This window comes from Salvia hispanica, chromosome 5 (assembly GCF_023119035.1).
Source record: "Salvia hispanica cultivar TCC Black 2014 chromosome 5, UniMelb_Shisp_WGS_1.0, whole genome shotgun sequence".
Lineage (NCBI taxonomy): Eukaryota > Viridiplantae > Streptophyta > Magnoliopsida > Lamiales > Lamiaceae > Salvia > Salvia hispanica.
The window spans coordinates 16,471,378-16,543,256 of record NC_062969.1 but is presented as its reverse complement, the minus strand read 5'-3'; the positions used below and the strand labels follow the sequence as shown (position 1 = coordinate 16,543,256).

The window sequence follows — 71,879 nt, the reverse complement described above, 5'->3', positions numbered from 1 at the left end:
TTCCAGGCACATGCCGACATGCGCCAAGTGAATGCTCATATTCAACTCCAAAATGATATAATTGAAGAGTTGTGGGCACGGAAGACTGCATGACGATAGTTTTTTTCTTTATTATGTAATTTTTTTTAAATGAATGTAATTTTTTAAAAATGAAATGAATGAATTTTTCCGTATATGTCTCGTAAATTTAATTCCGTAATTTATCGTAAATTTAATTCCGTAAATGTAGTTGTTTTTGAATTATTTTTATTGCGGCTAGCCTATTTGATTAAAATGATGATGTGGCAAGTGGATTTTTGGTGCTGATAACGTGGCAGGGAGAGAGAGTGGCTGGCCTAAAGCCATTGGAGATGCTCTAAGAGAATAAAATTGGTAAAGTAAAAATAGGTAAAGTAACACATATGAAGAGAAAAAGTAGTGGAAGTATTTTAGTGGATTGTGAGTTCAACTTTTGTAAAATGGAAAGTTGAGAAAGTTTAATTTTAAGAAACATTTTAAAATAGTGGAATAAGAATTGTGGAGTAGGGATCCGCTCAGTCAAAATAGACACAATTTTTATTTATATGGGACAAAGGACAGATAATCTGATGAGTGTTTATACATTATACTACTACCTCCATATTTTAAAAATAACAACTCTTTCCATTTTAGTCCATCTCTTAAAAATATAAACTTTCAAACTTTCAATTTTAAGAAATCTTTAAACTATTATACATCAATTTATATTTGTCACTTATACCACTATAATAAAGTGGACCTGACAATCCACTAACATTAATTTTATTATTTTTTCTCTTCATCTTTTTTACATTAAAATTTTTCTATTCATCTCTCTTACTTTATCAATTGTGAATTAAAATTAGTGTCGTTTTAAAGGTTTTTATTTTTAAAATAAGAGGCAATACATTATGTGGAAAAGGGCAAAAGGGGTATCTGACGGTTAGAGCATCTGCATCGCTGACTCGATGCTGGCTCGGTCTCGTCTCGACGAGACGAGCCAGCATCGAGACAGCGTTGCGAAGCTCGTCTCGTCGACATCTCGTCGCGCGACGCGTGCCAGCGAGGCCGGCCTCGAGCTGGCGAGACGACGCGCGCGCCCACGTGGCGCGCGCTGGAGCATGGCGTGACGCCCACTCGTCGGCCCGCGAGTGGGCGTCGGAATTATGAATTAATAATTTTTATTTTTCAAACGGTTGAATTTTTTTAATTTTTTTTTCTTTTATTATTCTATAAATATACTCCATACTCCATTCACCATTTTACACACAAACACTACTCTCATTCCTCTTCCATTTTACACACAAACACTACTCTCAAATTGTTGAAAAAATGTCCGGCGATGGAAACTCCAATGGCGGCGGCTCTGGCAGGCGGCGCTCCGGTGGGTTCGACTTGTACTCGTTCGACGATTGGGCGAGCATGTACAACTGTTTGGGTTCTCCCGGTTCGTCGCCGGGCACCCAAGCCTTGACCACTTCGCCGGTGTACCAAACACCACATTTTGATGTGGATGCATACTATCGTCCCTCCCCCCCCCAGGTACGGGCAATCGCCGGGATTATCCCAAATTTTGGAGAAACTTTTGGCGCCTGAACGCACTTTGCCCGACTGGCCAATAGGTGGAGGCTTCGGCTCCGGCAGGATCGGCCTCAAGCTCGACGTCAATGCCGAGGAAGAAGAGGAGGAAGAGGAGGAAGCGGAGGAAGAGGGTATGGGAGACGGCACCCGTCATCCATACAACCAAGATGAGACGTTGGCTCTGTACGACGCTTGGATCAGCGTCTCGTACAATCCTGTCGTCGGGAATCAACAAACCAACAAGTGTTTTTGGCAAAAAGTCACCGAAGTTTACAACGCACGAAGGCCGAAGAAGACCGTTGCCCGCAACGTGAAGATGCTCCGCAGTCATTGGGACCGATGCGACAGAGATGTCAAAAAATTTTGCGCGATATACAGGGCAGAAGAGGCGAATTATTAGAGCGGAGCCAGTGGAGCCGACATTCTGAGAGCGGCGTTGCGGGTCTTCAAAGACGACGTCGGTAAAGATTTCAAGTATGTCGATGTTTGGTCGCAAGTCCACCACCTTGAAAGGTGGGATGGCGGTGTCGAGTCGGGCTCGAAACGCACGAAGGACACGGCGCGTGGCCACTACTCGTCTAGTGATGGCGGCGAAGGCAACACCTCACGTGAGGGCACGCCAACCGATGATGCAGGGGGCCTTCTTCCGGTACACGACGTCGGCCGCAAGGGAACAAGGCGGCGAAGGCGGCTAGAGCGAGGGGGGGGGGAGAGGGAGGGCCGCGGCGAATCAAGCCAGGCGGGCTCGGGCTCGGGCTCCGGCACGAGCATGGGCTCGAACACCCTAATGTCCATGTACCCGGTCGCCACGATGGCTGACCTTTCAAAAATGACTCCTGCCCAAGTTTCAGCCCATATGGCCGGAATTGAGTATATGAAAGCTCAACTTGGTATAGGGAACTTGGGTGCACCGCCGACTTCGGGGGATGATGATTCGCCGGCGGAGTAGTTTTTATAGTTTAATTTAGAGTATTTTAATTATGTATTTTTTTTTATTTTTTAGGATTTTAAATTATATATATATTTTTTATTTTTTAGGCTTTTAATTGTTATATTTATTTTATTTAATGAAGTGAGTTTTTATTAATTGAATTTGTTGGAATTAAAAATAAAAAATGAAATTGAATGAATAGTTAAGAGATGATTAAGAGATGGTTAAGAGATGCAGGGTGTTGTCTCTTAGTTAAGAGATGAGCTGAAAAGTACAGTGAAACCATGAATAGTAAAGAGATGAGACGGCTAAGAGACGGATAAGAACAGCGTTGCGGAAACTCTATATGATTCCATTGTACAAACAGAAAACTCACGCACTCCTTCCTCATGTATTTCAATATTTTACATATAGTTTTATTTTCGAAAATAGTCGCTCTCGAATCAAATTTATCAAGTAGTGGTCCCATGAGATGAGATCATTTAAAAGTAAACTTTAAACCATCCAATTTTGGACATATGTAAAAACAGAGAGATTTGAACCTTTTCTACTTCCTAAAAAAACTTGTTCGTAGTTTTATCTATGAAAAAATGGCCAACTGCATTTTCACTATTACTTTACCATGTCTAATTTGATTTAAAATGAAGTTAATGCTAATAAATCTAGAAACTCCGAAGAAAAGTAAACTTCCAATATAAGTACATGTCGAGTGTACATCTATTTTTGTATACTTCTAATTGTATTTTAAAAATAAAAACTTTTGAAATTAACACAAATTTTAATATAAAATTAATAAAATAAGAAAGATAGAAAGAAAAAAGTTTTAGTGAAAATATGTTTCATGATAGAGAAACTTTTTGAAATAAAAAGTTTTTATTTTTAGTAAAAACTTTACACTGGATTTTGAACATTCACAATAGAAATAGGCCAGTCATTGGACAACTACTCTCTCTCTGCCACGTCATCAGCACTAAATATCCACCTGCCACATCAGTATAGGCCAGCCGCAATAAAAATAATTCAAAAACAACTATATTTTACGGAATAAAATTTACGATTAAATTACGGAATTAAATTTACGAGATATATACGGGAAAATTCATTCATTTCATTAAAAAAAAAAGGTACATAGATAAAAAAAATACATGTTTTTTTTTTTTTAAAAAAAGGGCTTCCACACACGAGCCCCGCCACTCTCTACTCCTCGTCGTCGCCGCCGCCATCCTTGCCACCGCCGTCCTCGCCGCCGCCACCCGGGGTATCTGAGCCCGCGTCTGAACCCCCCACCAGTGCCCTCGAGGCATCCAAATCCACCCGCATGTTCTCGAGCATCGAGTAGAGGAACCTCTTCTCCGTGGGGTCGGTTGCGGCCTTCCACTCTTGGAAGACCGCGAACATCCGTTCCTCAGTTTTTGCACGCGAGAATAAGGTGTACGCGCGTGGGGGGGCGGGTGCCGAGATGACCTCATGGGGCGATAGGGGGGATCCTCCCCTCGCTGCCCGTTGCGCCCGCTTTTGGCCAACCGGGCGAGGGCGACGAGTAGAGGGATGGAGGGGACGGAAACTCCTCAGCATCCGGGGAGAGGTCGTAGGATCCGCCGCTGCTGCTTGCCGCTGCGCTGTAGTCACCGGAATAGTTCAACCTCTGCTTCTTCGCCACCCAGCGTCGCACCCCGCCCGGAACTTCTCGGAGTCCTTCAGCAACACATAGCATTCCCAGAAGAGGAACTCCTTATATTTCCCCGGCAAGGGGAACTCACTCTCCGCTATCCTCCGGGCGTCCTCCTCATTCTGCCCACTTAGTCAACTGGCGGAGGGCGTTGGCGTACAACCCCGAAAATCGGCCGACCGCGGCCCGGATCCGTTCCCACCCCTTCCGGCACTCCTCCCCGCTATAGTCCTTCCCATGCGGGCAGCTCCTCCCGTAGGCTACTCTAATCTTTGCCCACTGTTGACGACCCGCTGGTTGTTCGCAACCAGCGGGATCGTCGCAGACCGACAACCACGCCTTGGCCACGCCGGCATACTCATCCTCCGTCCACTTCCTCCGCTTGGGAGTGTCGTCATCAGAGCGGCTGCGACGACTCGCCGACCACCTTGCCCTTCTTCTTCTTCTCGGCGCGGGCCGACCCGATGGAACGGGAGTGTCCGGATCCCCGAGATCGATCCCCATCTCATGCAATGACAAAAGGTCATCGCCATGGAACTCGCGTCTTCCACTCTGGGAAGCGACGTGTGAGACGAAGCCGTCAAAAAATCAAGAGTAGGGACGATAGACCGTGTCCCCCCAGGTGGCCCCTCGCATCCCGGATGCATACCGTGCTGCATCCATCCCCGCCGAAACTAAAATCGCGTATATATAGGTTTAAAAAAAAAACGAAAATAGGCGCTGGCCGATCGGCACGCCATGATGGCGGCCAGCGCACTCGAATCGGCTAGTCCACGCCGATTTTCTCGCCGATTCTCGGCTGGCCGGTTGCAATGATTCGGCTAGCCGATCGGCTAACGACATGAATCGGCCCGGCTATTGTGAAGGTTCTAACCTGAAATGAAAGTAAAGGAAAGAAAATGAGAGGACTGAAAAGCTGAGTTGGAGCATTTGATTCAAATCAAAACTCCAAGAACAAAAACCAATATATAATAATCAAGTAAATTTGTAGTCTTCTTTCCTCACATGATATAAAGACTGTCCACTCTCTGTATCAGACAACAGATAAAATAAATCAAAGATTCATACCCTTCTCTCTCATCCCAATGTGTATAATCCACCATCATAAAAATCAAATTTATTTCATGAATAAACTAATAAAAACAAACAACCACATCCCAAAACATTAATTACTAAATTCACTGATGCAGACACTCCAGGCTACACTTTAAGCAGCTCAAATCACCATCATTGTCAAAGCCAAATTCAAACCAAATTATCTCATTAATTACCCCATTTTACCTCGAAAATACCATTCCTTCTTCAATTATTTTCAAACTGAATCAACAAATCCTTCACCAACCACCACCCCACCATCACACACACACACAGTCCTCACCTCAAATCTCACACATTCTTTCTGCAATTCCTTCACAAAACAACCAAATCCTATTCACATTCTTGCATTTGAGCTCAATGCTTTCAAAAAGACTCCATTTTTACTGAGCTTCTTCCATAAAAAAGATTAAATTTTTTGCTAAGATGCAAAGCTTAAAGAAGAATGCTCTTTTCAACCTCTTCTACATCTCCACACTCTTTATTCATCTCTCATCTTCACTCAACACAGATGGGCTCTCCCTCTTAGCTCTAAAATCCGCCATTGCCGAAGACCCAAACCGAGCTCTAATCTCATGGTCGGAGCTCGACGCAACCCCGTGCAGGTGGGCCGGGATCGTCTGCGACCGCGGCCGCGTCATCTCCGTTTCCCTCCCGGGAAAGAATCTGACGGGATACATTCCATCGGAGATCGGCGCGCTCTCATTTCTCGCATTTCTTGATCTCTCCCACAACTTCTTCAGTGGGCCCTTGCCGCAGCAGATCGCCGCCCTCCAGAGCCTCGTCCATTTCGATATCTCCTCCAACAATTTCAACGGCTCGCTTCTTCAAGGGCTGAGCAATTTGACCCGTTTGCAGGGGACTTTGAATCTCTCGTATAATTCGTTTTCCGGCGAGATTCCGGCGAGTTTTGGGCGGTTTCCGGTGATGGTCAGCCTTGACCTCCGGTGTAATAACCTCAGTGGGAAAATACCGGAGGTGGGGTCGCTGTTGAACCAGGGCCCCACCGCGTTTTCCGGGAATCTTTTTTTATGTGGGTTTCCATTGAGCACTCCGTGCACGGTGCCGGAGGCTAAAGATCCGATTTTTTTTGATAATCCTCAGAAACCGGGGGGAAATGGAGGTGGTGGGGTGGTGGAGGGGAGAAAGATCAATGGGAAATCGGTGGCTGTTTCGGTTATTTGCGGAGTTTCTGTGGTGGTTGGAGTGGTGGCTGTTACAGTGTGGGTGATTAGGAAGAGGTGGAATGTGGTGGAGGAGAAATTGGGGAAGAGGGAGAATGTGGAATTGGGGGGCGAGGAGGAGGGGAAGAAGGGGAAATTTGTTGTGATGGATCAAGGGTTTGGGTTGGAATTGGAGGATTTGTTGAGGGCTTCAGCTTATGTTCTTGGGAAAAGTAGGAGTGGGATAGTTTATAGGGTGGTGGCCGGTGGGCGGAAGGGGGTGGCTGCTGCTGCTCCGGTGGTGGTGGCAGTGAGGCGACTGAGCGAGGGGGACGTTGCGTGGAGGTTGAAGGAGTTCGAGGCGGAGGTGGAGGCCATTGGGAAAGTGAGGCACCCCAATGTTGTGAGGCTGAGGGCTTACTACTATGCGAGTGATGAGAAGTTGCTCATCTCAGATTTCATCAGCAATGGGAGCTTGTACAATGCATTACATGGTGAGTATTTTACATCTTCATGATTATTGTTTTGGTGTGATAATGTTTGAGGATTAGACCATCAAATTCTCTGCTTTTAGATCATTAAATTCTTGAAAAGTGGTGATTGATCTTTAAATGTTTTGCACTATTTTGTTTCCTAGGTAGGAAAGAAATATCCTCATTGTAGGAGTAAGATTTTTTTGATAGCCTAAAAAAAGACCAATAATGAATCATAAACTTGAGAATGTTGGAGGGCCACGGTGGCTTCGTGGTGGTAGTAGGTTTAGGGTTCGGACAACGACAATCGTCGGACCACACATCGCTTTAAAACCTTCAATGATGATCAGGACCACACTCGGGTTAGAATTTTATGAATAGGGCATCACATTTTAACTTGCTTTTTCTGTATACTTTTTATGAATATTCCACAATTTTTGCAATTCTTCTTCTAGTTCTGAGCACAAGGGCTCGTGTTTTGTAGGATACGATGTTGAAGTTTCGTAGTAGTTTCACGATGGATGGATCACAGACTTGTATAGAAGCAAGCCATATGAATATAATTCTGAAAGAGAGAATCCAAATTTGAAAATATATTAGCACCATCAATAATTGGAAGCTGCTCTTTGTTAGTTTGTTCAGGACATTCTGTTTTCTAGCCAGTACTATGCTGTTCCCAATGATTCCTCCCGAGTTAATTTCTTTGTAGTTAAGACTCTTCTCTACATTATTCTCTCTCCAATTTTCCAAAACAAGTGCGAAAAGAAGTGTGACAAACTTTCTGGGACGGAGGAAGTACTACTTAATGTGTTCACAGCTGCTTTAATGAAATCATTGTCTACTTCTTGCTTCCGGCTTAGTTCAGATAGCAATGCAGCGTCATCTAAACGAAATGTGGTTTGTCGAACATGGATGCTCGAATTGCATAACTTTAGCTTTTATTCGTTTCCTGGTGCAGGCGCAGTGGGGAATACGAGACCTCCTCTGTCATGGGCTGCAAGGCTCAGAATCATCCAAGAAACTGCAAGGGGTTTGATGCACATTCATGAGTGCAGCCCGAGAAAGTACGTCCACGGAAGCCTCAAATCATCGAAGATCCTCCTCGATGACGACCTAAAGCCGTGCATCTCCGGTTTCGGCCTGTCCCGTTTCATCCCAACCGCCACGAAATCGGCGAGTGCTCCTTCCAATTCCAAGAAGCCTAGTCTGCCAAACATCATGTGTGTGGCTCCGGAAGCTCGGGGCCCAGGTGCCAAAGTCAACCAAAAGGGCGACGTCTATGCGTTTGGGATCTTGGTCATGGAGATCCTGACGGGGCGGGCCCCTGACAACGACGGGGAGGAAGGGCTCGAGAGCTTGGTGAGGAGGGTTTTTCGGGAGGAGAGGCCGTTGTCGGAGATCATAGACCCCGCGCTCTTGCACGAGGCTCGTGCCAAGAAACAGGTCGTTGCTACGTTTCATGTTTCGCTGAACTGTACGGAGCGTGATCCAGAGCTCCGGCCGAAGATGAGGGCGGTTTCGGACAGCCTAGATCGAATCAAGTTGCAGTGATGTAGTAGTAAAGATATATATGTTCGTCTTTGTAGGATCCGTGATTAATTTCTAATGTTGCATTGTTATGATATATATTTTCCCCAATCTCTGCATGTATAAATGTTAGTAGCACTAAGTTGATCATGAAAAGCTATGCCAAAATAAGAGAAATGTCTGCTGTTTTGGAGATTGCAAGCACAAAATGATGCTTCTTTCTTCATATTCTGCTGCTGAAGTTGAAGTTTTGAAGAAAGAATCAGAATTATGAAAAACTTCAAATAATGCAATACTATTTGATTGGGGTGAATTAGAATGATATTATCATTGAGATGATAACCATAATAATTCTTCCAAAACTATCATTTTATGGACGAAATATATCACTTTCGATAAAGATATTATTGTATGTTGAATTTATATGATCTTAAATAGTAGTATCATTATATACATGTATATCATTTTATTAATGAAGAGTATCATTTTTATAGAAACATAATTATTTTATACTACAAATTGAATATCATTTTTATTGATTACAAATATATTTTTATATGATTATCATGGTTATCATCCTAAATAGTTCTATAGGTTATGATAATCACTACTCCTACCATTTGATTAGTGTGTACGTGGTTCTAGTTAATTAAGGATTCCGCATGGTTTGAGACTTTGAGCTAAAATATCACTGCTCTCATCTTCATCTTTATAAATTAAAATCTTCTCAGAATTGAGATTTTAGATACAAACATAGAGTTGTTTTTGACTGAAGATAGATTTTATAAAAAAATAATCCAACATAAGAAAACAATTGACCTTGACTTTTGTTAATAATCATTGCATACGACACCATCAAAGAAGACGACACTCAGTCATTGAAATTTAAATGTCAACTTTGGATCAGATGGTATTTAAGATATTTGAGGAATCAACATTTTATGACCAATATTATGTCCACCCAAGACATCTCGCTCCAAAACATTCATTAGTTCCATAATGAAGACGATATGCAAAAAAACTCTTTATTTTTTTTTACCAATTACATATTAAAATCCATACCAAATACTATAAGTTTGTCTATTTTTTGAGGACGAAAGGGGTATATAGTAAATTTAAGATTAATGCATAACACTAGTTAAAAGTAAATAGAAAGTAATCACAATTGTTATGTGATTAATACTCCCTCCGTCCCAAGGAAGATGACTCCTTTCTTGGGCGGCACGGGATTTTATGCAACTTTATTTTGTGTGTTGAGAGGAGAGAGTAAAGTAAGAGAGAGAATAAAGTAGAGATAAAGATGTTTCCATTTTAAGTAATGAGTCATCTTAGTTGGGACAAACTAAAAAGGAAAGTGAGTCATCTTTAATGGGACGGAGGGAGTACAACATTAACATTAAAATATACTCCATCCGTTCCACAATAAGAGTCAATCTTGTCGTGGCACGAGTTTTAAGAAAAGTAAAGAATAGTGTGTATGGAAAAGTTAGTGAAATATGAGCACACTTTTTTATATTAGTTTTATAATAAAACATGATTGAAGTGAACTAATGGAATATGAGACATACTTACTATTTATGGTAAAATGTAAAATGTGACTTTTACTGTGGGATATGGGATAGACCAAAATGACAAAATATGATAGGTTGATCGCTAATCACCTTACTATAGTAAAATAAAATAAAGAATGGTCATATTTTATGCTATTGAAATGTAGAACGATTTTTGGGACAAAAATAGAAAAGAAGTGAAAACAGGGTATCATAGTCCGCCACTGTAAAATTTGAAAAATTGAAGTGTGATTTTGTGAGTATAAAGTCCGCCCAAAATCATTTCAAAATTTGCCAGTTCACCTTCTCTGTCTCGCACAGCAAATTTCCAAATCTCTTCTTCTTCATCACTTTCTCTCACTTCACTCACCTGAATGCCCGCCTCCATAGCTGTGTAAATCTACTTCACTTGCACGATTGAAGCCCTCTCAAGAAGTTCCACACAAAATTAAGGTACAGAAGAAATGTTCATATAGATTTTTGGGGCTTCTCTCGATTAGTTCACCTACATGTCGAAAACTGATAGGTTTTATGTCGGATGATGTTTCCAAGTGATTTTCATTACTGATTATGTATGTTGTTGCTGGTTTTCTATTTTCCGAGTGTTTGTATTTCAAAGTTTTAGTTGATTTAGGGTTATTGATATTTCGGTGTATGAACTTTCTAAATAAATCGAGCATATTTCTTGTAATCAATTAGAATTCTGATTCCATCTATGTATTGTGTTGTTGGCGAATTTGATAGAATGCCGGAGACAAGAGATAGATTACCAAGGGATAACGACGCTATGGTCTCGTACAGCAACCGGAGGCGGATTGTTGGGGATGGTAACAGCAATTCTGATGTCGTCGTCTTAGTGGATGAGGCCGAGGATCGATCAACTGGAACTCCCTTCCGGTGGAGAGGAGCTTCAATGGTGGGTACGCCACCATCGAGGGGGGTTGCTCGTCGAAGGGGTAGCCTTGGAAGTCCAAGATTTGGGCGATTCCCAAACTATAGTAGATCATCATCACTGGGCATGGGGCGAGAAAACATGTCCCCTGCGGTGGGAAGTGGCCGTGGTCGAGGTGGTTTCCGAGGGAGAGGAAGCATCCGGTTGCCTGCTTGGTATCCAAGGAAACCTCTCAGGGACATCACTGCTATAATGAGGGTAATGTGGGAACTTTTTTAAATTAATTGATTGTTTTTTGACTTGTGTTAATTGGAAAGTACTAATTAAATGGTTTAGTGTCACTAGTTTCCCCATGCGTACTTCTTGATTTAGCTTTGTGTTTAGTGTTTACATTGACTGACATTCAATAACCAGAGAGTAATCTATTATCAATTATGGTAAAATATTAGTGACCTGTGTCACCATATTGACTTACTATTTCATTTATTCAAGATAAAAAATTAGTCTAGGATTGTCTTAAATGTTGGTTCAGAATCCCAATAGTCAACTTATTGAGTTCAGAGCAAATTCAGCAAAACCATTTATTGAGATAAAGTCATGCATATGCCTTCTTTAGCTTTGCTTTTTTATGCAAATCAAGTCTTACAAATGTTGCATGATTGCGTTTGAACATGTTTAGTGCTTAACCTTGTACAGGTTTCTGGCTGATACTATTATGTAGAAAGTTCGATTAAGCAAGTTTTGATCTTTGAACAATCGTGTTCAGCAGTACTAATTTTGAGGCGATTCTATGCTCAGGCAATTGAGAGAAGAAGAGCACGTCGGGAAGAAGGTGAAGGCCTAGAAACTGAGAGTCCTCTACTCCAGGACCAGATAGTTCACGATCCATCTGTATCTACATCAGTTGCTCAGCTCGAGCAAGATCCTTCCGTCACTTCCCCACTTTCCAAAGCTGGAATTAGGTGCTGCCCACCAACAGTGGGTAAAGTGCCAAAGATATTGCTCGATGTTACCAACCAGAGTGAAGGAGGTTCAACTTCCTTAACACCTCAAAAGAAGCTCTTAAACAACATTGAGGTGGTTGAAAGAGTGGTGATGGAGGAGCTTCATAAGCTAAAGAGCACTCCATCTGCTAAGAAAGCTGAAAGGCAGAAAAGAGTGAGGTCATTGATGTCAATGCGCTGAGGTTTGACCGCTTATCATGAGTTGCATCATTTTCCTCAATCAAGGTTGAGATCTAAGGATTTGGGTAGTCAGAGGACACTGAACATCTGACTGGTTAGTACAGTTGATCATCTCTTGATGATTGGATTCTTAGTTTCACGATCATCCCTTGATCAAACTATCCACTTTCGAGAACATCTTTAGTTCTCTATCCATGTTCATATATGCCATTAGAGGCTATGTAGATTAGCAGAGATCGGTTAGGCAAGAACAAGAGAGCTTGTTGCAACTTGCTGGAGTCATTAATTGTTTTTACTCCTGCTACTCAATAGATGCAGTAAAATCCATGTAAAGTTCTCATTTTCTGCTGGTTACTGTTGAGTATCTTGATGTATGTTGTGTGACCATAGTTGGCTCCTTATGCCTCTCACCCTATGTTTCTCTATGTGAAGATGGAATGTTGATAAATGTATATAACTGGAATATATGATTCCAGAGTTACATATTTCTCATGTCTGTCAAGTTCTTTATCAACTAAAAGCAGCATGTTTATTTATTCTACTGTTCATTTCTTGATATGAAACATCAATATGTAAGATTCTTCCCCTTCAACTCATTCACACACTAAATATGTAGTCATGAGATTCAAACTTAATCATAGGATAATTAGTCATAGCTAACCTCCTCCTACTAAAATAATCTCACAACTCAATCCTAGATTATATCTTGGTACTATTTTATCAAGGAAATCGAACACTACCTAGATAGATTAGTGTGTGAATGAGTTTGTAGCTGTAAAAAATGAAGATCATCATTTTATTAATGTAGGTTCTTTATCAGTAAAAAACTGTTTTTATTAGTATTGTCAATCCGTATCTAATATCTATACACATCACTGATTGTGTCACATTTATGCATATGAAAGCAATTCTAAAATATTTGTCGTATCACGACGTGGTCATATGAATCTAAGAAGTATAGAAATAGAAACTAGATGACTCATTTTCAACTCTAGAAGAAATGCTTGTTGGCACAGTTTTGGTGCAAGCCGAAGAAACAGTCGCAGCACTCATAAGCCAGACCATCATCACCCAACCTCAATGTTTCCCGACAAGATCCGCACTTGCGGCTGATGCAACCAGAATCATCCCGTCGAACCAGTGCGACGGGGCAGCCATGGACGTCCACACGAACACGAGAACCCAACTTGATCCGAGAAAGCTGATCGACAGAGGGAATGCAATCAACGTGGAACCACTGATCGCACTCGCTGCAACTGTAGTTCCACTGCTCTATGTCGATACGTTCTTCACAGACCTCACAGAAGAACTCACCAGCACCATTGGCGCCTCCTCCCGGGGCTTTTGTAGTCAGCCGGAGAGGGTGCTGGTCATAGTCGTGGCTAACAGTTTTGGGGAGAAGGGCGCATCTGACATGTAGCTTGAAGCTAGGACAGCTGCTGCACTCGTAGCAGATCCCATTCAAGATGGAATTGCAGCAGCTGCACTTGTCATCGATGATCATGCTGCGAGACATGAAGAGAATGTGGGTGCTCTTGTGTGGTTCGTGTGTTATCGCAGGGTTGATGAGGCCGCAGACAACATCTAACGTGAAGTCATCACAGGTTTCGCAAGAATATGCGAATCCATTGCAGCGTAGATGGCAACCCCTGCAGGAGAAGCCGGTTTTGGGCGCTTTGGAGTGGAGCACGAGAATGTGCTCTGCGTGGGCAGGGTGCGTGATTAGCGCTGGAAGACGAGCGCAGCATTCGTGGAGAAAGAAGTCTGGACATTCAGAGCAGCGGTAGAATGGGGGAGAAATGTATTGGACGCATGCATTGCATACGCGGCGGTAAGACTGCTTCTCATCCTCACTTTCATGGAATATCAATGGATGTTCATGGATTTTAGATGGATCACTGTCTCCACCGTCGTCATCGTCACCATCACCATCACTGCTAATATCATGTCTAATATAGGGAATCAGACTCGTGTGTTCGTTTGCCATTGGCAAACGGCCTAAGTCGCAGGCTTTTGCATCTCGCATAAGCACTGCAAAATCATAAATCAGTAAATAATAGGAGTATATTTATCTGTGAATGGAGGTATACATACCTGGCTTGAAAGTATGGGGATCTTGGACGGCGCAGTTGATGTGAACAAGATAATTAGTACATTTGAGACAAACAAAAACCCCTGAGGTAGCCTTATGAAGTTGAAAACAGATGAAGCATTTGGAATGAGGTGAAGTAGGGAGATTATAGATGAGAAAAAGAGAATGTCGGTGATGTTTATAATGGAGGGCATTGAGTAATGAAGCACAATCTGGATGAATCCAGTAGCCGCAGAGGCTGCATAAATAGGACAGGGTGAGCTTCTCCTTCTCTGGATCCGTCTCTGGCTCTGATTCCGACTCGTGCTTACTGTTGCATGCGCCACAGGTTAAAGAGCAAGAGTCCTTTAGCCTGATGAGCGTCAAGGCGTGCTTGTGGCTTCTGTGCTTGATCTTGAGCTGCAAAACGCACAACAGGTCGAGTCGATAATTGCAGCTAAGGTGAGAACATTGATAGAAGGAAGTCCCACAAATTTGGTTGCAGTTATGGCAAGTAAATTCAGTAGGTTGAAGAGGAGGGAGCAAGAGGTGGTTGATGAGGAGAAGGGGGTGGTGTGGGTGAAGCTCGTGGAGATATTGGAGTGGAAGAGTGGTGCATTGTTCGTGCAGGAAAAGATTTTCTTCGTTGCCCCGGGAGAATGTTATTGAGGGAGTTGAGAAGATGCGCTGCCTGCACGCGCAGCACACTGAAGAGCTCTCGCTGTCTGGATCCACGACTCTTTCAACCTTCCTAATAATCACTTTTGGAAAATAAGGAAATGTTTCTTCATCAATATTGATTCTGGCAAGAGGTATTTTTTTTTTGATCTGCAAGGATGGGCCTCCTTCTGAAGGTGCACTTGGCTGAGCCTGAGGTATGGATTGGGTTTGGGAGTTGCTTTCACTTCCAATTATGGACTGAGATTGAGGATATGGATTTGACTGCCAAGTTGATTGAGCTTGAGAGTGGCTTCCACCTCCAAGTATGGGAGGGTAATGACCTTGTTGCCACGTGGACTCAGCTTGAGGGTAAGGACTTTGATAAGAACCTTGTTGCCATGTGGATTGAGCCGGTGGGTCAGGACTTTGGTAATGACCTTGTTGCCATGTGGATTGAGCTTGAGGGGAAGGACCTTGTTGCCATGTGGATTGAGCCGGAGGGTCAGGACCTTGGTAATGACCTTGTTGCCACATGGACTGAGCTTGAGGGTAAGGACCTTGTTGCCATGTGGATTGAGCCGAAGGGTCAGGAACTTGGTAAGGACCTTGTTGCCACGTGGACTGAGTCGAAGGGTAAGGACTTTGATAAGGACCTTGTTGCCATGTGGACTGAGCTTGAGAATAAGGACCTTGTTGCCACGTGGATTGAGTTTGAGGATATGGACCTTGTTGCCATGTTGACTGTGCCTGAGGGTCGGGACCTTGTTGCCACGAGGACGGAGCAAGAGCTTGTGCGCTGCCATATGGAACATTATAGTTGGGCTGGGAATAGGTTGTTCCAAATATGGAATTGGGATTGAGATCGGGATTGAGATTGGGAGTGGGATTGAGATTGGGAATGGGAATGGGAATGGGATGCATGGGAATTTTAATTTTGAATAAAAAATATGGCTTTTTTTGGATGTTCAAATATCAATGGATTGAGCTGGTTAGAGTAATAGATCGTGCACGGCCCTTGTATTTATAAACCCTAAATTAAACAAATAAAGACAAAAAATTGCATTAAATTTCTAACCTTACTACAAAGAAAATCGGATTCTATTTGGTTTTGCTCATCATGTCTCTTTACCATCATTCTACGTTTTGTATCTTTACTACTTTCGCTATATGATAAATGTTGTTTAATGATAAAGAGACATAAGAAAATAGTTACAGGAAAAATAAACAATAAAAGAAGGAAGAAACTGCCGGGAAAAGATGACTTATTTTCGTTGATGGTAATTAATTAGTACGTTAGCATCAGAATCTAGCATTAGTACATCACTTATATTAATTATTTTATGTTTTTAGTAGGGTAGAAATATGGACTCACTAAAACCAATTGCAAAGACAAGAACAAGTGTTACTTTCCTTTGAGATATAATAAGCAAATATTAATATTAATACAATTTTAATCAGATTACCAACTATTTGAGATAAAGCGCACAACTCTAATTATTGTATTTAAATATTAAATAAAATTTTATGGGATGGTGAGCAAATAATTAGGAACTCTACAATTTATTTTCGGCAAAACACATCTAAATTGAAGATTTATGTGCTCGTATATAATTCTAAATCTTACGGAATTGAACTAAATTAGTAGAAACACCTAAGAAAAAATATGTAGATTGACTCGACTTATATTAACACAAGTGATATCCGCAAGTGTACGGGACTAGTGTAGCAATTAGCAAGTAAGAGTATCGTATCCTACAGAGACTAATTTGTATCAACTTAACTACCACGAACAAATGTTGACTACTATCTAGAGAATCAGGAAATGTTTGGTTTTGTTCTAACACTACGAAAAGCATATAATAAACAAATAAATAAATAAAAGCAAGTAAACACGAGTGAAAAGATATATGGAGAAAATTGTAGAACTCAAGGATTCGATGCACAACTCCAAGCTCTTATCCAATCAAATTGCCTTACCTTTTGGTGTATCTAGAATTACTAAGTCGACCACAATTATAGATTAAACCCCCTCCCGAGGTGAGAAACCTGCAGATTAGGTGCTAGGATTGAAGTCCCCTTCTAATCCTAAAACCCCTAACTCCCAAAAGCTCGATTAGGTCAAAGACCTCACTCAAAACCTCAACTCTCCCGAGTTTTATTGCATTAAGGTGTGAATTATTCTTATTTCCAGATTAATTATTTCATCTCCCGATTAATCTAATTAATCCTACACAATCAAGTGGTGATCAATCAATTGAAAGGAATAAACCCAAGAATAATCAAATAACTACAAGAGCAAGGTAAGAACAAAATCAATTGGATAAAAACTATGAAATTAATGCATCATCACCAAGAATTCTACAAGAAATGTTTAGCTACTCATGTTCTTCACAAAAACCATGTTTGAAACAAAATATTCTATGAAATACATGGAGAAAAGATTAAGATACTCCTGTAAGAATGAATCTATGGAATGGCAACTTCAATCTTCCGATTGGAAGTCTTCAATCTTCAATTCTCTCTCTCAAAGTGTTCTTGGGGTGTGTGTGAGTGTTGGAGGCCGTAAGTGTTGAATGATATGAACCCTAGGCGTTTTCCCTTTAATCTCCCATAAAAAATCGCGTTTTTGGCAAGAGAATACGCCAAAATAGCGTACCCGGCCGGGTGGTCATTTTCGACCACTTTCTGACCCTTTTCGCGCAGAATCGCTGTACCCGGCCGGGTGAATTTATAGTGTAATAATACACCCGGCCGCGTGAAAGTTTCTGGACAGCGCAATGTTCTTGTAACGACCATAACTTCTTCTACCGAACTCCAATTGAGATGTGCGAGATACCCACGCGAAGCTCTTTCGAAGATGAAGAGATTGATATGCATTAGGGGCTTACTGGACTTCAAAATCTCCAGTAAATATTGTCTCAAACCAAGGCTGCTGCACATCCACATATTTTGTGCCTTTTCTACACATTCTTAACAAAATGGTCAACATACCAACATAATAGAGAAGTAGATATAAACATGTCCAATAATAGACAAAATATGATAAAATTCATACATAACCACCCTCTAAAACCATGTAAAATCCAAGTATGTCAACTCCCCCAAACTTAAATAATTGCTAGTCCTCGAGCAATGAAGAAAAAGAACTAAAAGAAGACTTGGATATAAAGGGGTTTAGACATCATCATTGTTTCAAAGAGTATGGAATACAAGAGCATATCAAAATACAAATTCTATAAAGTCAAGCCGTCGAATGCACTTTTACTACTAACTCATATATCACCTTGGATTCATGCTTTTCTCAAGATATGTGTATGTGTATCTCACTCTCAAAGATGTATGTATAGAAATAATACTCTCAAATCAAAATACAAGTAGTGTTTACCATATGCTTGCTCAAAATCAAACATCTGAATCTTAGACTTCGATTTTGCAACTATAAGCATATCATCCACATACAGAACAAGATAGACCATGGAACCGTCATCAGCTTTGTTGTGATACACACAACAATCATATGGACTTCTGCTGTATCCCAGCTGGATCATGTACCCGTCAAATTTCTTATACCATTGCCTCAGAGACTACTTTAGTCCATACAAGGACTTCTTCAGCTTGCAAACGTAATCTTCCTTGCCAAGAACTGGCCGAGACATGTAGATATCTTCCTCGAGCAATCTATGTAGGAAAGTCGTCTTCACATCTATTTGCTCAAGCTCCAAATCATAATGTGCAACTATCACAAGCAACACTCTGATGGAAGTGTGTGACCACTGGCGAGAAAATGTCATTATAGTCAACCCTCTCCTTCTGCGTGAACCATCTTACAACTATCCGAGGTTTGTATCTAACACCCTCATCTGGTGTGGTCCTTTCCTTCTTCTCGGATATCCACTTGCAAGTGACAACCTTTCTCCCCTTAGGCCGTTTGACTAGCTCCTAAGTTAGATTTTTCCATAGTGATTCCATCTCTTCTCCCATTGCAGCGAGCCATCTAGCACGCTCACTACCCGAAACAACTTTCTTGTAGGTGGATAGTTCTGCAGTGGATGGTTCATCTTCCACCTCACTGGCAACTTGTAGTGCATATGCCAACAATTCCTCTGTCCTCTTAGCTCTGTCAATTGCAATGCTTCTTTGATGAGCTTCCAGATGGATATCAGAACTAGTAGTTTCAACAGTAGTGTGTTGAACTTCTCAACCTTGGAGTTGTGATTCACTCTCATCGTGAGTGACTTGTAGCTCCAACTGTTTATCAACACTACCAGAATCCTCTGCACCGATAGACTTCATAACTGAGTTAAGCATAGAATTCTCATCAAACATCACATTCCGACTGTGAATAACTTTATTCTCTGAAGGTGACCAGATTCTATACCCCTTAACTCCTTCTCCATAACCAACAAATACTCCCTTCTTAGCTCTTGGTTCCAATTTACCCCCGCTCACATGATAGTAAACAGTACTTCCAAAAACTCTCAGCAACGAGTAATCTGCAGGTGTATCAGACCATACTTCATTAGGTGTCTTGCAATCAATGCCAGTGTGAGGTCCACGGTTGATCAGGTAACACGCCGTGTTTATTGCTTTGGCCAAAACTTCCTAGTGAACCCAGCCTGGAAAAGAATGCATCTCGCTCTTTCCAGCAGTGTCTGATTCATGTGTTCTACAACACCATTCTGTTGCGGTGTATGTTTAATAGTATGGTGGCGAACAATGTTGTAATTTTTAGGGTGCAATTTAAGTACACAAAACAAGTAATAAATCCCTAAAAATACTACAGCTGCAAGTATACAGACGTGCAATGCAGTATAAAAGGTGTCGAACCCACATGGAGGGGGTTAATTGCTAAAACTAGTAAACCTAACTAAAAAACAGTAAAATAGTTTAATTTTGGTTTTTTTTTTTATCTAGAGGCGAGTGAAGGACGAAACGAGAAGAAAAAATACAAGGGAATCACGATAAAGAGAGAAGACTACTCTTAGCTTGTTTCGGGTTACTTGTTCACATGAATCCTAAAGTCTAATTACTTTCCAATATTTATCGGGATCGTGTTGATTTTACGCTCTCACGCAGCTGATCACTGATCGTGGAATTTTACACCTATGGTAAGCTGATCACGTCTCCTAAGCTCTACTCACCAACCCCTCACTCCTACAGTCACATAGTAAGCTCGGGATTGGCTTCTACGAACGTTCAACACACAAGATCCACCCCAAACTATCCCCTGATCTGTTTTAGCCTAGGGTTCCTTATCTATGTTGTTCCCTACTCCAAGTTAAAGAGACATTGAAGTTAAGGCCTTTACCGGATTAAGTTTGCTAGCAAAACCCAACACGGATTGAAATAAACACACATAAAAGAACCAAAATATGGAAATCAATCAAAACAAAGTCATGGATTCATATTTACAAGCTTCCCTAACTAACTAGTACTAATCCCTAAAATCTAGCCACTCATAGTGGGCAACAATACAAGAAACAAGTAATTGCTACCATATGGGCAAGATTAGGGAATAATTAGCCTCAAGCTTCTTCTTCTTCCTCCTAAAAATGAACTCCAAGCCTCTTTCTCTCTCTAAAAATCACCTCCAGCCGCCAAAAAATGCATTGGAAGTCGCGCCCTAGCTATTAAATAGCTATGGCTGAAAAAATAGGCATGGTAAAAAGCGCCCGATCGGGCAATCTGCGCAGTGCAAAAAGCCCGGTCACGCGTTTTGTTTCATTCTCGCGCGTTTAAACACCCGGTCGCGCATTTTGCATTGCATTGCGCAGTCTTCGTAAAACAGCCGTATCTTCTTCTACCGGGTTCCGATTGAGGCGTGCGAGGTATCCACGCGAAGCTCTTTAGAAGGTGAATGCAATGGTGGACTTGTAGAAGCATTTTAAATTAATATTGAAGGGATGATTACTGATCAGATTCAGACCATTGTTTCCTTCCTCATCTCTCTTATGGATTGGTCTTTTGTCCTACAATATATCAAAATGAGTCCATTTTCACTTAAAAATTTGTGTTAAAACAATACAATAAAGGACTAAAATTTGATTCACATCAAATAATCCCCTTGTTCTTACATAACTCATTTAACTCAGACAAATAGAATTCCTAATCATTATCATTTCTAAGTCGCTTGATCTTCTTCCATGTCTAATTTTCCACCAAGGTCTTCCACTGTTTGAACTTCTTGAAAGCTTCACCTTTATTCTTCATCATGATCACCCAAGCCATCCTCGAGTAGTCATCAATCATCAACAAAAAATACTTGTGACCTCCAATACATTCAGCACGTGATGGGCCCCAACAATCCGTGTGAATGTAGTCGAGCGTCCCCTTGGTCCGATGAACACCCTTCTTTGGGAACTTGTTGCGATGAAGCTTCCCGAAAACACAGTGTTCGCAGAAATCCAGATTCTTCACCTTATGCCCAGAAAGAAAATAATGCTTTGACAGAATTTGTATCTTTTGTTCTCCCATATTGATGCAATTTTTATTAGCACTAAATAAAATTGCAAGTATACATAGTATATCTATATTATAGCTAAAGGTTAGTATCGGATATCAAACATGGGGAATAGAATCACAAACTGTCTATCTTCTACTAAGCTTCTTTCACTATTTGGAAAAATGAGAATTTTGAAGACTTTTGAAAACAAGAACGATTTGAAAGCAATAAAACAACTAATTGCAACAAATTAAAGAGGTAAAAGTATGAGAGATAAGAGAATTTCTAGGGATGGGCGTTCACAGTTATGGTTATACAAGTTCCAACTACAATACCCTAACATAGTTTATACTTCGATAGAACGAGTCACATAAATTATGCCCATGCGGTACAAACGTAGATTACTAACACTAGGATTGTCAATCCTAGATTTGTAATTCCTAAAAGCTCATAAGACCCTTGAAAGCTAATTGTATTGTATTTTAAGTGGATCTAACTTGCCAACCTCCTCTCACGATTATATAACAAGTTATATTAAATCTTCATCGAATGTGTCACTCAAGCATGAAGTATTACAGAACAACTTAAGGAAGAAACGAAGTAAAAACAAAACCGATATTAAATAGAAAAATGAATTGTATAACCAAGTTCGTTAATAACATATCCCTAGAATCCTATGAGTTTAGTTACACATAATTGAATAAGCTAAAAACATAGAATGAAGGGAAAACAAATTGAACATAAGAATTAAAGTAATAAAACCCAATGGCTGAATCCTTGTAGCCTTGATCTTCTCTTGATTCCGTCTTCAACCTCTTGCACAATGAAGAACTCTCTCAATTTTATGCTCTAGAATTATGAGGCAAAAAGAAGATCTAAATGAAGAGGTTTGAGAGGGGATTTATAGTGGAAAAATCGAATCCTATCAGATATGGTAAAAGATGGCTAAGTTTGGTAAATCTTTGTGAGAAAGTAGGTCTAATTTGCGCGTCGCATCTTCGAAGCCAGCGGTCGCTGCACGTTGTCCGTAGCCTCGGCCCTTTTGGATAGCAATCGCTACGCTATGTAGTAGCGGTCGCTGCAAATATTCCAGTGCTTCAGTAGCTCCTCGAGCGGTCGCTGCACGCTCCCTAGCGGTCGCAAGGCGTCTTCTGATTTTCAGCACAACTTTCTCCGAAGCGGACCACTATAGGTGTACCGGTCGCTAGGCTACAGTGGTCGCTACGCTTGTTGCAGTGGACCGCTGGACATCATGATCGCTCCAGATTTCTTTTTCCTGTCTTTTTAGGCTCAAATATGCACAAATCTCACAAAACATGTCAAAATACTAAAATAGAGAGAATATGCAAAATATGGACATAAATTGTGATTTAGATATTAAAAACAGACCAAATAAAGGCCTTAAAACAGTGCAAAATCCGAGCGTGTCACATATGACTAAGCCTGTCATATTCTCGGCCGGAATCTCGGATAATGCAGTATCAACAGAGCCAGTTACTGATACGCTCGGATTTTGCACTGTTTTAAAGCCTTTATTTGGTCTATTTTTAATGTCTAAATTGCAATTCACGTCCATATTTTTCATATTATATCTATTTTGGTATTTTGACATGTTTTGTGAGATTTGTGCATGTTTGAGCTATAAAAGACAGGAAAAAGTCGAAGTTGGAAATCTGGAGCGTTCATGCCATCTAGCGGTCCGCTGCAACATGCGCAACGACCGCTACACCTATAGCGGTCTGCTTCGGAGAAAGTTGTGCTGAAAATCAGAAGACGCCCAGCGACCGGTAGGGAGTGCGTAGCGACCGCTCGAGAAGCTCCCGAAGATACTGGACTAATTTGCAGCGACCACTACAACATCATACAATGACCACTATCCATAAGGGGCAGGAGCTACGGACAACGCAACGACCGCTAGCCAAGGTGCGCGGCCCGCTGCGAAAACGCGGCGCATGAGTTGACCTATTTTCTCTCCAGATTTTACCAAATTTAGCCACCTTTTACGTTATTCCACTAGGATTCGATTTTTCCCTTATAAATACCCACTCAAACCTCTTGATTATCATCATCTTTTTGCTTCATAATTCTAGAGCATAATATTGAGAGAGTTTTTCACTGTGCAAGAGGTTGGAGAAGGAATCAAGAGAAGATCAAGGCTGCAAGGATTCTACCTTTGGATTTTATTGCTTTTAGTTCTTATATTCAATTTGTTTTCCCTTAATTCAATGTTTTTAGCTTATTCTATCGTGTGTAACTAAACTCATAGGATTCTAGGGATAGTAACGACTTTGGTTATATAATTCCTTTTTCTATTTAATATCCGTTTTATTTTTTTTCGTTTCTTCCTTAAGTTGTTCTGTAATACTTCATGCTTGAATGACACATTCGATGAAGATTTAATATAACTTGCTACATAATCGTGAGAGGAGGTTGGCGAGTTAGATCCACTTAATAGACAACAATTAGCTTCCCTTAAAACGACACTGTTAATTGAGAGTGAGGACTTTTCAAGGGTCTTAGGAGCTTTTAGGAGTTATGAATTTAGGATTGACAACCCTAGTGTTAGTAATCCACGCTTGTACCGCGTTGGCATAACTAGTGCGACCCGTTCTATCGAAGTATAAACTGTGCTAGGGTATTGTAGATGGAACCACCTTCGAACCTTTCATAATATGCATTACTCCACCTTCACCTTTGAAGCTGAATCCATTACTGTCAAAGGTATTCAGAGATATCAGATTCTTCGTCATCTGTGGAACAGGCACAACGTTCAAGGTGAAAAACACCCCATCATGCGTCCTTATTCTGATAGAGCCAATGACAACCACCTTGCAGACAACACTATTGGCCATGATAATATTGCTTCCATCTATCTGCTCATTAGTGGTGAAATACTCCATGAGTCAAAAATCCACACATTGTGGTATCATAGTCATCAGCTTCTGCCATAGTTGTTGAACCATTGGTATCAGAGTGGGGTCTACTGCGTCTGTCTATTCCCGATGTGATCTGGTTTGAGGGGGAGGTTTGTTAAGTACATACTTATACCACAGTGGGAGTCTGAGGGAAGTTGGAAGGAGTATAGAATTCCTGTCCAACCCCAATTAGTTTGACGCCTTTTGGGAGTGACCCAAAAACAAATCCGTGCGGGCTTGACCCAAAATAAGTGGTATCAGAGCCGGGTCGACTGCGTCTATCTGTCCCCGATGTGATCTGGTTTGAGGGGGAGGTTTGTTATGTAAAAACTCATCCCACATCGGGAGTCTGAAGGAAGTTGGAAGGTGTATATTATTCATGCTCAACCCCAATTAGTTTGAGCCTTTTGAATTCCTGTCAAACATCTATTGCAGTCAACATTCCGAATAAGTGGTATCAGAGCCGGGTCGACTGCGTCTATCTGTTCCCGATGTGATCTGGTTTGAGGGGGAGGTTTGTTATGTAAAAACTCATCCCACATCGGGAGTCTGAAGGAAGTTGGAAGGTGTATATTATTCATGCTCAACCCCAATTAGTTTGAGCCTTTTGGGAGTAACCCAAAAATAAATCCATGCAGGCTTGACCCAAGGTGGATAACATCAAACATCTGTTGCAGTCGACAATCCGAACAAACATATAATAGAGAGTCAACCCTTTTCCTTTAACCATGGTTTTGGGTTAAGTTAGGGCTTCCTATCTTATATGCTTATCAATTTGGTGCAGTGAACGTAGATCCAGAAGTCCTACAGAAAGGGGCTTACCTGCAGGTGTGACCAAAGGGGTGCCACCGAAAAATGTGGGCCTGAAGGAAAAGGGCGAGGCTTCCCTCTTTGCATTGGCAAATAAAATATCAGACCACACGCCTTTATCTCTCTCTTTGATAAACGATCATCCACTTGTCAAACCTTTCAGAAGCATCAATGCTTGGTTCTCCCACCCGAGATTCATCAAGTTTGTTAGGGAGGAATGGAGAAATATGGGAAGTATAGACGTAACAAGAAAATTGGAAGCGCTACAAAAACCTATTAGAAAGTGGAACAAAGAGGTTTTTGCCAATATTGATACAACAATCAGGAGGCTTGAAGAGGACCAATCTAGAACCCAGCAAAAGATTGACGAAGGGCAAGGAGACGAGTTCGACTTTGCTAGGGTCGCTGCAATTGAAACCCATCTTAATATGTGGATGGACAGAAAGGCGAGCTACTGGAAGCAAATGGCAAGAGATAAATGGTTCAAATCAGGAGATATGAATACAAGGTATTATCATGCGGTGACTCTTAGCAAAAGAAGAGCCAAGAGAATTGAGCAAATAAGAAGTGGAGGAAGAGTATTCAAGAAACCCAGAGCGATTAAAGTGGAGCTACTCAAATTCTATAAGAACCTTTACAAACAAAAGCCAATACCAGCTATCCATCTTGAGAATGATCTACTGCCCAGGATCTCTTGTGATCAAGCGAAGATACTTGAGATGAGGTCGACCATGGAGGAAATCAAATTAGCTCTTGGAGATTGTGATGCGTCCAAAGCACCATGATACGATGGGTTCAATTTCAAGTTTGTCAAAGAACTATGGCAGGACATCGGGGAAGAGATCGGTGAACTCATTTTGCAGTTTTTCGATTCTGGGAAATTACCAAAGGAGATCAATCGAACTTGGGTCACTTTGATTCCTAAAATTGAGGGCGCCATTGATATCAAGGACTTTAGACCTATCAGTATGATCGGCAGTATCTACAAGATCATTGCAAAAATCTTAGCAAGGACACTAGCAAAAGTGATACCGAATTTGATTAGAGAAAATCAGTCAGCTTTCGTTAAGAACAGACAAATTCTTGATGGGGCCTTAATTGCAAATGAAGTGGTTTGGTGGCTATAGAAGACAAAGCAGAAAGCAATAATCCTGAAGCTTGATTTTCAAAAGGCATATGATACAGTGCGTTGGGATTTCCTTGAGGAGACACTTGACGGGATGGGCTTCGGGAAGAAATGGGTCACTTGGATCATGGAATGTGTTCGAACGGCGTCGATGTCAATACTAGTGAATGGATCCCCTACATCACCATTTCACTTACAGAGAGGATTGAGACAAGGAGACCCACTATCTCCTTTCTTGTTCTTGATCGTTGCAGAGACATTCATCAGACTCGTTTCTAGAGAGAGAGAGCTTGGAGTTCTTGATGGAGTCTTAGTTGGGGAGAATCAGATCCCAATAACTCATCTTCAGTTCGCCAATGACACAATCATCTTTGCCCCAAATGATATGAGAATTCTGAGAAACTACAAGAAGCTATTGTGATGCTTCGAGCTACTCTCTGGTCTAAAAATCAATTTTGAAAAATCCTTACTTATTCCTATTAATTGCGGGGATGAGTGGAGCGCTCAAGCAGCCTTGGACCTGGAGTGTGGAGTTTCTTCCATACCAATCACCTATTTGGGCATTCCTCTTGGAGCTAATCCACGTAGGCTACAAACGTGGAAGCCAATCGTTGACAAAATTGAGAAAAGGCTATCACTATGGAAAGCAAGAGTTCTATCAAAGGCGGGTAGATTGGTTCTTATTAAGCCAGTCCTTAATAACCTACGCATGTATTACCTTAGCCTTTTCAAAATGCCCAAAAAGGTTGCAGAGCGTATTATCTAGTTGCAGAGAAGATTCTTCTGTGTTAAGGCAGATGGAGAAAGGGGGGGTTACCTTGTCTCATGGGAAGTTATCCAAAAACCAAAGGATCTTGGCGGGCTAGGGGTCGGAGATCTACATGTCAAGAACGCTGCTCTTTTATTTAAACGGTGGTGGAGGTTTGCGGATAGTCAGAAGCCACTTTGGAAAGAAATTGTTTGCTCCAATCATAAATTTAGACTTTTCGGCGACCTTCAAGAGGCCAATCAGAGGAACCAAGGGAGCATCTGGGGGCAGCTGACGAATTTTTGAAACTTTAGAAAGGAAATCCAAGTGGCTAGAAAAAGCATACAAATCAAAGTGGGGAACGGGGCCCAAACACGTTTTTGGCATGATAGATGGATAGATGGAGAGACACTTAAGGAATTATTTCCAAGACTCTACATGTTGTCAAATCAGAAGGATAACATAATCAAGGATATGGGAGCATGGGATAATGAGAAATGAAAATGGATTTTTCGATGGAGAAGAAACTTTTTTTCGTGGGAGTAGGAACTTGTTGGGAACCTTTACTCAGTCGTGAATTGCCTGGAGTTGAGAGAAAACACGAGAGATGAGAGGATGTGGGCTTTTAATGGCTCACTAGGTTTCTTTGTTTCTAACTTTGTGTTGCAGGTCACTAAGAGCTTGGAGAATGCTAACACCATGATGAATCAATACTCCCTCGCTTGGAAGAATTCTACCCCACCCCGAGCTCAACTGCTTGTCTGGTTTATCTTGCAAGGAAGACTTAACACTACAGATAGACTAATCAGATGGGGCATACCAGGTATTGAGGATGATAGATGTATTTTCTGCAAGGAAGAGCCAGAGACTTTGGAGCACGTCTTTTTTAGCTGTAGAATCTCGAGTGGTATATGGTATTACAGTTGTGCTCAATGGAATTTATCCTTGTGCTTGCCTAAGGACCCGGAAGCATGCTTCCTCTCATGGTTGGGCACTCCCCTTCACAAAGCCAACAAAAAGGTGTGGATTTCTCTATTCTTTTTTATCTCATGTTCGATATGGGATATTCGGAATAAAATAATTTTCTAAGGTTTTGTGCCGGATTGGGAGCTTGAGAAGAAAAATTTGATTTGGCGTCTAAGATGTGGACAAGGTGTTGGCACCCAAATTCTTCCTTTCCAGCAGAGATTTTGGGTGAGCGTTGATCCTTTTCTTGAAGGCCTTTGTACATGGTTTTTTCTTTTGGGATGTTTTTGTTTTTTTTTTTTGATTTTCTCCAAGGTTCTTTTACATTAGTGTAATGGTCTTGTTAGGGTTTTGGTAGCGTTTGTGTTCTAAGGGAGTATGTTAGCTGGGATAGTTTTAGTGCTTGGTTTTGCCGCCTTGCGAACTTGTGCTCACCACTCATGGTTTGAGCCTTTTATTTTTATAAAAAAAAGGGGATGGTCGACCTGTGGCTTTGGGTTTTCCACCCGGCGTATGCCGTTCATGGACGTCCGGTTTAAAAGGGGATTGGATTGATACGACCCCACATCGGTTTCACATGAAAGTGTGGAATAACATATACTCCCACCGTCCGTGAAATATTGTCCAGTTTTTCCATTTTAGTCAGTCCGTGAAATGTTGTCCACTTTGTTTTTTTTTTTTTTTTTTTTTTTTTTTTTTTTTCTATTTTTGGTAAATAGTCTCCACTTTCCACTAACTCTTTACACTCACATTCTATTATAAAACTAATATATAAATGTGGAACCCTCATTCCACAAACATTTTCAACTCACTATTCTTTACATTTCTTTAAACCCGTGTCAAGTCAAACTTGGACAATATTTCATGGACAGAGGGAGTAATAAGGAGTCAACCCTTTACCTTTGACCATGTTTTAACGTTGAGTTATGGCTTCCTATTGATACGCTCGGATTTTGCACTGTTTTAAGAACCTTAATTGGCTTGTTTTCAATGTTTAAATCGCAATTCATGTCCATATTTTACATGGTTTATCTATTTTGGTATTTTGACATGTTTTGTTAGAATTGTGCATATTCGAGCCAAAAAGATAGAAAAAGTCGAAAATGGAAGTCTGGAGCGTTCGAGACGTCCAGTGGCCTGCTGTGTGTGTCGCAGCGACCACTGGGCCACAGCGACCGCTACGCCTATAGCGTCCCGCTCCGGAGAAAGCTGTGTTAAAAATCTGAAGACGCCAACGACTGCTGGGGAGTGCGCAGGGACCGCTCGAGAAGGTCCCGAAGCCACTAAAATCCTTGAAAAGTCCACACTCTCAATTAACAGTGCCGTTTTAATGGAAGCTAATTGTAGTGTCTACTAAGTGGATCCAACTCGCCAACCTTCTCTCACGATTATGTAGCAAGTTATATTAAATCATCACCGAATGTGTCACTCAAACGTTAAGTATTATGGAACAACTTAGGGAAGAAACGAAGTAAAAACAAAACAAATATTAAATAGAGAACGAAATTGTATAACCAAAGTCGTTAGTAACACATCCTTAGAATCCTATGAATTTAGTTACACATAATTGAATAAGCTAAAAATATGGAGTGAAAGGAAAACAAAGAGAACATAAGAACTAAAGAAATAAAACCCAAAGGTTGAATCCTTGTACCCTTGATCTTCTCTTGATTCCTTCTTCAACCTCTTGCACAATGAAGAACTCTCACAAATTTATGCTCTAGAATTATATGGAAAAAAGAAGATCCTAATGAAGAGGTTTGAGGGGCTATATATAGAGGAAAAATCGAGCAGCATGAAATAAGGTAAAAGGTGGCTAAGTTTGGTAAATCTTGGGGAGAAAGTAGGTCAAATTCGTGCACCACAATTTTGCAGCAGACCGCTGCACCTTGGCCAGCGGTCACTGCATATTGATCCATAGCTTCTGTCTCTTGGATAGCGGTCGCTACACTGTGTTGCAGCGGTCGCTATGAATAATCCCGTAGCTTTGGAAACTCTTCGAGCGGTCGATGCGCACTCCCTAGCGGTCGCTAAACGTGTTCTTCGTTTCAGCACAACTTTCTCCGGAGTGGACCGCTACTGGTCGTTGGGCCCCAGCGGTCGTTGTGCATGGTGCAGCGGACCGTTGGGCATCTTGAAAGCTCCAGATTTCCATCTTCGACTTTTTGCCATTGTTTTAGTTTCAAATATGCACAAATCTCACAAAATATGTCAAAATTCCAAAATAGAGAAAATATGCAAAATATGGACATGAATTGTGATTTTGACATTAAAAATGGACCAAATAAAGGCCTTAAAACAGTGCAAAATCCGAGCGTATTAGCGGGCTCGACACAAAGCGGACAATATCAAACGCCTGTTGCAGTCGACAATCTGAACAATCTTTATCTTTTGCTTTTGGCTTTGAATTCAATAAGATTATTAGTGTTTTTTATTGCTATCATTGCGCATTTGTATACAAATTGTTTGGATTAAACATCATTGCTCATATTTTATAGTAGTACTCCGTCCCAATAAATATGAAACGTTTGCTTTTCGGTACAAGGATTTATGTAGTGTTGTTTTGTGAGTTAAAGAAGAGAGAGTAAAGTAAGAGAGAGGAAAAAGTAGAGATAACGTTATTTCTATTTTAAGAAACGTTTCATTTTTAATGGGACAATCCAAAAAGGAAAACGTTTCATTTCTAGTGGGACAAATGGAGTATTACTTTAGGAAATACATGATATTAATAACTTGTAGTGTGGTATATGAGGAAGATTAATACGTCATGAGTCTGAGAAAATATATATACGGTAGTATTTAGAGTAAGGATCAATCTTGGTCCTAAACATATGACCAAAATACGAATTTGGTCCAAAACATTCACTTTTAGAAAAATAGGTCCATAACAAATGAAATCCTTGTCGCAGTAGTCCTTTTTTGATGGTTCCGTAAAAAAACTAACGGTCATGCCATTTTGCAATTAGCGTTAACCGTTAGTTTTTTTACGGAACCGTAAAAAAAAGGACAACTTCGGTCACATTTTCATTTGTTATGGACTTGTTTTTTAAAAAGTGAATATTTTGGACCAAATTCGTATTTTGATCATATATTTAGGACCAAAATTGACATTTACTCTAGTATTTATTTGAATTGATGATACGAGCACATCTCAGAATTATCTCCAATTTCCTTTTAGTATTGAATTCTCATATCTTTTCCATAGTTTAGGGATTTACCATATCTTATGCTTAGGATATTATATTTGATTTACTATATTTTGGTAGGATATTATTGTATCCCCACATAAAGGCCCTTTTTGGTCTTAAACATATGGAGATTTTATGATTTTGGTCCAAAACATTATCTTTTGAATTATTCGGTCCATCACAAATAAAAATGGGTCACATTTAGTCCGAATTGGATGGAAATAGTTAAATTTAACGGTCAATGAATATTAATTGGATTTTGACCGGATTAATTAATTATTAACTTAATTAATAATTTCTTACAAAATGCTTATGTATGATTTTGAATCCAAACACCAACCTCCACCGCGTCACTGCCGCCTCCGCCCGTCGGAGTAGAGGACAACGGCGAACTCTGGCACATGGGGCACGACGCGTTGAGTTTCAGCCACGCATCCACGCACATCATGTGGAAGCAGTGGCGACAATCCGGCAGCATCCGCAGCATCTCCGATTCCCTGTAATCCGGCCGCAACCTTGGAAGGGGATGATTCCTTGATTCAGGAGTTCCCAGTAAGAGAGGTACCCCATGGAACCACAAGCAGAGGCCGTCCATAGCTGAAACACCAGAATCCCCAATTCGGTACCAGCCCTAATCGCGAAGCTCATTGCTCCATCCGAAATTATATAGTTAATTCCCGACACCTCCGCCGCCGTAGCCAGCTTCCCCAGCAGCCACCGGAAAACGGGTAGGCAAGTCTTCCTAATGGAGTCGCACAGCACCACATGATCTTGAACACATTCAGGCCTTCATCAACTCCTATCCGAAATTCGTCTTCACGAAGAAGAGCGGCGCCGCTGCGGACGACGGCGTATGCTCGATTTGTTTGTCGGAGTACAGGAAATCGGAGATGCTGCGGATGCTGCCGGATTGCCACCACTGCTTCCACGTGATGTGCGTGGATGCGTGGCTGAAACTCAATGCGTCGTGCCCCATGTGCCGGAGTTCGCCGCTCCCGACGCCACTGCAGGAAGTGGTGCCGCTGTCCTCTACTCCGACTGGCGGAGGCGGCAGTGACGCAACGGAGATTGGTGTTTCGAAATCATAAATAAGCATTTTGTAAAAAATTATTAATTAAGTTAATAATTAACTTAATCCGGTCAAAATCCAATTAATAATCGTTGACCGTGAAATTTAACCATTTCCGTCCAATTCGGACCAAATGTGACCGATTTTTATTTGTTAAGGACCAAACAATTCAAAAGATAATGTTATGGACCAAAATCAAAAAATCGTCATATGTTAAGGACCAAAAATGACCTTTACTCTACAAAATATGTGTAGGAGACATTCATATTAATCATTCAAGAAATATCAATTCAATTTATCTTTTATTGTTCCTTCATCTTTCATCGTTCCTTTATCTTTTCTTGCAAGTTTTTCTCCTATGCTCAAACCCTAGTTGAACGATAATTTGGCTGCTCGAAGTAACCAATCCCGTGAACGATCCAATATCATCTCGACTATCTCTCGTTATTATCCTTCGATACAAGTTACATCATATCATTTGGTGCTTTCATCGTGTTCTCATCTTCCTATCGCTGTCATCATGTCATTCAACTACGCCAATTATCATTCCGGACTGCCCGTTTACACAGAGTGGCAGCAACCACCCACTCAAACACCCGATTACATGGAGTGGCAGGAGCCGTACCTATCCCACGCACAGCTCCACCACGCTGCCCGACAGCCCGACTTTCAGCAGCCGCAACCACCGTATGTTGGCCCGGAGTCATACGGACATCTCTGGACAAGCCAATTCGGCTATCACCCATGTCAGCCGCCTCCAAATCAACCGCCTGACCCCTTGATTGGCAACAGCACCACCACCACCAGGTCCGCTATCAACTGCCACAACACTATCAACCCTTCGACTATGGACTACCGCCCACGTACGGGTCTTAACCTTCCCTTCTGTCCCAGTTGGCGCCGCATTATTCGTGCTTGAACCATAATTTTGATGAGTTCTCTGGTTATCAATTTCAGCAGCCGCAGCACGGGTCTGCACGCCAGCCATCCCGCTGGGACCTGCCAGCGCCGATGGGCAGCCTTGTCTATGAAGTGAGTGAATCTATATATTACCCTAGTTATAATCGGGACTCTCATGAATATGATCATAGTATTGATGTTGGCTACATGAGACAACCCATTGATGAAGAGACATGGTTTGTGGGTCATGACATTAACTACCATGACATTGAGGATGGAGTAGGACATGGGAATATTCCAGACAATGAACCAGGACTTCACCGTTGGAGCTGGACTGAACAATTGCGACGCTTGAAGAGGTATTGTTAGGCGAGGAAGAGAAGGATGGATTTCTAAAAGCTTCATCACTTTCTCATCGTGTATGAATATTCAGAAGCTTCATTTTCGAGCTCGCTGTGAAGCACTAGAGTGCATTCAGATTGGGCCAAATATCTGTGAGACGATCTGCAGTTACACTGTAATAACAATGGTGATTTATTGTCGACGACTGAGAAAGCTTCACATCTTAAGTATTCAAGAAGTGGATGCAGGTTCTATTGATGCTTTAGCAAAGCATTGCCAGATTTGGACTGATATTGGGTTCCTTGACTGCCGAAAGGTGGACGAGAACTTCCTAGGATATGCTGTTTCCCTTTCGACTAGTCGGTTGCGTGCAAAACAACGATCTTGTGAGTGTGATACCTTGCAAAACTTTGGTCATGATGGGAAGAAGATTGAAGCATTCATTGAATCGAAAACAGAGGATCCAAATGTTGGGAGTGGTTTTATGAGTGCAAATGCAAAAATGTGTCAGAGAAGGGCTTGGAAGCCTTATTGTAGTGCCAATTTTTTCCTACTTGTCCCTCTTAGAACCTACCTCTCTTAAGGGATGGGACTCGGATGTCATGTTAGTGTATTTATTCCATGGATTTTGGCTACGCACGACGATCTAGTGGTTTTCTTAACATTTTTGGTGCTCTCAGTAGAAAATTTTCTACTATTCTTCGGCAAATTCCTTCGGTTACTCTTTGGTTAGAGAGTATATTGGTGGGTATATTGTTTGGTAAATCACGGTTTACATATGCTACTTCCATTTGAAAAGGCATTGATGTGTCATTTGTAATCCACGATTGTTTAGTCGTGGTAATGGTATATTTTGTCATAACTAAAGTGGATGAAGAGCTTCTGCAGTCTTTTGTGGCCATTGCGACTGGCGCATTCTTTGTGGTGGTCAGGAGCACGAGCCATGCTCATGTTGCTGCAAACTTTCTCTATGAATGGGACCTTGTCAGCAAATTTCAAAACCTCAAGCTCCTATATCTGGGTTCCTTTACATATTCATCGTGATTATTTAAGTATCAGTTTTTGCAACACGTTTCATGATGTTTCTGCAGCGGTAGCTAACTTGGAGTACTATGGTTTAAAGGGAGTGATTGGTTACAGGGTTCATGATCCTGGTTTGGCTATTGCTACAATGGAAAATGTTGAGCAACAATGGAGTACACTTGCAAATTCTCTTTTTATTGGGTAAAATGATTCACAGAATCAAATGGTAGCAACTTCAGTATTTTTGACTTCAGATGACAAAATGGGGGCTCCTCTGGTGGACATTCTTGGCAGAATTTCATAGTTTGGAAGAAAGAGAATAGAATTATTTTGGTTACTGCATATGCTACAGTCTAGGGCTGTGAAAACAGGAACCGAAGTCAGATGCTGAAGCCGTTGTTCAAATTCTAAACTGCATTGTTTATCAGCTAGTGGCGCCAGATCACAACAATGGAGCTCGAGGGACCAATCGGTACAATTTTGGCTTTATTGCCACAACCAGTAACATAGAGGCCATGTATAGAATTTCATCTTTGAGAAATGATAAGGATAACAATGAAGCTGGATGTACTTTTGGGAACTTTGTTGAGGCAAGCATTGGAGGAGAACAAGTCTTCGTCTCAGTCAGAGGTGAATATGTTGGCATACTTCATATGCTCTCTGCTCGACGGGACCAGTCCCAAAAACGATCCAATATCATCTCGACGATCTCTCGTTATTATCCTTCAATACGAATTACCTCGTATCAATTGATGTCCAATCACTACCAAGAAACACATAATCACTGGTAAGTATAACGAAGAAAGATGTCCTAAATCTTTAAGCATATGGAGAAGTAAAAATTTAGCAACTGTATTCTAAAAGCAAGCTACACTCTTCATTGAATTAAAAATAACAAACACACTCAACAAATATGATAAGACAAAAACATTAAGACCACAAGAATAAAAAAGGTAAACATTGAGCTTTTTTTCAGTCCACGGCCTCAATTTTGCCATCTTCCATCATTCCTTCGCCGATTCTAATCCGTCACTAATGTAGGAAATTTCGCTGATTAGTGATAGAGTTATCCGTCACTAAATAACGAGTTTTTTTTTTTTTTTTTTGTAGTGTTAGGGTTATATTAATGAAGGAAATAAATCATAATAATAATTTGTACAAGTGTTACCCTATTAGTTTAATTAGAGTTAATAGATTTCTTAGGCCTTAATAGCTATCATATAGTGGCTGTTGAGGAATTTTTTTTTTTAAACTAATCAATGAACTACCATTTGGTACTTATCCAAAAATTGAGGTAAAATAAACCATTGTATTTTAGTATTAGAGCAATAGTTATCATATGAAGTTAAATTAGACGAGTTAAAAAATTTACTTATATTGGAAAGCAAAAGACCAAATAAAAAGAAAAAGAAAAAGAAAAAGAAAAAGAAAAAGTTAAAGAAATAAAGGAAAACAGAAGAGTTGTTACTTTGATTTACTTTTATGATTGATTTTTTTTCTTTTAATTTTTTTCTTGCTATATACATCCACCAATTTGGAGTCTAAACGATAATTTAAATTAATGCACTTTCCGAATTTTAATCAAATACAGAGTACTTTTCAAATCTTAATATTTTCCATTCGTCCATAAGAATTAATCTTATTGGAGGACGGTACATTTGCTATAGTTTTACATACAAAATTTTTTCTTATTTCTTTCCTTCACGTATAATCCTTTTTCTTTAATACTATAATATTTTTTTTATAAGCGGTAAGTAAGTCTCACATTCCACTAATTTATATCACTCACATTTTATTATAAAATTATACTCCCTCCGCTCCATTCCTTAAATTTTATCACATTTTTCCGTTCGTCCCACAAAATATGTCATATTTTACTCTTTACCAAATTTGGTAGTGGACCACATGTTCCACCAACTCATTCCAACTCACATTTTATTATAAAACTATTATATAAAAGTACGACAAAATTTAAGGAACAAATAGATAGTATATAAAAATGAGACTTATATTCTAATTTTTCAATACACATTTCTTATAGTATTTCTTAAAATCTGCATTAAAAAAATGAAATGGGGAACAAAGAAGATATATTAAATAAGTGGCTGATTGGATTGAGTGGCTGCTGTTAAATATGGTCCAAGTCAATCGCGTAGAAGCCAACCTTGAGCCTTCCTCAACAATTACTATATGAGAAAAACAAAAGAGAAAAAAGAGAAAGGGATAACTTTGGAATTTTTGATACATTATTCTTTATTGAGATGGAAAATATTTCCATACTAGTATATGCAGTCGTATATATTCATGGTTGTGTGGACAACTATTTACACACACATAAACACAAGAAGTAAAAAAGAGAACACAACATACATAAAATGAGTGAGAAAGAGAATGAGAGAGAAGATAAGGAGGAGAGAGAGATGTTTGTTCATTGGAACCACGAGCATCCGCTTGCTCCGGTGGATATTCAGAGAAGCATACGTGTTTGTGATGGTTGCCTAAAGCCTTTTGGAAGGGGAGAGAAATGCTATGGATGCAGCCAGGAATGCGGGTATGATGTCCTCCTACATGAAGAATGTGCAGAGGCGCCAAGGAAGATCACACACGCAATGCACCCTCAACACACACTCACTCAACAATATTCCCCCGTGGAATGGCAAACGCGCTGCTCTGTCTGCCAAGGGTATGTTGCATGCATCTCCTATGGATGTACGAGTGTGGAATGCATGTTTGTGATGCATATCAGTTGCGCTGGGGGCAGCGACATGATGTATGAAGCCGAAGATGGTGAGGGCAGCATCATACATCATGCGAGCCACCCCAAGCACAAATTGGAGTTGTTGAGGAGAAGGTGTTCGTTCAAGTGCGATGCTTGCGGAACCACACACGCCATAGGGAGTTCATGTTCATCCTACACATGCACCGATGATGCATGCGAGTATTGGATCCATGAGAGATGCGCTTCATTGCCTCACACCATTCAAAGGGAAGATCACAATCACTCCCTCTCTCTCACTTTCCATGTCCCGCTTCAATATCTCGTATACAACTACCGTTGTGATGTCTGCAGTAAAAGATTAATATCCAAATTTTGGATATATCATTGTGAGCTTTGCAGCTATGCTGTCCATATCACCTGCGCCTTCACCAAATCTCTCCCCGACTCTAAATATAATCCATATCTTAAAAGCGATTCGTGATACAAAACTTATATAGTAGTTTTAGTTCTCTCTTTACAACACTTTTTTGGCATAAACTTTATTCTTAATTATCTTCCTTTAATAATTTTTCATTTAACATTTAAACATCAATTTCTTATGTTACATATTGAAATGTGTGTTTTTGTTGCATGTAGAGAGCAAGGGATTATGAAGTTTCCAATAAGTGATGTGGGAGAGGACCTAATTAGAGCTTTTGTAAGGAGGCAAGAAGGAGATACACATACACATATGCATACACCCATTCCTCATCGTGATGTTGCTTATCAGTTCCACAATAACAAACTGACATTAGTCTCATCAGCATCATTCCATGGAGAAAATGAAGAAGAAGACGATAATGATGATGAGGAAGACTACTCTTGTAGAAAATCGGAAATAATATGTGATGGGTGTATTACTCCGATACTTCTGAAACAAACATCATCATCATCATCATCTTCGAGTAGTAGTAGTAGTAAAGATAACTACTACTACTACATGAGATGTAGCATAAGATCATGCAAATACTATCTTCATTTAGCATGCTTCCAATTGCCACCTCAGCTTTCTTCTCTTCCTCACCTCCACAAACAAGATCACAGACTTGTCCTTCAATCTTGTGACAAACTTAAACCATGGGAGTCTTCATCTTGCAGCGTCTGCGAAATAGATACAAATGGTTTGTATTATGCCTGTACAAAATGCAATGGCTTCAAAGTAGATATAAAGTGCGCTTCAATGCCGGACACTATGTATCACGCAGCTCACCCTTCACACCCCCTCAACCTTCTCTCCCAACACGATACTCTTATACGAGCTTTTGATACATGCGATGCCTGAGGTGCTAATAAGAGCTATGCATGCGACGCCTCTGATTTCATCGTGCACTTTCAATGCGCAGTGCTGCCCGGATCAACCCTCAGTCGTAGATGGGACAAGCACCACCCGCTGCTTTTGACACATGACGCCACTATAAACCGCCCCGGTGATTTCTACTGCAATCAATGCGAGCAAGAAATGAATCCAAAGAGTTGGATGTATCACTGCCGCGGCTGCGCTATATCCTTCCATCCGGACTGCCTCAAAACTACATCCGGCCGGTTTAGAAACATCAAGTTTGGTCAAAAATATGTCATCGCCGGAGCTCACAACCACACGCTCACCTATCAAATTCTCACTACAAAATGCCGTTGCAACGTCTGTGGTCGGAATTGGCATGAATTGCCTGGATTTTACTGTGCATCTTGCATCTTCTTCATTTGTTTCCAGAATTGCGCTAGAAAAATGATCGGAGATGGCAACATTGAGGCCGTCGATTGATTCTTCTAGACTTGTGTATTTGTTATTTTTAATTTAATAGTATTAATGATGGTAGCTTGCTTTTTTAGAATGCAGTTGCTGATTGATAAAAAACACAAACTGTACATCATTGCTCATATTTTACTAATAAATTGTGTTATAGTAGTATTAATTTAGGGAAAAAAACCGTATGAATAATTACTTGTAGTATACTATATGATGCACCCTCCGTCCCACATAAAATGTCACACTTCGTGATACGGCACGGAATTTCAAGAGGTTTTATTTTGTGTGGCAGGTGGAAAAAGAAAATATCAATATTTATATTATTGTGAGAGATAATTTTTTTCTATAAGTAGAAATTTGATATCTTTAGTGAGCTAAATTAAAAAATAAAATGAGAAATTTTTTATGGGACGAAGGGAGTACATTAATTAGTACTCCCTCCGTCCCATTGAAGATGATTCACTTTCCTTTTTAGTTTGTCCCAACTAAGATGACCCATTACTTAAAGTGGAAACACCTTTATCTCTACTTTATTCCCTCTCTCTTACTTTACTCTCTCCTCTCAACACACAAAATAAATTTGTATAAAATCCCGTGTCGCCCAAGAAAGGGGTCATCTTCCTTGGGACGGAGGGAGTACGTCCTTAATTGAAAATTTGATTACTATGTCTTTTGCAGTTCTCACAATTTTTGTATTTATGTTATGCTCTTCTCTTTCAATTCGGATCAAAGATTTTTAGCGATTCTTACTACTATAAAAAGTCATGAGAGTTGGATAAGTTTTTCACGGCTCATAGTATTTTGTTATGAAGGAAAGAAAGACATCCATGCATGTTCTTTAAGGGTTCAAAAACAAAAGAAGACCTTACATGCACGAAAAGTTGATAAGTTTTGCCATTTTGCTCCGTCTGCAAAAATTAGACTAAGTTCAAAAAAGAAAGTTTTCAACCACTACTAACCTTGCACAACATTCTAAATATGGACCCCACAATCCACTGACACTCATTTCACTACCTTTTCCCGCCCTATCCTTACTTTTCCTATCTCTCTTTTACTTCACCAATTATACATTAAAACCCGTCTATTCACAATCTTGTCTATTTTTTGAGCACGGAAGGAGTATAAATCATTTTTCAGGGGCTAAATTTGAAATACTTCCTTCGTCCCACTTAAGATGACATGTTTTTTTTAGTTTGTCCTAACTAAGATGACATATTTTCTTTTTTGAAAACTTTCTCTTTCCAGTTAATACATTCAACCAACTTTTCTCACTCCTATTAAAATTTTCATCTTTCTCACTCCATTTTAATACTTACATCCACTTTTCCAATTAAAATTCCGTGCCGGTCAAGAAATGTGTCATTTTAACCGGGATTTCAAATGAATTAGACTTTCATAGGCCTATGAGGATCACAACTTAATACAATCAAATAATCTCCTTTTTTTCATATATGTCATGTCTAGGTCTTTTCCTTTTTGCACATTTTGTCTTTTATCTTTTGTTTTTCCCTTTTTTTCGTTTGAATTCAGCTCAAAGCTTAAAGCATCTTTTTTTTTGTTTGAGTTGGTAGTTAAATTTACATGTTGATAAAATTATGTTTTATAATGATAATTTTAATATATAAAATCAAGTTATACATTATACAATATTGTATGTTCAGCAGAATATTTTAAGCTATCACTGCTCATATTTTATAGGAGTAGTATAATTTTAAGCTATCACTGCTCACTCCTATTAAAATTTTCATCTTTCTCTCTCTATTTTAATACTTACATCCACTTTTAATTTCTCTTTCCAATTAAAATCCTGTGCCGATCAAGAAATGTGTCATTTTAGCCGGGATTTCAAATGAATTAGACTTTCATAGGCCTATGACGATCACAACTTAATACAATAAAATAATCTCCTTTTTTTCATATGTCATGTCTAGGTGTTTTCCTTTTTGCACATTTTGTCTTTTATCTTTTTGTTTTTCCCTTTTTTTCGTTTGAATTCAGCTCAAAGCTTAAAGCATCATTTTTTTTATTTGAGTTGGTAGTTAAATTTACATGTTGATAAAATTATGTTTTATAATGATAATTTTAATATATAAAATCAAGTTATACATTATACAATATTGTATGTTCAGCAGAATATTTTAAGCTATCACTGCTCATATTTTATAGGAGTAGTATATTTTATTATAGTATATTAATTTTAGGAAAAAAGTTCGTATGATCAACTTGTGGTACACTGCATGACCTGAATTTGAAAAAATAAAATAAAATTATACTCCTATTATTTGAAGTTGCATACTCTAGCTAGCAGTGATGCAGAAACGTACGGAGAAGGACTAAATTGGTAGAATAAAGAACCCAACTAATTGAGAACTTCAGATTATAAAACTCAATGTAAAATTAATATTCAAAAGTTTGTCTTGTAAGATAAACAATAAAACTTTTATATAGGTAAAGGGAAATCCTAAATTTATGTAAAATAAAACTAAAAGGAAAATAACTAAAAGGAAAATAGACAAAATAGGAAAACTTAACTTGGTAGGGGAAAAACAATTACTCCAAATATTTTTCCATCTATTAATTCTATTAACTAGGAAATAAAAAAAAAAAACTAAAATATAATTTGCTGCCTCCAAGTCTTATCTTCTATAACTGCATCATACTCTCCCTCCCTGAGATTTCGGAAAAAGGGATTAAGTTCGCTGACTTTTCGAAATTTGGGATTAAATTCGCTGATCTTTCAGAATATGAGTTCGAGTCATGCGAATTTTTTAGAATAAGAGATTTTTGTTTCTTTTTTTTTTATCATGTTTTCTCTTCTTATTTTTATTATTCATCTCCCAATATTTTTAATTGACTAAATTATCCCCTCAAAATTGAACCCAAATTTTGAAAAAAATAGGAGAGATAATTCGATTGAAATATCGTAGACTTTGTTGTTGCAGTAGACTGTAGATCCACTAGAAAGTAAAGTAAATTATATCCAATTGTTCAAGCTAATTTTATTCCCAAAATGCCGTAGAACGATTGCTTATTTGAAATTGGAATTATACTTTGGTAGCCATGTTATATTTTCTAGGGCAAGATGATGATTTGCAGATAAAGATATGCAATGGCAAGACCATATAAGTAAGGTCATCTGCAAGGTTTCTATACTTTGGGAAACAACAAGAACCATTATGTGGAGGATCTACTGCAACAACAAAATCAAGGGAAATTTCAATCCCTCCTTGGAGAATGATCTCGTCTGTTTTTAAGAATTTGGTTTCAATTTTAAGGGGATAATTTGGTCAATTGATAAATGTTTTGGGGATGGATAATAATAGAAAATAGGATTTAAAGCAAAAATCCTTTATTCTGAAAATTTCGCATGCCCCGATCCCATATTCTGAAAGGTCAGCGAATTTAATCCCAAATTTAGAAAGGTGAACAAAATTAATCTTTTTTTCCGAAATCTCTTCCCCTTGAAAAAGACTCGTCCTCGAGTATGTATTATTGAAATAACATCTTAATCCAATCAAAATTTCTCCAACCACATCAATCATCAAGGGAGCCGCGGCCCTACCCCCGCCGTGTCCACGCCGACTAGTCGGCCCACGCCCATCCACCCCCCTCCCGCCGTCGTCGCGGCCCTCGGTTTCCACCCCTATTGGGAGCCGCGACCCAACCGTGTCCTCAGACGGGAGCCGCGGCTCCCTATTGTGGACACTCTTAATGCTCGGACCAAAAAATCACAAGTTCAAGTCCACCGTGGCATGACAACCTTTAAAAATTGATGATTATTTGCCAACCAAAAATGTATTTGTACATTGTGTACATTTATATTTCTGCACGAGTATAGTAAATGACTTATTTATTTTCTATCGCGTTATATTTTTTTAGTGTACAGTGTCGTGCAATATGGAGAATAAATGTTTCGTTGAAAAATAAACTTGATTCGAGTCCGAGAGATGAATTTTGACGGACTGAAAAAAGAAATTTTGAAATGGTAAAATATGTTTTAATGAAAGGCCAACGTATGAAACATTGATCCAAAAATTGTAGAAACTCTAACTAAATTAGTAGAAACACCTAAGAAAAAATATGTAGATGTTTTGTTGAAATTTAACTAGCTATTAATTGTCGTTGGATCAAATAATTGTTGTTAAGATCTCGATCATTGGTTCGAAACTATTCTAACTATAAAATGAATTCATTTATATTTGAATCGTTCTGATATTAATTAAAGAACATAAGATATTATGAATTTTATTTCAAGATAAATTATCCATTTTATTATGAATTCTATATGTTTAAAAAACTATAGTTCGAGAAAGAATTGCAGTTTTCATGTTCTTATTTTCAAGATCGATCATTGAAATTGTAAAGTGTCTATATTTTATGCATGATTGAGTCTCATGACATATTATATAAATGATGGAAATAGGTTGATAAAAAATAGAAAATTGAATAATTGATGACGATAGAAACATATATGAATTGATTTGATTGAAAGGTTAAGCAGGAAGACTTAAGATCTTATGCACATAATTGTGCGTTAGCGAGCCTATAATTTATAGAGGGGACAACTAGGTTTGTGTTAAAATGACAACCCCTCTTAAAGTGATACTGTGACATTGACTCGATTTATTTTAAACACGAGAATTACCCGCAAGTGTACGGGGCTAGTGTAGCAATAAACAAGTACGAGTATCGTATCCACGGAAACAAATTGTGCAACTCAAGTACCACGAACCGATTTTGACTACTATTTAGAGAATCCGGAAAGGTTGGTTTTGATTTTGAAAAACAAATAAATATAAACAAGCTAAAAGCACGCAACAAAAAGAAGTTTCAAATAAGAGAACACGGTAGAGCTTTGGATCCAACTACAACGAACACGATGCGAACAATTCAACAACTTTGATTACCCAATTAAAGTCTCTAGGATTACTAAGAAAGCCGCTAGTCTAGACTAAGCCCTCTCTCGAGTGCACTTAACCAGTTGATTAATCATTAATATTGAAGTCTCCTTCTAATACGTCACGATTAACTCCTTAAAACAAAAGGCTCAAGCCCTCACTCTAGAAATCCTTCTCTCGAATGCAAATTATCTAGGTGTTGTTCATTTTCTTATCAATCCTAATTAGGTATCTCTCGATTACTCACAACTAGGTCAACAAACCCAATTGATAGCTAAGCAATTGAATTGAAAAAGCACAAGAACGATACAAAGGAATCACAAGAGCAAAGGTATTCAAAAGTCCTTGAATTAATCAAAAGTGTTCATTGTAGTCTTCACTAAAACTCTACAAAAGATTTAGCTACTCATATTCAATGCAAATTCACAAGAGAAATCCATAGAAAGTGAATTGAACATAGGAAAACTAATAGAGATACTCTCAAAGGTGAATTGAATGCGCAAATCATCTTCGTCTTCAAACTTGTTGATGAATCGGGCTCTTTGTCGCTTCAATCTGCTCTCAAATGTGGAAACTGCTTCTAGGGCGTGTGGAAAGTGTGCTGGAGTCGAACCCTAGGTCCTATTTATACTCGGGGTGAAAAATAGAAGAAAATCAGCATACGAGTAAATCGCACGGCCGGACGATTTTAAGTAACAAAACGGCCGACCGGGCGTTGTTCTTATGTCGTGAGTTAGCGCAAAACGCCCGACCCGAATGGAAAACGTCCGGGGACAGTGGGAATGTCCGGTCTGGAGGCGCAAACGCCCGGTCTTCTGAGTAGAAACACCCGGCCTGCTGTTTCGATACCATTTTCGTCCGTTTCCACCTGTTGTGACTACAAAAACTCGACAAACTCATCAAAACACTAAAGTAGGGGATCATAGATGAAAACTCAAGTGATGTGTTACAAAACACTGAAATATGTGCTCTTAAACATCCTAAACACTTGTTAAACTACGAGTTTATCAGACACCACTTATATATCAATATTATAAATGCTACACAGCAATATTCAATACGCTAGACAACAATCTAGATTGTTGTTTAGCGTGATGGATATTGATGTCCAAGAAAAATTGTTGTATAGTGTACAACATATTGTTGGCCGTCTTTTTTAACTTCTTTTTTTTTTTTGCCACGTGGCAGCTTATTATTCGTCCACGTGTACAAATAATTGGTTAGGAATTGTGGTATGGTGTTATTTTAAGAGGTAATGGCACCCTAACATGCCCCAGGACAACTAACATTAAGAATTATGATCAAAACCTTCTTAGATTAAAAAAATTGCAGAAATAGATATGGTGATTATATCAGCAAAATGAAAAAGAAAAACAAGAAATCAGCCTACTTCACTGAGGCCTTATGGAATGATTATTGTAACGCGTGGAATACGGCCAAGCATAATAAAGACTTCCAAAAGATGCTCGAAAAATTGCAAACAGGGCTTTTGGCACACATGCTAATGGATGTGTTGCATCTTATGTGATGGTAAAAAAAAATGATAAGAATTTTATTTTCCAGTTTAACTTGTTTACATTTTTAATTATTGTTAAATTTTATTAAAATCGTTTGCAGGCTAAAGAGAATATGGGAAATTCCCTCGGGATCTCTTTTTCAAGACTCACACACTAAAGGATTCACATGAGATGTGTTTGCAACACACGAAAGAAATTGAGGTAATTTCCTTTCACGTTTTCGTATCCAAAGTGAGAGTTTATGAGGTAATTCAAATTAGCATGCTTCTATGTCTCTATGTAGTATGTTTTTATGTATTTGCCTAACTTTTGGTTTACTGTATTATTAAGCTATGGTTGTTTCAATGATTTTATTGACATTTTAAAATCTATTAGCTTTATTATCTATTGTTAAGTGCTTTCTATTGTACGTATGTATGTTTGTTTGAAGAAGAAGATTTTTTAGCAAGGACGGAAGAGTTATATGCTAATATTGTGGTAGAATTGATTATGATGCAATCTTTCTCGACCTTTTTGGGAGAGTGATAAAAAAGGAAACAGGTTCCTGGAGCTGGACAGACAACGAGTACCGCCATTGCAGTCGGAAATCGAAGAATTGCGGGAGCTGGTGAAGGTCCTTAGTCAACAAGTTCAGGATTCGAGAAGAAGTTAATAGATTTACGTGTGTTTGGTTTGACATTAAGGAGCAGTTAGTGGCTCATCCGTTTCCTTTTATAACGTTTGGTTCGCCATGAACCGTTTGTGGAAGGGCACGGTTATGGGTTGTGGCTCGCCTATTAAATGCTTCTTTCGGTAGTTATGACTAAATTAAAGTTTAAAACAATACTTCCTCTGTCTCTATTAATTTGCACCATTTGACTCTGATACGATCCCACATCAGTTTCACACGAAAGTGTGGAATAACATATAATAGAGAGTCAACCATTTACCTGACCATGGTTTTGGGTTAAGTTACGGCTTCCTATCTTATATGCCTATCAATTTGGTGCAGTGAACATGGATCCGGAAGTCCTACAGGAAGGGGCTACCCACAGGTGTGACCAAAGGGGTGCCACCGAAAAATGTGGGCCTGAAGGAAAAGGGCAACAAAGGAGACGGTGGGCCCGTGGCTTTGAGTTTGCCACCCGACGTGTGCCGTCCGTGGACGTCTGGTTTAAAAGAGGGATGGATTGATACGACCCCACATCGATTTCACATGAAAGTGTGGAATAGCGTATAATAGGGAGTCAACCCTTTACCTTTGACCATGTTTTAAGGTTAAGTTAGGGCTTCCTATCTTATATGCTTATCATACTCGGCATGAGTTTTTAAAAATATAGTGGAAAATGAGTGTAAAAAGTTAGTGAAGTGTGGATACTACTTTTATATTTTAATTTTATAATAAAATGTAAGTCAAATGAATTAGTGGAATGTTCATTAACAAAAAGTAGTAAAAAGTAAGTGTGCCAATTAATTGAGGATGGACGAAAAAGAAAATTGGTGTCAATTAATGGGGACGGACGAAAAAGGTAATTGGTGTCAATTAACGGGGGACGGAAGGAGTATTAGTGTGCCAATTAATTGAGGATGGACGAAAAAGGAAATTGGTGTCAATTAATGGGGGATGGATGAAAAAGGTAATTGGTGTCGGGGGATGGAAGGAGTATTTTTTTTCTATGTAAATTTGAATTTTATTATTCTTTTGAATTATTTTATAAATTATTAAAATATAAATCCTAATATTAATTTGAAAAGAAATATTTAAAATATTAGAGAATTAGAAGTGCTCGCAAAAATAGGGCAGAAAATTGAACTATTTGCTACCACAGCATAATGCTCGAAGGTGGTTAAATTATGTGACCACATTGATCAAATTTTGCGAGCAAAAAGGAGCTCGAAGTCCCTAGTACTACTATTTGATTTTGTGAGCACATGTGTGTGACAGGAATCTAAATTTTTATTTTATTTCAAAAAAGAGCTGATAATATTTGTATATTTATTTAGCTTATTTTATTTTTTATTCTCTCCGTCCCACAATAAAAGTTATATTTGGTATAGGCAAAAAAATGTTAAAAATAGTGGGCTGGAAAAGTTAGTGGAATATGAGATCCATTTTTTTATATTGATTTGATAATAAAATGTGATTGAAGTGAGTTATTGGAATGTGAAACCTACTTACCATTTATGATAAAAAAAATGAAATGTGACTCTGATTGTGAGACGGTCCGAAATGACAAAATTTGACTTTTATTGTAGGATGGAGAGAGTATTATTTAGTTGTTATGATTTGATTTATTTTCCCTTGTGGTTAGGATTTGATTAACTTTTCTAGTTTACCGGAGTTTGTACCACATATTATAAATGTATGTGGAGTCTTTTATTATTATTAGATAGAATGAAGAATTAAAATATTAATCACATTCATGAAGAATTAAAATATTAATCACATTCTCTCCCGGCATGAAACGCCTCCTAACACTTCAACTAGGGTTATTCTCTTTCTCTCTACAAATTTACTCAAATAATTCTTCCGATAGGTAAAATCCCCTATCGTCTTTTGCTCACAATTATTTGCAACGAGGTGAATGGTGAGCACCAAGTGTGCTCGCAAAGTGCCTGAAAAACACCTCCTCTGCAAACACATTTGGTTATTTTCGAGGACTTTGATACTTGCAAAACACCTTTTTTTTGTAGTGACGTATTTTAATATAAAATTAATAGAATAAATAAGAGATAAAAAGAATAAAATGACGAGACTCATGGCATAAAAGAAAAATATTTTTGAAAATTAAAAATAAAATTTAGTGCTCTCTCTGTTTCAATTAAAGTTGAGACATAACTTTTGGGCATAGAGATTAAAAAATTATGTTGAAAAGTAGGAGAGAAGAATAAAGTAAGAAAGATAAAAACAGAGTAAAGTAGATAGTGGAATAAAGTAATAGTGGCGAATGTTTTGTTTTTTTTTTATTAAAAGAAGAAATAACTCAATTTAGTTGGGATATTTTAAAAATGAATACAACTCAATTTAGTTGATACGGAGGGAGTAGGATGAACCAAAACATCAAAAGAAAACTAATGTTAAGGACACGCGGCCATAAAATTTTCACTCGTCAATCATAAATCTATAGTGAAGGAAGTCTCAGGAGTAGCAATTTTTGCTCCATCTAAATTCGGTTGCTCAAGAAAATGGGTTCTTGTGTTTAATTCAATATTTCTTAAATTATCCACAAAACAGAAAATAGGAAAAGCAGAGAATCCCCAAAATACTCAATTTTAACATTAAAAAAAATATCCAATCTCATTAAAATCCTTGTGCCACGTGGCAGAAACCCATTCACAGTCGTAAATTTCGTTGGCCCCTTACCTTTGAGAAGAAAAACTATAGAAAAAGCAAACCAATAATCTGCAGAGGAAGAGAGAGAGTGTGGAGACATGGCAGGGATAACATTTTGTCACCACTTAGCCTTCTCCTCTCAGAGGTAATACACTATTTCCATTTCAATTCTTTAATCAACCAAATCATTCTGTACAATTCTATCTCTGCAATGCTTAATATCATATTTTAGTCCAAGTTTTTGATGTATAATTTTCAGATCTTGAAGATATGTCTACTTTGCTAATTAACTCTATAAGTAGATTTTCACAGTAACACTAATACAAGTTGTGAGTGATCAAGAAATGAACTTTGCTACTTACTCATATGGTTAATTAATTAACAAACTAGGAATGTGGTTTCAGCAACTTGAGTCCATCTTGGTTGATCACCGGAGCGACAAAGAGGCCACAACTGCATATTAAAAGATTGGTGACTAAGGCCGAAGTGAGCTTCGTCGACTCTGATGAGGCGAAGAAGCTGATAGCGGTCGAGGGCTACGCAGTTATAGACGTTCGCGACAAAACTCAGTTTGAGAGAGCACATATAAAGAACTGCTATCACGTCCCATTGTTCATTCTGAACAACGACAACGATTTAGGCATGTTATATTATTATAACGAGTAAAGGTCAATTTTGGCACAAAACATATAACCAAAATACGAATTTGGTCCAAAACATCTTGTCAGAGAGGTCCTTTTTTATGGTTCCGCAAAAAACTAACAGTCATGCCACTGTGCAATTAGCGTTGACCGTTAGTTTTTTTACGGAACTGTCAAAAAAAGGACTACTTCGTCGACATTTTCATTTGTTATGGATCTATTTTTCAAAAAGTGAATGTTTTGGATCAAATTCGTATTTTTGTCATATGTTTAGGACCAAAATTGACCTTTTTACTCTTATTATAACTAACTCACTCATGTTAATGCTGTTTGTTTTGCAGTTGATAACTAGTTTTTGTGTGTATGAATAAAATCGCAGGAACGATAATAAAGAGAACCGTGCACAACAATTTCTCGGGCTTGTTTTTCGGGTTGCCTTTCACCAAGCCTAATCCGGAATTCGTTGAATCTGTCAAGAACCAGTTTTCATCTGAGAGTAGCAAGCTGCTGCTTGTTTGTCAAGAGGGGCTCAGGTATCATTTACTGAGAATTTAGATCCTTGTAATGTTGTAATATCATTAATGTAGATCTTCGACTGGGACGAAAATTGAAGGTCTGCTGCTGCTGCCTACAAATTGGAGGAAGCCGGTTATCAGAATATAGCGTGCATATCATCCGGGCTACAATCTGTAAAACCTGGTGATCAATCCTCTCCTGTTTTTATGGTGTGTGAGTAAATATATGTAAAGGCAAAGGGGTAATAGATACCGTGGCTGCAGGTACATTCGATGCCATTGGTTCAACGGAGCTGCAAGATGCGGGGAAGGCTGGTCTGATTCAAGTTCAAGGCAAAATCTCAGCAGTGCTGGGGACTGTTCTCATCTGTGAGTAACGTTAAATTCTCATGTAATATCTCGTGTTTTATGCTGCATTTGTTTGTTTTTTTTGAACGGTTGGTTGGTCGTTGGCTAGGTGCGTTTCTGTTCATTACATTCTTCCCTGACCAAGCAGAGAAGCTGTTCCAGCTCGCCCCGACAAGCTAAAAGCTCGAGTAATTCGGTAGAACTTAGATTTTGCACCTGAGAAGTTGAAATATTTGAACACAAGAAGGAAATAGATTATTTGGTGTAATTATCCAATCAGAAATGAATTGATTATCATTGTCACAGTTGTGTCACAGGACAAAAGGCTTCATACCATAATTAGGTACAGAACATGAATTACTTAGAACTACATTTTCCAACACCAATCAAATGTACATTCTCCAATGTTTTGTATAAGAAAGTGGGGAGCAACCAAAAAACAAAGCTCAGTACACTAATGTTTTACAAAGAACTCAGCAGGAACTGCACCATCAGTAACTAGTTGACATTTGGGTTGGGCCTTTTCTCGCGGGTGTATACATAATTCCCTTTTCTCGACACCTAATACTTCAAGAATGGCAGACATGGCTGATGAAGCGCTCCTCCCTGTACGTGTTTTGAATTCCTTTTGGTCACAGTTCAGACAAAATTTCTTCCAAGCATAGGCCTCATTTAAGTTTGAAGAAAACAGGAATAATAGACAAAGAGGCGATGACATCTTCGAACGACATAGAACGCAGAGAAGATGTGCTATCGAAATATGTTTCCACCAATTAACTAGGGAGTTGGAGTCTTATAAACCAATGCACTATGCCTGAAATATACATCACTTGATCATTTTGATGTTTCTTCATCTTCCATCTTCTTAAGCTCCTCAATATCCATTTTAGCTTCTTTTGATAAAAACAGAAACAACAAAGAAGAAAATAACAGTCAGTCAGAATATATAATTGCTATTTTCAAAAATCAAGACAACCAATGTAACAGAAGATGATAAAGCACAAATATAACAAGAACAACTCAACGAAATCAGGTGAATTGCAGTAGTTCAGTTCATTCTTCTTGACTGTAATTCCATCCATCAATACATACATCATTATCTTCTTCCATCGAATTTAGTCATTTACATTCAGGAATACAATAACTAAAAGAGAAATTAATAGTAGTATAAAGAAACTCAAAAACATCACCAAAGAGTAATGACTAATCACAATCACAGTTTGCAAATGTTCTCAAAATCTGGAATTGAAATAAAAAGTTCCCCTCCTAATATCTAACTCAAAAATCTAGCACCTCATAGTTTCCATAATCTGATCAAAGGTTTTCACCACGCTGCCGGAAAAACGGATATTCATGGATTTTGAATTAAATCACTACTTTATTAGTTAAATATGTAAATATTAAATAAGTATATTTTGATCCTTAACATATACCCCTCCGTCCCGCTTTAGCAGTCTCTATCACTTTTGAGCACTTGTTTTATAAAAATGATATAAATAGTTAAAGTGGAGAAATAGTAAAGTAAGAGAGCGAATATATGTCCAAACACTTCTCGATTAATGTTATCATGTCGCCTTGGGCGTCATTATTTATAAATTACTCCCTCCGTCCCATTCAAGATGACCACATTTCCTTTTTTGTTTGTCCCAATCAAGATGACCACATTTCCTTTTTTGTTTGTCCCAATCAAGATGTCCACTTTCCAATTTTGGAAATAACCCTCTCTCTCCTCTCTCCTCATTAAAATATTCAACTACCTTTTTTCTCTCTACTTTATTCCACTAACAACTCTTCCTAAAATTCCGTGCCACTCAAGAATGTGGCCATCTTGATAGGACGGGGGGAGTAATTATTATTCTGTATAATTTATACTCCATTTGTTTTATAGTAATGGAGACATTTCTTTTGGACACGGAGATTAAGAAAAATTGTGATAGGTGAGTTAAGTAAATGGAGAATAAAGTGGAAAATGAATAAGGTAGAGAAATGAAGAGAGAATAAAGTAAAAGAGAGTAAAGTAGGTGTGGAAAATTTGTGTCGGCTTTTACTAAAAAGGGAAATGACTATGTTACTATGGAAGGTACCATAATGGGAAAATGACTCTATTACTATGGAACGGAAGGAGTAATATTTTTTTTTTACGTTCTCAACATATAGTACTTGCTATTGGCTAGTACAGAATTATTACCCTGCTAAACCCGGTTACTAAATGTTGTTTATTACTTATACCAAAATAAATGTAACACTTAAATACTTCACCTTTCCACATGTGATAATTTTATAGAAAAAATCTCTAACTTTGACAAATAATTATGATTGACTATAAAGTCGAAAATCAGCGAAACTAGTGGAAGATAAAAGTTATGGATGTCTAGTTTATATAGAATGAATTTGAGCATGAAACTTTTAGAGATTTATGATTTATCACCATTTTGATTGAACCTACCAGAACATATACAATCTCTTTAGAGAAATTACACGATGAAACGATTTTAACTCGGTTAAATCTGAAATTTGTTAACAAGGTAGAAGAGACATATATCCATGTTCTATAAACATTTGATCTGAAAAAAGAGACCATTTAATCAGTTAAATTGGTCTCGTAACATGGTGCTAAAACATCACATGTTTTAAGAAATATCAAAGCATGTTTTAAAGTTCAAATTTTTTTACAACGAATTTGAATTTTCCAATTCACCATGTCAGTCCTATTCGAGTTGGGGGTTAATCAAATAAATACAAGATTATAAAAGTAAAAGTAAAGGGTAAATACGAGGGGGATACATAAAGTTAAACACATCAAATCATAAAACAATGAATACACACATCATTTTCCTCTTCTTCATATGTACAAATCGATTTCTACAAACAAACACATTTACATTTGTTAGCTGTCTATAGTTACTATGCTCTACTGCTACATGATATTTGCCCAAATCAATTTAACAAGTTACACCCAACTAAAAACAGGGCAGAAACAATTACATGAACAAAATTCAAAACAAAAATATGGGGCAAAGAGGGAACATCCTAAGTCTTTTAATCTATTACATCATATTCATACAACAATTCATTTTCAAATATTCACCGTCTCAGGCTAGACTTCAGCATTTTAACCCATCATCCACAACATGAATTTGTTAAAGACACAGTCGAATTTAAACATAAATGAAAATGTCTGACAACAAAATAGAAGGTTCTGCCTAGAGAACACGAAGAGGCATCCCCATGCCATCTCATCCTCTCCTAAGTAGATTCTTTATGCATACACCTATCTGCTTTTGCTGGACTCCAGACTTCGGCCGAACAACTTCCAACAGAATATCACGGCTCCCAACTACTGTCGGAGCAAATATGTTAGACGAGTTATATACTGTCAGTATCAACCAGATATTTACTCGGGGTGTTGCAGTGCTAATTGACCTTAAATCAGCACCCCAATAGCAATATCAATGACATAATCAGAATATTTGATTGAATAGACATATTTAAATAAAAATAAAGATGTCCAACAAGATGGGTGTAAGTAAAAAATGGCATACAGTACTCCTTAATTGTGCTAGGTGTGCTAGATCTCACAAAAAAATCCTACAAGAAACTACTATGCAAAGCAAGAGTAAGAGGCAACGGATAATACATCGTTACAATTTTCTACTTTTGTTTAGCCAGGAAACTGCTATCTAACTGTATATTTTCCTCATCAAATTTAATGCTAAAATATATTCCTGTGTTTGCAAATATTTTTTAACATACTACTTCACCTTTCCATAACATGGGTATATATTAAGAACAATCTGAGAGGTACTTCTAAATTAGCCAACAATCTGAGATGTACTTCTATATTAGCCTTCGCCTGACACAAAAAGGAGACGGCAGTTCTTCAAGAATCCGAAAATATTTTTTAATTAATAATCCCCAATTTGTTATCACCATCTACATCATAGAGCCATCTACGCACCATTTATGTAACTATGTAAGGTATAAAATAAAAGTCGAGAACAAATTTTGCAGAGCAGGGAACAGTTGATAGGACTCCGTCCATTTCATGGATCAGAGTCCTAAATCCAGTTCTCACTTTAACTATTTGTGAGAATAATATTTGGAGGTCCATATAATCTATACATTAATAAACTGTTTACTTTGGAGGATAGGCATGACAAGTGAAGATAGGGTTACGTTCTATAGCTACTTTTGGAGCATATATAACTTTTTTGATAGGTTGATTGATTTGCAATTTTAGTATTACATAAAAAAAGCTCAGACCTAAAGTCGTTTCGTGAGCCCAATAATAATTGTAACTTGCAAAATGAACACATAAAATTCATGTAAAAATACTTTTCTTGAGCTAGCAGAAAGGTGGTCCTCACTGAAATAAGCACACACAACTTAGAAAACTCTAACCCCCACTCAGCACTACCTACACCCAATAAACAAACAAAGCATTCCAAAAGAAAATTTATCAATCGAGAAATGCCTTGCTAGATAACCAATTTATGAGAGAAAAAGGCGAGCAAGAGGATACATCTATTTTCTGTTATTTCATTAAAAAGATAATTATCTAGTTGAGTTAGTTTTATCAAAATTAGATTAGAACTAGATTGCGGTCAGGGCCGTCAGGCTTTGGCCATTTTTCCCTGGCTCCTGTTTTCTGTCCACAGAGGCATCTAGGATTCATTTTGGAGAATAGCGGGGACTAGTAGGGAACTGAAAATTATCTCCTTTGTTGATTCCTATTATTTCGAGATTGTTAATTAATTAACATTCATGTTTGGTTCTTAAGTTCCTCTGTGGTCCTTTCTACTCGATCATGCCGGGTGATAATTGCTAACTCACATTTAATTCTTGTTAAGTTTTTCAACTAATCTGAAACTTTTAGCTCAAGAAGACTTATCCAGTGAATAAAAAAGAAGTTAAGGAAATGCACTAACATTCTCAAAGTTTAACAATGCTGAGAGGTACCTAAACTAAAAAAATACTATAAAATAAACCTAATAAGTTTTAGGTTTTCAAGAAGGGGAATCAACAGACAGACATGCATGAGCAAAATCTGGTGCTTTATTGGTGTGTAATGATCCAACTAAAATCAACATAACAAAGAAGGTCAACGGCTAATTTTACTACTAAGAAGAGATTGCAATTAAAACAAATACCAAAGTCAAAAAAGTAACACATAGAATAAATTCAATAAGAATAATAGAGTAGAAGAACTTACTAGCATCCAGCAAGAAGAGAAGCAGTATCTTCAAGTTGCTCTGCAATCCATTAGAGTTACTCGGAGGTCAGACGCCGCCTCTTCCCATAATCAGCATCCCTTGATCGTGATCTATGCTCTTCCTCATGAGATACCCTTGACTTTCCGTGCGATCTTGATGATCTTCCCCTGTCCCAGTCATCATCATATTCTGCCTCGCGATTTTTGTGCCTATGATGATCACCATATCTGTCTCTATCATCTCTATGACGTTCTCTTTCACGTTCACGGCCACCACGCTCATGGTCTGTGGAACGCTCACGATCCTTTTCCCGCTCTTTTTGCCTGTCTCTGCCAACATCTTTGTCATCACGATGTCTCCTTTCTGACCAATCATGATCTTGTCGAACATCCTTCTCTCTAGACGCATCTCTTTCATACCCAGCTCCTCGATCATCTCTGTACCTTCTTTCAGAAGAGCCAGACCAGTCCCTTTCTGACCCTCTATCTTTATCCTTCACGGTATTTGTCCACGGCCCCCTCTCTTGACTCCCCTCCCCATACTGATGGTCAGATGTAGCTTCTTCCCCATAACTAGATTCCCCTGCTCTCCCTCCATGCTCATCGCCTGCCCATCCTCCCATATTAGGATCTGACCACATTCCCATATTAGGCCCATCAACTCCAGGAGTGGGACCCATCCCCATGCCACCCAAGGGCATCCCCCTCCCAAAGAACGCAGGATTAACATGTGGAGCTACACCGGGCAAACCGACATTCCCGACAGGCCCAAATGAAGACAAGATGCCCGGAAAGGGAGCTGCAGGAGCACCAGGAAATCCACCATAACCACCCATTCTCCCCATATGACCTGCAAAAGCAGGATCGAAACCTTGGCCCATCATAGCCTGAGGGTGCATCATTGGAGGAGCTCCACCAAGCTGACCAAATCCGTTACCAGCTAAGCCACGACCAGCCATTCCACCAGCCCTACCCCTCATGGGGCCAACTGGGCCTCTGTTATTAATCCCTCCCTGAGCATTACCTCTACCCCAGTTTCCTCTCCCAAAACCCCTGCCATTATTATCACCACCATTGTGAGGATTCCCACCAGCATGTATATTGTTACCAACTCCACCAGGTTTACTGGGTAAATCTGCAGGGCCTCTCCTTGGTTGGTTAACAGCTGTCCCACCCATTTGTAGTTGATTTCTATTAACCTGGGCTTCACCCATTCTTTTAACAGTATATGGTGAGGCATAAGCAACAACGCAGGGCCGCCCATTGAAAACATGGCCATTCATTCCTTCTTTGCAGGAAGTGGCAGCTCCAGGATCAAAAAACTCGACTTGACAGTATCCTTTGGACTTGCCACTAGCTCTCTCATCAAAGAACTTCACCTCTTTTACCGGTCCATACTTGCACAGTTCTGCTTCCAGTTCACTATCTGTTGTCCACCAATGCAGGTCACCGACAAAGAGAACTGTCCCTCCACCCCCACTGCCAACTGCCCCATCACCTCCAATACCAGGCCCTCCACCCATACCATCAGTTCCATACACATTTCCACCAGTCCCGTTCATATTCCCCAAGTTCCTAGCATTATCATAAGTTCCTATGTTAGGCGCATGTGGCTGTTGATGGTGAACCATTTGTTGATTATTAGGGACATTGTTGTTTACTCCCCGCTCTTCCAAATCAGGTATATTATTCGATGACTGCCCCAACTCAACTCTGAATCCACCCCCACCGCCAGGAACTATCCCTCCCGCGCCTCTTCCAAGTCCCACGTCACTTGCACTGGTATCCCCTCTAACTCCCGCATCTTGAAACCCGGCCACTAAACCAGGAATCCTAGATGGAGCTGCCTCATCCGGCAAACCCATACCTTCACCCTCTATCTGCGGTTGAGGTTGCAGCTGAAGCTGTGGCTGCAGCTGCATCTGTGGCGGAGGAGGTGGAGGCGGGTCCACATTCAGCTTCTTGTCTTGAACTTCCTCAGTCCTGTGAGCTGGGTGATCCTCATTCCTACGAAGAGACTGCTGAAAGTTCTCACCAACATTGACGTCATTGTAGAGATCCTCATAGTCATCGTCCTCCTCGCCCAGAAAACCATCGTCATCAGCAACAGCAGAGATTGCCTCGTTCCGGTGGAACTGCTCGTTCGGATCTCCACTGTAGCCATCACCTCCACCTCCAACTTCATTTTCATCCATCACTTGACTCCCTACTCTAAACAATAAGGGTTACAATAATGTTCCTGACAAATAAATTAAAAATACAATAGAACCGATCAAACAAAAATGGAGGGCATTATCCACTTCAGAAATTTTGATCTGCAGACCAAGAGAATAACTATAGGTAAAACGCAACATTTATTGAAATCGGGAAATTAAATAAAAACTTCAATTCCTACATTCAAGAAAAAAAAGTTAGCACCCTAAATGTACCCAAACAGCTAATCATGCTAAGGAAGCCAAAATGGTTTGTGAAAAACCACAAAATTCCATCATCAATTGAAGCCATGAATGAGAATTTTTCAAACCCTAGAATCGAAACTGATGGAGCACGTCACTAAAAATTGAAAAGGGCGGAAAGGTAATGCACATAATTGAATCGCCACGCTATTATTCAGTGTATCTATCCGAGACAAGAAGCTCACCTGATAAAATTGCGAATTTAGATCCGTCGGAAAGAGAGGGAGGGAGAGAGATACAGTAGAACCGTAAATATGGTCGATAGAGAAAATTGGCAGCTCGAGTGGGCCTTTATTGGGCTTTATATATCATTTATGTGATGTTTTCTGCTTCTACGATACTTTATTATTAAAAAAAAATGAAAAAACAGAGGAAGACAGAAATGAAAAGAGCAGCAAACTGCAGAGTAATTACAACGTGCTTGAATGTATTTCATGTTTCAATTGAGTACAAATTAATTTAAGCTAATAAATATCATACAAAAAATTTCATTAGTATTACGAATTAGTACATTCCATCTAAAATCACTAGCACTATTATTTTTTCTTATTTTTCTCCAAAATTATACCCTAAAAAATATGATATTATTTCTCTAAGTAATACTTTATGCATTGCCATATAGGCATTTTATCAAGAAATGAATTCACATTTAACTTTCAACTAATATTTGTAGCTAATTTTAGAATCGAAAGGATGAAAAATAAGAAAAAATAATGATGTTAGTGATATTTAGACGAAATGTACTAATTTAAAACACTAATCAAACTTTTTGTATAATATTTGTTAACTTAAAACATTTTGTACTCAAATGAAATATTGGTCGAACATTTTGTACATGAGGTGTAATTTGGCCCGCAAACTACCTCATTAGTCCTTTTAAGTTAGTGATATCGAAGATCCCTAATAAAAAAAAAATTAGCATGACCCTAATGTTTATATAATTACAAGTAATGTTTCTCGGACTAAACACTCTTAGGCTTTCATAAAAGTATTGTATTGATTGCTGACATATGATTTCTATCAACAACTTATGTAATTTTCTAATAAGTTTTGATATTTCATATATAATTAAAATTTTGTTATTATTTACATTTTTTATTTATTTTTATAATATACAAATTAATCATTATTTGCATTAATTAATCTTCATTTGTCCTATAAGAATATGAATTCTTTCCTTTTTAGTCCGTCCCACAAGAATATGCACTTTATAATTTCGCAATCTCTTTTCTAATTCTCCGCTAACAATACTTTAATTACTTTTTTTTCTCTATATCTCTTTTCCTTTACTAATTTTGCACTAAAACCCGTGTCGAATCCAAAGTACATATTCTTTAAGGGCGGAGGACGTATGAAAGTAATAAAATGAGACTCTTTCTTCCTTATAAAACTCATTTTCTAGTATTTTTCCGTATTTCTATTTCCCCTAATTTTTTTTTGTTTTTACCTTAATTTACGGATCAATTTTATTTATTAAATCCTAATTTTGTGATATTAATTTTTAAATTTACATTCTCTTAGTTTCAAATACTATTATTAATGAAAAAAATTCTTCAAGGACAAAATAGCTAATATCACATGCTTGAATATTTTCAAAATATTACTCATGTTTCAATTTTATCATGAATGGCAAGAAACTAAGCAAATTTATATCTAAAGATTGAATGTTCATATGATGCTAAAAATTTCAATTTGAGCTAAATTAAAATTTTCAATAAAATATCAATCGCAAAAATAGTCTTAAAGTTAGGCTTAGAGTAACAAATTAGTTCAATGATATATAATGAAATAATATTGTAAATATCAGTATTTTCAAGAAAATAATTACTGTATCATTTAATTAAATGTGAAATATTCTGCAAACTGTGTAAATAACTTAATTTTTCCATATTTTTTGTTGTTTCTCAATGATTTCCTACATGATATAACTAGTACTCCCTCCGTCTCATTAAATATGCAACATTTGAGAATCGGCACGGGATTTTATATAGTGTTTTGTGAGTTAATGAAAAGAGAGTAAAGTAAGAGAGATGAAAAAGTAGAGATAGAGTTATTTCTGTTTTAGGAAACATTTTATTTTTAATGGGACAATCCAAAAAGGAAAACGTTTCATTTTTAATTGGACAGATGGAATACTATATTGTTACCACTAACTAGGGATATGAGAAGTTTTTTTTCTATGCAAATAATGACAAAACTTTAATCACGTATGAAGTACGGGTACCAGATTTTATTAGGAAATCACATAAGAAGTTGCTATAAAAAATGTGACAGATTTTCATATTGTCAGCAAATTTAGGGATTGCCAAAAATGCCCTTTTAGCTATTTGGGCATTTTCCCCCTAAAAGTGGCTAAAAACACTACATTCATGATTATATTAAACGTTAGAGTTATCTGGAGCTATTTTTTTCTTAGGAGTATGTGGTATCACAAACCTAAACATCAGAGAATAATGAGATAGTTCACTCAAAATAAAAATAAAAATAAAAGAGTACAACTCTAATTCATTTGATAATTCTCTAGAAACTTTTGTGATCCATAATATGTTAATTTTTAAAATTTTCCAAAGTTAACATTCGATTAACAAAGCATGTCAAGGTGATGTCGACCATGAACGTGGGCTATGACACGACAATTGCAAGATTCGTTAGGCGTTCTCATCCTAAGCATTAATAAGGGAGAAGAGGCACGACTCGAGGAGGTCTGGAGCTTGAAGACACTGCCCGAATTCCAGAATGACGAATCGAGTCGAGAATAGGCATTGGATAGTCCAGAGGAGAGGATACGAGACACCCGATTGGGTGGCGAGAAAAAAGAGACCAGAGGTCCACTCGGTCGGGTGTAGCATGAGCCAACATGTCCCCCGACCGGGTGGTGCGGGGGGTCAGGGTGGCCTACCCCGGTTGGGTAGCAGTCGGGTGATTCGAGCGCCACCGAGCCACCCGACTGGGTACAAGGTACAAAAGCACGATTTTAGCTATTTTTATGCTTTTACTCTTCTTTTTACTACCCTATTAAGAATACTCTTCGAGGATTCATTTACCTCATATATTTGAACATTGTAAACCTTATAAGACTTAGGATGTGTTCGGTTTCACATTTTATTAAATACACGGAATTAATTTTATGGCCGGATAATACTCTACGACCTTTGGAAGAGTATTTATCAAATTTCATCTTGGTTGTTGTATTCTTTATTTCTAACAATTTATGTAAATGTATGCTTATCTAGCTTGTGGGTTGCTAGTTTAGTGGATCCAATTTAAGTTGTTTTTTATGTCTTTGAAGGATGTTTAAAGGTTCTAAGAGGTTTTCACTTGGTAACACTTCCTTCACCTTCTTGTTTGTGTCTGTTTTTTCTTCATTCATGTGATTAAATCTTCTTGTTGAAATATTTTGTGTTGGATTGCAAGAACAAGATCTTGAAAATATATCTATGATAAATATTGTGCAAATGTTCTCATCATTTGGTATCAAGAATTTTTGTTCATGTAAGAATTTGCCAAAAATACTGTGTATGGTCATTGTTCTTATGCCCTTGTAACCTTGTTATTTGCAAACTAGTTATAATCATGGGCTTGAAATAAAACTTGCATACATTTTCTTGGATATGCAAATTTGCTATCTACAAAATCATAGCCCAAAAATATTTAAATTGATTGGTTTATTGATTGTTGTAGACTTATTATCTATTTTGTTAATGTTGTTTCTCCCATTTGGCTTAGGGGCGATCGGTTGTCTATATTCGAAAATGCATGAAAAGATTATTGTAGACAATTTTCATAAATTTGAGATTGAAAATATTTTCACAAGTGTGTATGTGATTGTATAGTCTATGAATAAATGGAAGAGTGATCGGTGACTTCAGTTAAGAGCATCCACATCCGTGCTCTTTATTCAGTTAAAATGGAAGAGTGTGTATGTGGGCCCGAACCCACTTTTCTTCATTTTTCACTTCTTGCTCTTAGGTAAGAGTACAACACCCATATTCATATTCTTCCGCAAGAACAAGCTCAAGGGTCCCACCATCCCATTATTTAATTTAAATACTTCAATTACTAAAAACATTTCTACAATATAAAAATATATTAAAATATAAAAATTACATAATTAAATCCTAAAAAATAAAAAATACATAATTAAAATCCTAAAAAATGAAAAGACATAATTAAAATCCTAAAAAATAAAAAAATACATAATTAAAATCCTAAAAATTAAAAATTACATAATTAAAGGCTAAAAAATACCCCGTGGAAGACTAGTCCTCTATCCCCAATGTTCTTCGGAGGCCCCGTATCATTGCAACATGTGAATCAAGTTGATCGGGAGTCATCCGAGACCTATCAGCCATATTGAGTTGAGCCAAGAGGGTCCACAAAGAGTTGGTGGGGGGTTGAGGTGGCACAAAGGGAGCAGGGGCGGATAGAGTCGCGGCGTGACGGCGGTTGGCCGTCGCCTTCTTCCTTCCTTGCGGCCGACGTTAGGAACTGCTCGGGCCGGCGTTGGGGCTACCCAAGTTAGTTGTGGCAAGCTAGCTAGCCACCTCATCCTCGCCGGCGTCGGATAAGGATATCGACCTCGACCGTTTGCTGGAGGAGCTGGAGGAGGATGTTACGCCACCCTTATACTTCTGATGATGGCGCACCTCCTGCCGAGAGCCGAACAGTTTATAATTTAGGGATTGGTAGGTCGTCAAGGCGGCAGTGATGATGTCGAGCTCGCTCTTGCCGCTCCCCGCCGACCGCTCTTCCTGGAGGTAATACCCCCGGAACTTTCGGATTTCTTCGTTGGCTCTGAAGATGGAATTGCGCACCATACTATCATTGCAATAGATGGTTCCATCCGGCCGGTTTTCATTGTACTGACGAGTGACGCGCCACCAAAACCTATCCCCGCTTTGGTTCGTGCCAACATCCGGATCTTCGGAGATAATCAAATAGGCTTTGAATAACTGATCCATCTCCGGCGGAGTGTACGGGGTGCGGACACCACGAGTAGGAGGAGTAGGAGTAGGAGTAGGAGTAGAGCCGCCGCTCCCTCCTGAGCCGGGTTCGGGTGCCAACCCGTATCTCCCATCGGGGGCATCTTGGTCGTCCACCGGGTAAGGCCGGTAGCCACCCGGAACTTGAGAACATTGAGTTTGAGGAGGGGCCGAGAATTGCATTTCCAGTCTAGGGAATGGTTGTGAGTTGAACCATTTGTGGTTCCAACCGCGGGAGTCGGAGGGGTGATCGCCACAGCCGGACTTTTTTTTGTAAGAGTGAAAGATTGAGAATTGATGAGAGAATTTAGGTGAGAATTGTGTAGTGTGGTGGGAAATTTTTTATTTGGAAGTGGGGGTTTTTATAGATGAAAATGTGAATTTTGGAAAAAAAAATTAAAAAATAAATTAAAAGTGGGTAGAACACAGATATAATTTATTGGGAAGTGGGAAAATATTTTTTTTTATCTAAAAACAATATTTTTAATTTAAATTCGAATTAAAAAAAAAATTGCCAACGGCTATGTCATTGGCCAATCGCATGCCGCCACGTCAGCATGCTCAGCGGCACGGACGTGCTCGATGCATCGAGCAGCGCCGTGCCAACGGCGGACAGCAGCGTGCCTCGCCGTCGGCACGGACGGCGTCCGTCCGCGCGAACACCGCTGTGGATGCTCTGAAAACAAGATAGTTCATTAGTGGTATTTGGTTTACTAGATAAAATAGTAGTAATATATAATTTAGGATTAAGTTCTGATATTATTTAATATGAGGGATTGACTATGACTAAATATTACTACTATCCATCTAAGATTAAGTTATGAGATTCAATCTTATAAACCAAACATAATACAAATTTAATTATGTGATATAATCTTGCAAACTAAACACCCATTATATGACAAAACTATCCCTTGAAATAAATGTAAAATCCTCATTTTATCATAAGTAAACCCTAAGGGGCTTCTTGGTATGATGGAATGGAATGGTGGAATGGAATGTGATTCCTACTTCCATTCTATTCATTTGCTTGGTGTGATGGAATGAATGAGTGAATGGATGAAAATGCAAAAGAAATCCAAGGAAATTGATTGTCACAACCCAACTCTTATGACTTATGCACTTACCAAAAATAAATTCAAAATTTAAACTAAATAATCCATTTGTCAAGTAAATAGAGCACACGTATTATATCAATCCAAAAACCAACATTTATCAGGAGAAGGTTGCCAAAAATGCGCCAGCCGCCGACCCTGATAACATGTGGAGTTCCTATGACTCACGTCAACCCAAAAAGTTCACTGCTATCTTATTCCTGAAAAATATTAGTGGTTTATATGAGCCACAACTCAGTGTATATAAATCTTACCTTTAATCCCACATCCCAGATATCAATATATTCTTTAACCAAAATAACCAACAATTATTAGAAACAATTTCATGCACATATGCATATGCCACACTATTCAGTTTATTATTCTGTGACAAATCAAGTCTGATATCTGCCCGGGATTTCATTGTATATGACCCGAAGGTCCCATTGCCTTTGTACATATATATATATAGGGGAGCGATCAAAACAAGTATATGCTTAAATCAAGAAATGCAGCCCAAATCTTGGCTCTAGGATTAGATGATCTAATGGTCAATAATTAACCAAAAATACGGAAGGTCATAATTAAGCAGTTCTAGGTCATATTATAAAATTCGGGTTTATGTCATGTTAAGATCATTTTAGGTCATGCTTTGTTAGCATGACCTAAAAATAAACTAACTATGACCTAAAAATACCCTGCGTATGACTGTGTTCTTAAGTGTTAAGTTCAAATGTATTTTTAGCCTTAGGATTAACTTGATGGATGGTTGATATTCATAATATACATCCTTCTCAGTGTTACATTATTAGCATTTCCAAATTACATTATAGGGGTATATTTGGAACATCACCTAAATCACACGTTGTCAAAATGGAAGTTCCGAAATTTGTGCCAATTAATTGCAACCAACCTCCCACATTCCCCTCACTCTCGATTTCTCACTCCAAAAGCAGCCCAATCGACTACAAAACCTAGTTCCCTAAAAATCTCTACGCATTCAACCCAGTCTTCTTTATCACTACATTCCCTCACTCTCAATTTAGCATCGCTGACCCTAGGCGAATCCTTCTCCACTTTACACGGCCACGACGGCGGTAGAATCGACCCTAGTCTTTACAATCGAAGCAGCGGCGGTGATTGAGGTTTTTTTTTTTTATATAGCTTTGTAGTCCATTGATTCGACTGAGTTAATACCAAGATTGAATTTTTGTTTTACATTATTGAGATTAATTGTAGTATTGTGATTTTATAATACCAACATAATGTTTTATTCACACAGTTCTAATCGATGGAAAGAGGGAAGAACATGGTCAAAAGAGGGCGACCATTCAACACCTATTCGAACACCGAAGATGGTAAGCTTTGTCTATCTGTTAAGGATTGTGATCTTGAACTCTGAATAATGTAACAGATTAAGGCTTGTGGTGATATTTTTTCATATGCCCTTGTTTCATTGTTCACAAGAGACTGATACATTATACAATAGGCAATCCAGAATATGTGTTGTCATCCGTACGAGGTCTGGAATGCAAAGTGTTTGTGCTATACGTTGAAGGAACTGGCAGTAGAAGCGCTCACATAAATCAATTACATAATAATTCTGATCTATTTAGCAGATTATTTAGACAAATTCTATTCACGTAATTATCACATGTATCATGCTCATAACTCAAATAAAACATGCTTTAAATTAATTGAAACCTAAAACATGTTTTTCTACGGTTTAGCCATTATACCTTGATGATTCTCCAAAGAATCGAAGATAGCTAGTGCCTTCTCCACGTGAAGATCTTTAGTACAAAACCACGGATCTTCTGTCTGGTTCCCGGACTGTAAACTGATATCGTGGTGGGCTGATCTCACCAGTGTACTAGTACTTAAATAGAGAAGACGGAAATCCTTTCCCTCGGAGGAGAGAAAATCGTCCCTCTTCTAAGTAGAGAGGGGGACGAAAAATTTTATATAAAAATAAGTGTATTTTCTGTCTCCTTTATTCTCCTATTTATAATAAGTCACATATTGGGCCCAGACAGGGATTTATGGAAGGCTTTGGATATGGGCTCCTCCAATTAGCTTTTACTAATTAAATTAAACCCAATTTAATATAAGCTTATAGTTGGAATATTACGAGCAGCCACTACAGAAGTAATATTGCACTCCCCATCCAAATCCGAAATTATAAGTACTTCGGGTTTCCATTACTTGATATTTATTTCCCGCGCTTAAGATAGAAACATCCATTAATTAATTATTGTCTGCTATGGACTTAATTACTTAATATCTTATTTATTCCAAGAGAGGACTCAGCAAGAAAATCTTATTTATTATTCATAGAGTAATTAAACTCCAATTAGCTAGGTTCCGAATAATAAAACTTTATTTCAAGGTTCTCTTGAGGATGTTATCAAACGAGACTCACCTCGCGCATGATTCAACATAATAGCAATCCTAGCACCACTAGATATTAATCACCACTACCCAATATACCAGGCTTATTGGGTTGCGAAAAACCCGCACCATTTGGTAAGTAAAAGTAGTGCATAATCAATACCGTATGCTCAATGCTAACGTACATTGATTAAGAAATGATAATTTGCAAGACCTCGTCTTTCAGTATATAGCATAAAGATTGTCTCGCTGTTAGATCCATTCAGTGCTATACCACACCAACGTCATCTTATTTCAGTAAGGCTTAGAAATAATCGGATTGACATTGCAACCTTTCACGATAGGTAGTCTAAGCCTATCTAGGTTGTGAAATTCTTCTTTTTCTTTGTTTAGAACTGACCGTGTTACCTTAAAGTGAACGACGCCCACAACCGGTCTACTAAAACAAAGACTTAGACTTTTTTAAGTTACTTATACATTTAAACATGTAATAAACATCCATTAAATGTAAAACATAACAACATTATGACAAAAATAATCTGTTTATTCCTTTGGAAAATAAAATAAGAGTTTTAACAATATTCAATCACTCGAAAGGTGATTTCTAGTATACAAACTCTAACATACATTACATTATTAAGCTCAATCAATACATTAAATCAGTGCTTAGACAGTAATGTATGATAATAAAAGCAATAATGTAAACAAATGTGCAAGGTTATGTACATTATTGATGTTCATTTTTTGTACTCCCTCCGTCCCATTGAAGATGACCCACTTTCCTTTTTAGTTTGTCCCAACTAAGACGACTCATTACTTAAAATGGAAACTCCTTTATCTCTACTTTATTCCCTCGCTCTTACTTTACTCTCTCATCTCAATACACAAAATAAATTTGCATAAAATCCCGTGCCACCCAAGAAAGGGGTCATCTTCCTTGGGACGGAGGGAGTACTAGTTGTCGTTACATTATTCAAGGTTGTTGTATACATTATTTCTTAGTCAGCATACATTAGTGGCCATGTTTGTACTATATTATTGTGAATTGTTGTTTACATTATTTACCCCAGTTTGATACATTAAAACATATTCATTATGTAGTAATGTATGCTCTCCACGACAATAATGTAAACGACATAAGTCTTCATGTTGGTATGTAGATACATTATTCATTTTCAGCATGTCATTATTTTAACACATATATGACATATATTGTTCAGTATTCGATTGTAATCTCACTTTTATTATGAACTTTTGAACAGGGACGAAGAGGACAAGAGTAGATTATAAAGATGACTTTGATGATTACTTTAAGGAGATGGATGTAGAGGATGTAGGGGACGGAGGTCATCGAAAAAGGGATGATGTACTTTATTTTAGGAGAACATGAACAGTGTATCATGATTTTGTACTCCATTTAGTATTGCAAATGTAATGTAGTACTGTATATTATTTTCTATGTTGACATTATTTGTGGAATATATTACATTATTTAACAAATTATGTTACAGTTTGTTATCTTAAATAATGTGAACCTACGTTATCAATAATATAAGTCGTTACAGCTTAGTCATGTGGAATTATATACTTGGTTGGACAATAATGGAATAACAAGATACCAGTATAAAATATCAATATGTAGAATTCATTAATGCGATCAGAAATGTTAAATGAAAGAATGCCAATGTTTTGCAATCTGTATTTGAAATATATAAAATGATGAGAATAAATTAATTAAGGTAACTAATCTAGAAGTTAACTAAAATAACATCACATAATGGTTTAAAGAATGAGAGATTTAAGGGATTGCAATCCAATATATAATCTCCCATATATGCCCTTTTTGATTTTTTTTAAATAATTTTCAGCAATTCCACATGGAAAAATACAGTACATTAGATTAATAAATTGAAGAGATGAGATTGACTTGGATATTTAACATAAAATGAGTTATAGACCTGATCACACCCCCCATATACATATATGTGTGTGCAGTGGCGGATCCAGGATTAAAAAATGGAGGGGGCGGAATAAAATAATAAAATATTAAATATAATACTTCAATATGTTTTTTTAGCAAAATGAAAGTCTATTACAATTCAAGTAGCTCTAGCATCTGTTAACCGAGACAACTGATTTCTACGGGTATCCATATCTTGAAAACGTTTCAAGATTCTTTCATTAGAAACACTAGCAAAGATGGATCTTTCATTGTATACTACCAAACTGTCATTCAACCACTCATCTCCCATCCTATTCCGCAAGTCAGTCTTGACAAATTTCATTGCTGAAAATACTCTTTCAACAGATGCAGTCGCTACGGGTAAGATCAATACCAACTCAATCAGACGATAAACCAACGAAAAAACTTTATCTTTCTTGGTTTCAACAATCTTTTGAGATAGGCTAGCCAAATCTTCAATAGCATTCAATCGTGCATCTCTTCTCACAATATCAACAAAAGTTTCAAGTTGTTTAAACAATTCAGTATGTTGAGTCCATGTGAAGTCCTATGGGTAAAGAGTAGCAAGATGAACAAGCTTATCAATATTAAAAGCAGCGAAATCTTTTTTGGATCGAGGCATGCCATACAACTTAGCAAGTCTGTGGATGTTATTTCAATTGAGCTTGGGGCGATAATGGTTATTTTTTCGGTCAACGGGGCGACATCGGAGGCAACGGAGGGGGCGGATATGGAAAATATACATCCGGGATAAGAGAAAATTAGTCGCATGGTAGGGGCGACCGCCCCCACCTGCCCCCACCTGGATCCGCCACTGTGTGTGTGTGTGTGTGCCGATTGATTGCCAATGATTGGAAAAGATTGATTAGATAATCTTTTTATGGAATGAATATTCATTCCCTTGGCCATCAAGTAAAGAAATGTGCGTATATATTATTAAGATTTGATTAGAATTGATTGTGATCAATTAGTAATATTAATAGAAAGATGATTATATTCTTGGTCAATAAGAAACATATTTACTAATTATTTTGGGCCTCTTTGATGGAAAGAGCTTTTAGGGTTTGATAATTAGGATTTGTCCTTTCTCTGCCTATAAATACAAGTGTGGTGATCCCATCAAATCACACACATTACAGATAACACATAAACGAGGGAAAGAGAGAGAAACAAATACTTGGAGTTGGAGTTGCGCCACTACGCCAAAGAAAGTCCGAGGAAGTTCGTCTCCTCATTCCTCAATCGCTTCCGCTATGGATCGCCGATGATACGATCATGGAAGCCGTGCGTCAAGGATTTCAACTACAGTTGGATTCAACTGGAAATCGTCCTATTGAGATGACATCTGAAAGCTATGAAACTACCACCATTGTCTTCGTCTTGGAAACAGCTTCGCGTGGGTATCTTGCACATCCCAATCGGAGTCCGAATGAGGGAGTTATGGCGGTTTTACGGAAGTCGCGCAGAGAAGGCCAGGAGCTTCGGGAAAAACGCCCGACCGGACGTTTCGCTTGTAAAATCGCCCGGGGACAGGGAAAACGCCCCGGCCGGGCATTTTGGCATGTGAAAAAATGCCCGACCGGGCGATTATGCCGGTTTTTAGATTTTGTGGGCCAACTTTCTATTTTTGGACCCATGGTATAAATACCTCTTGATGTCATTTCTTTTCCTTAGACTTTGATGAAATTAGATGCTTGAGAGCTTTGTTTCCTCTTGGAGAGGGTTTCTATCCAATTCCTAGATTTAGGTTGCTTGAATCCATCAATTGCTAGTTCAAGCATGGGATTTCCATCAATTGCTAGTTCAAGCATGGATCAAGTAGAGGTATGCTTTGAGGTTTGTGGTTCCCTTGAAGATCTAGCCATAGATGCATGTTAGTTATGTTGTAAGTGCCTTAGCTTGCTTCATCAATGACTATGCATCACAATTTCCACCCTATCCAATGTTATTTCCTTCTTGTTCATCTTAGTTTCCTTAATTCTTGTTGGATTGCCTTTTAATGATTAATAGAAATCTACTTTACAAAAATATTAGATCAATCACCAACAATTTGGGTTTTTCTTGGGAAATGGATCTTGTAATACTTGGATCCACATCATTTGGTATCAGAGCCTAGTACCCACTAGGTGTTTGATCTATTGTTGCTTTGGGTTTGGGTTATTTTTCCTTTGTCGGATTTTGCTCAATTTTGCTTAGATTAAGCTGAAATTTGGTGTGTATGATCTATGTTATGTGACCTACGTACCTGCAAAATTTCATCAAAAACTTCCTTCGTTTGCCTAGTTAACCGTGGAGATTAACATCATTGTTCTGTTTTGGCATAGTTGGGGAAAACCATACAAAACCTATCCAATTATCAAATCTGACTATATATGGCTATTTTCCCCTTGATCTAGACTTGTCTTGGGAATCTATCCACCAAAATTCATCCAAATTGGGCGCGGGAATCAATACCAAAAAAAATCATAAAGATCAGCCAAATTTCAGCAAAAGTGTCACCCCTTGTTTGTTTTTCTTTGACTTGCATCTTGCTAATATGTGTTTATGGCTTTGTCTTCTTGATTTTGTTGACCAAGGAGTATACCTTGATTGATCCACCTCAAGCACTTAAATCTTGGAATTGGAGTTGTGAGTGTGAGTGAATCCACCTTTCTCACAATATTCTAAGCCTTTGTCGAGAGTTATTGGGGAGTGATTTGAGGGGGGTTTGGGACATCAAGGTTGAGTTCATCTTCTTAAATTCTATTTTCTTTTATTACTAACCTCTAGGACTAGTTCCTAGAGTTTGTTTGATTTGTAGGTGCTTACTCTATGCCTCCTCGCACCCGGTCCAACAAAATGGCGGGGACAAGTGCGGAAGGGGAGGAAACAAGCATGATCCATCCTACATCCGAGGGGGACCTTGTGAGCATGATGGCTCAAATGATGGCGGATTTCAAACTTGAGATTAGAGAAAGAGACACCCGGATGGAGGCACGAATGAAGGAGTCCGAGGATCGTATGATTGCCGCTCAATACACCCTAGTTGAAGAGTTCAACACCTTGAAGGGAGGCCGCACATCTAGGACTCCTACTCCTAGGGGCAACCATCTACCTAATGTTGCCCCGGAGGAGATGATGGAAGAAGTGGTGTATGAGGGATGGCAAAGGGGGAATGATAGAAATAGAGTCAATCACATGGAGAATGATCGGTTTGGGAGAAGAAATGGTGCCCATGGCCGTTTTAAAGGTGACTATGAATCAAGGTACCATGGAGATGGGCTTGATAGAGGATATAGTGGGAAAAGAGCTCCCAAGTCTCATGGAGAGTGGTATTCTAGGAGGGTGAGAGATCAAGTTAGCCATAAGGGGTTTGAGAGGCCAATTGAAGAAGAAGTCTCATATAGAGCTCGATTGAGGCCTACCTACCCATATGGTGGTGTTGACACAAACCAAAGAGGTAACTCATCAAGTAATTTGGCTACATCCTCTTCTTTCCATTTATCACATAAGTCTCTTGATGTATATGGAAATGTCTCCTCTTCGATGAGCTTAATCCAAATTAGTAGAGAAAAAGAACGAGAGAGAGAGAAAAGGCTTGAGAGTGAATGTGAGTCTAAAAAGCCAAGAGAGCGTGATAAAAGACAAGAGTGTGAGGTGCAAAAGTCAAGAGAGAGTGGTGGGGGTGAGAGAAAAGAAAAATATCAAATGAGAGAAAAACCACAAGCACAAGTGAGTAAAGG

The 71,879-nt window shown here is 38.6% G+C and overlaps 6 protein-coding genes across 10 annotated transcripts; 4 read left to right on the top strand and 2 right to left on the bottom strand.

The window, feature by feature from the left end:
- Positions 1-5,466: 5,466 nt before the first annotated feature.
- Positions 5,467-8,547, top strand: LOC125191017 (receptor protein kinase-like protein At4g34220). 2 transcript variants are annotated; one of them, XM_048088472.1, is made up of 2 exons: positions 5,467-6,930; positions 7,394-7,856. In XM_048088472.1, the coding sequence occupies exons 1-2, from the start codon at positions 5,700-5,702 to the stop codon at positions 7,414-7,416; spliced, it is 1,254 nt and encodes a 417-aa protein (XP_047944429.1). In that variant the 5' UTR covers positions 5,467-5,699; the 3' UTR covers positions 7,417-7,856. The 2 variants fall into 2 exon arrangements, with proteins under 2 accessions (XP_047944429.1, XP_047944428.1); XM_048088471.1 differs by lacking the exon at positions 7,394-7,856 and adding an exon at positions 7,868-8,547 and having other exon boundaries at positions 5,471-6,930.
- A 1,682-nt stretch (positions 8,548-10,229) lies between these two features.
- LOC125191018 (protein POLYCHOME-like) lies at positions 10,230-12,416 on the top strand. Its single transcript, XM_048088474.1, has 3 exons — positions 10,230-10,439; positions 10,731-11,136; positions 11,677-12,416. Exons 2-3 carry the CDS (start codon positions 10,732-10,734, stop codon positions 12,061-12,063), a joined length of 792 nt encoding a protein of 263 aa, XP_047944431.1. The 5' UTR covers positions 10,230-10,439; position 10,731; the 3' UTR covers positions 12,064-12,416.
- Positions 12,417-12,914: 498 nt separating this feature from the next.
- LOC125189525 lies at positions 12,915-15,714 on the bottom strand. The gene is made up of 2 exons (XM_048086797.1): positions 14,157-15,714; positions 12,915-14,093 (listed from the first exon to the last, which is right to left on the bottom strand). The coding sequence occupies exons 1-2, from the start codon at positions 15,712-15,714 to the stop codon at positions 13,054-13,056; spliced, it is 2,598 nt and encodes an 865-aa protein (XP_047942754.1). The 3' UTR covers positions 12,915-13,053.
- Positions 15,715-36,670: 20,956 nt separating this feature from the next.
- Positions 36,671-38,892, top strand: LOC125191228. Its single transcript, XM_048088744.1, has one exon. The coding sequence runs from the start codon at positions 36,698-36,700 to the stop codon at positions 37,520-37,522; it is 825 nt and encodes a 274-aa protein (XP_047944701.1). The 5' UTR covers positions 36,671-36,697; the 3' UTR covers positions 37,523-38,892.
- Positions 38,893-48,574: 9,682 nt separating this feature from the next.
- Positions 48,575-50,362, top strand: LOC125187524 (rhodanese-like domain-containing protein 9, chloroplastic). The gene is made up of 6 exons (XM_048084130.1): positions 48,575-48,700; positions 48,960-49,195; positions 49,576-49,729; positions 49,810-49,895; positions 49,976-50,080; positions 50,169-50,362. Exons 1-6 carry the CDS (start codon positions 48,654-48,656, stop codon positions 50,237-50,239), a joined length of 699 nt encoding a protein of 232 aa, XP_047940087.1. The 5' UTR covers positions 48,575-48,653; the 3' UTR covers positions 50,240-50,362.
- Positions 50,363-53,069: 2,707 nt separating this feature from the next.
- Positions 53,070-58,033, bottom strand: LOC125188150 (collagen alpha-2(I) chain-like). 4 transcript variants are annotated; one of them, XM_048084897.1, is made up of 3 exons: positions 57,913-58,033; positions 55,272-57,482; positions 53,070-53,399 (listed from the first exon to the last, which is right to left on the bottom strand). In XM_048084897.1, exon 2 carries the CDS (start codon positions 57,464-57,466, stop codon positions 55,328-55,330), a length of 2,139 nt encoding a protein of 712 aa, XP_047940854.1. In that variant the 5' UTR covers positions 57,467-57,482; positions 57,913-58,033; the 3' UTR covers positions 53,070-53,399; positions 55,272-55,327. The 4 variants fall into 4 exon arrangements, with proteins under 4 accessions (XP_047940854.1, XP_047940853.1, XP_047940856.1 ...); XM_048084896.1 differs by having other exon boundaries at positions 55,272-57,510; positions 57,913-58,008; XM_048084899.1 differs by having other exon boundaries at positions 53,070-53,396; positions 55,272-57,510; positions 57,913-58,008.
- Positions 58,034-71,879: the final 13,846 nt, after the last annotated feature.

Coding starts and splice junctions, on each gene's coding strand:
- LOC125191017 (XM_048088471.1), top strand. CDS start 5,700: ATGCAAAGCTTAAAGAAGAATGCTCTTTTCAACCTCTTCTACATCTCC. Junction 6,931..7,867: donor CTTGTACAATGCATTACATG/GTGAGTATTTTA, acceptor TTCCTGGTGCAG/GCGCAGTGGGGAATACGAGA.
- LOC125188150 (XM_048084897.1), bottom strand. CDS start 57,466: ATGGATGAAAATGAAGTTGGAGGTGGAGGTGATGGCTACAGTGGAGAT.
- LOC125191018 (XM_048088474.1), top strand. CDS start 10,732: ATGCCGGAGACAAGAGATAGATTACCAAGGGATAACGACGCTATGGTC. Junction 11,137..11,676: donor ACATCACTGCTATAATGAGG/GTAATGTGGGAA, acceptor TTCTATGCTCAG/GCAATTGAGAGAAGAAGAGC.
- LOC125187524 (XM_048084130.1), top strand. CDS start 48,654: ATGGCAGGGATAACATTTTGTCACCACTTAGCCTTCTCCTCTCAGAG. Junction 49,196..49,575: donor GAACAACGACAACGATTTAG/GCATGTTATATT, acceptor ATAAAATCGCAG/GAACGATAATAAAGAGAACC. Junction 49,730..49,809: donor GTTTGTCAAGAGGGGCTCAG/GTATCATTTACT, acceptor CGAAAATTGAAG/GTCTGCTGCTGCTGCCTACA.
- LOC125191228 (XM_048088744.1), top strand. CDS start 36,698: ATGAGTGAGAAAGAGAATGAGAGAGAAGATAAGGAGGAGAGAGAGATG.
- LOC125189525 (XM_048086797.1), bottom strand. CDS start 15,714: ATGCATCCCATTCCCATTCCCATTCCCAATCTCAATCCCACTCCCAAT. Junction 14,094..14,156: donor TCCCCATACTTTCAAGCCAG/GTATGTATACCT, acceptor ATGATTTTGCAG/TGCTTATGCGAGATGCAAAA.